This window comes from Ricinus communis, chromosome 10 (assembly GCF_019578655.1).
Source record: "Ricinus communis isolate WT05 ecotype wild-type chromosome 10, ASM1957865v1, whole genome shotgun sequence".
Lineage (NCBI taxonomy): Eukaryota > Viridiplantae > Streptophyta > Magnoliopsida > Malpighiales > Euphorbiaceae > Ricinus > Ricinus communis.
Genome location: NC_063265.1, coordinates 15,966,020 through 16,030,189, shown reverse-complemented (window position 1 = coordinate 16,030,189; position 64,170 = coordinate 15,966,020). Strand labels below are relative to the sequence as shown.

General features: G+C 31.2%; 5 protein-coding genes across 10 annotated transcripts; 4 read left to right on the top strand and 1 right to left on the bottom strand.

Moving 5' to 3' along the window:
• The first annotated feature begins 1,567 nt into the window (after window positions 1-1,567).
• On the top strand, window positions 1,568-4,349 carry LOC8258895 (protein BUD31 homolog 2). Of its 2 annotated transcripts, none has more exons than XM_015728275.3 (4): window positions 1,568-1,695; window positions 3,170-3,272; window positions 3,377-3,564; window positions 3,980-4,349. In XM_015728275.3, exons 2-4 carry the CDS (start codon window positions 3,179-3,181, stop codon window positions 4,133-4,135), a joined length of 438 nt encoding a protein of 145 aa, XP_015583761.1. In that variant the 5' UTR covers window positions 1,568-1,695; window positions 3,170-3,178; the 3' UTR covers window positions 4,136-4,349. The 2 variants fall into 2 exon arrangements, with proteins under 2 accessions (XP_015583761.1, XP_002533999.1); XM_002533953.4 differs by having other exon boundaries at window positions 1,654-1,812.
• Window positions 4,350-21,154: 16,805 nt separating this feature from the next.
• On the top strand, window positions 21,155-29,572 carry LOC8278162 (ABC transporter G family member 39). 3 transcript variants are annotated; one of them, XM_002534067.4, is made up of 20 exons: window positions 21,155-21,719; window positions 21,910-22,030; window positions 22,408-22,496; window positions 22,701-22,785; window positions 22,864-23,154; window positions 23,258-23,348; window positions 23,704-24,604; window positions 24,807-24,967; window positions 25,132-25,235; window positions 25,393-25,558; window positions 25,661-25,696; window positions 26,135-26,274; window positions 26,500-26,832; window positions 26,966-27,256; window positions 27,352-27,435; window positions 27,635-27,768; window positions 27,859-28,086; window positions 28,262-28,433; window positions 28,570-28,824; window positions 28,930-29,572. In XM_002534067.4, exons 1-20 carry the CDS (start codon window positions 21,358-21,360, stop codon window positions 29,197-29,199), a joined length of 4,314 nt encoding a protein of 1,437 aa, XP_002534113.2. In that variant the 5' UTR covers window positions 21,155-21,357; the 3' UTR covers window positions 29,200-29,572. The 3 variants fall into 3 exon arrangements, with proteins under 3 accessions (XP_002534113.2, XP_015583834.2, XP_015583835.2); XM_015728348.2 differs by having other exon boundaries at window positions 25,661-25,738; XM_015728349.3 differs by lacking the exons at window positions 21,155-21,719; window positions 21,910-22,030 and having other exon boundaries at window positions 22,440-22,496; window positions 23,006-23,154; window positions 25,661-25,738.
• Window positions 29,573-31,345: 1,773 nt separating this feature from the next.
• LOC8278161 (tyrosine-protein phosphatase RLPH2) lies at window positions 31,346-33,741 on the top strand. Its single transcript, XM_015728344.3, has 4 exons — window positions 31,346-32,102; window positions 32,681-32,748; window positions 32,978-33,157; window positions 33,255-33,741. The coding sequence occupies exons 1-4, from the start codon at window positions 31,556-31,558 to the stop codon at window positions 33,423-33,425; spliced, it is 966 nt and encodes a 321-aa protein (XP_015583830.2). The 5' UTR covers window positions 31,346-31,555; the 3' UTR covers window positions 33,426-33,741.
• A 2,283-nt stretch (window positions 33,742-36,024) lies between these two features.
• On the top strand, window positions 36,025-51,984 carry LOC8278160 (1,4-alpha-glucan-branching enzyme 1, chloroplastic/amyloplastic). Of its 2 annotated transcripts, none has more exons than XM_002534065.4 (22): window positions 36,025-36,356; window positions 36,824-37,002; window positions 38,604-38,812; window positions 40,638-40,736; window positions 41,172-41,214; window positions 41,585-41,644; window positions 41,936-42,016; window positions 43,174-43,290; window positions 44,234-44,317; window positions 45,888-46,009; window positions 46,140-46,259; window positions 46,974-47,103; window positions 47,209-47,319; window positions 47,625-47,753; window positions 47,845-47,948; window positions 48,083-48,227; window positions 49,479-49,626; window positions 49,734-49,834; window positions 50,485-50,562; window positions 50,732-50,887; window positions 51,194-51,268; window positions 51,372-51,984. In XM_002534065.4, the coding sequence occupies exons 1-22, from the start codon at window positions 36,215-36,217 to the stop codon at window positions 51,528-51,530; spliced, it is 2,592 nt and encodes an 863-aa protein (XP_002534111.2). In that variant the 5' UTR covers window positions 36,025-36,214; the 3' UTR covers window positions 51,531-51,984. The 2 variants fall into 2 exon arrangements, with proteins under 2 accessions (XP_002534111.2, XP_015583831.2); XM_015728345.2 differs by having other exon boundaries at window positions 36,218-36,356; window positions 36,829-37,002.
• A 125-nt stretch (window positions 51,985-52,109) lies between these two features.
• On the bottom strand, window positions 52,110-54,389 carry LOC8278163 (growth-regulating factor 3). Of its 2 annotated transcripts, none has more exons than XM_015728347.3 (4): window positions 54,011-54,389; window positions 53,646-53,840; window positions 53,077-53,446; window positions 52,110-52,741 (listed from the first exon to the last, which is right to left on the bottom strand). In XM_015728347.3, the coding sequence occupies exons 1-4, from the start codon at window positions 54,273-54,275 to the stop codon at window positions 52,297-52,299; spliced, it is 1,275 nt and encodes a 424-aa protein (XP_015583833.2). In that variant the 5' UTR covers window positions 54,276-54,389; the 3' UTR covers window positions 52,110-52,296. The 2 variants fall into 2 exon arrangements, with proteins under 2 accessions (XP_015583833.2, XP_002534110.2); XM_002534064.4 differs by having other exon boundaries at window positions 53,077-53,458; window positions 54,011-54,388.
• Window positions 54,390-64,170: the final 9,781 nt, after the last annotated feature.

Below are 64,170 nucleotides of genomic sequence, written 5' to 3'. Positions count from 1 at the left end.
AGTCACTCTAATGCACCATACTTGTACAGTACCATATAAATCTATAAATATTTATATTATTTTAAATTTAATAATTTATTAATATAAATAAATACTAGATTAGTTAATTATATATAGTACTTAATTATTGATTAATTAAATATATAATTTTTATTTATTAAAATTATTTATTTATTTTTAGAATTTAATTAGTGGTACTTGACAATTATAAAATTTAACTCATATAAATAATTAAAAATTATTTATAAATTTATTAACAAAAATGTATTAGTAGAAAAACATATAACATAAATAAATTATTTAAAATAATATCAGTTTATAATTTATAATTAAAAGTAGACTTATAATAGTAGGATGCCATAGTGATACTCTAGCAAAACACTATGATTTAATGATGATTGAGGTGCAAAGCTAAAAGTAAAATTACTTTTACTTCAAATTATAAAGCAATTTTCAAAAGTTAGATTAAAAAACCATTTGCCTTTTTCTTATCTTTTTTTGGGTAATCTTTTTTATAGAAATCTTTAAATTTGGATTTCTATATATAAGAAAATTGTCTAATTTTGTTCATAATTTTTTAGAAATTCAACGTTAAATAAGAATGATGAGTTTTACTGTTTTAGCCTGAAAGAGACGATAGATTATATTATGATGCAATATTGTCTCTGTCAAATTAGATTGTCACTTTTTAACTAAAATTAGGTGTCTAGACGGCAGTCGGGCTGGTATTTCCGAGTATCCACCCGACCGAACTCTAATAGGACAAATTTGGATAGTAATAAACGAATTTGAGATTTAATATTACTATCCTTGTTGGGTTCGGATTTGAACCTGCAAATACCCATTATTTGAACTCGATTATATAAACAGATATGGTTATTGGATATCCAAACCCGAATTCGATACCCGTTTAGTTAAAGGGGTATCGGGTAGGAAACCATCAAAAATATTATTCATCATTTTGTTCTCTATGGAACTTGAACTCTAGATCTTTTATAAAAAATAAAGTCATTATATCACTAAACCATTTAATGATTTTTATTAAAATAACACACACGTGTGTATATATATAATAAATTTTTATTAGTTTTGTTTGTAAACGAAAAATAGATTTTACTTATTGGCAAAAGAATATATATCATTTATTATTAGTACCAAATATATTAATTTTTTAACTTATACTTATATAATGCTAATATGACTTTAATCAGATACACGCATACAGTCGCCTGCTTTCTCTCGCCGGTCAGGTATTGTTGTTGTTTTAAGACAGTTCTATAGTTTTTTTTTTGGCTTTTTTTTAGTGTCAAATACTTTGATGATTACACTGATAATTATCATAACCAGTTGCTAATCTGACGATTGTTTGAAGTTAATTAGAAAGTTAGAATGGGTCATCTTCTAAAGCCAAATGTGACTTCTATAAAAAGCAAATGCCAAAAAATTTCATGATGTTTCTTTAGTTTTGTGTTATTGTTGGATTAGTGGGTTTTGCTCCAGAATTTTCTAACAAAAGTAAAAGTTTAGGGGTTTTAAGAAACAAATTGAAGTTTAAGGATGTGAATTAAAAACACACCTAAAATCAGGGACCATCAATGAAACTGACCTATTCTTTTTCGAATTAGCGACGTAAACTTCCTGTCATATTTATTCCAGTCGCTTCTTTTTTCTCGCGGGTCGCCTCGCTTATTACCGGTATCTAGCACTTTCCCTCTCCTAAATTCAATTTACAACTATACCCTCATTCATTCTCTTCTGAAAAAAGAAATTGACTCACCAGCAATCCCTAGTCACTGCCTTGCTTAATTTTTGGTAGCTCTCGAACATATATCCTGAATTTGTGTAATTGATATCAACATTTATTTGCTTTCATTTCAGATTTAAAAGCTACATCGAATTCGTTTCTAGGTTTAATTTGAGTACTTGTGATTTTATTTCGTTAAAGCCGGTTTAGTTGAGACCCATGTTTTTACTTTAGAAGTTGAATAAGGTCGTAGAATCAAGAAGTGGAGATTAAGAAAAGAAAAAATAGAGCAATTTTTACTTACTGTTACAATGTCTTGTTTACGTACTGCTAAAGAAGTTACTTGGATGTTAAAGAAATATCCAATTTTCTTTAGACTCACACGCTACTTTATTCTTAAGTAGATGAGGTATAGGGTTTCGTTGGAATTGCTTTATTTTTTGTGTTATTTCTGAAATTTTATTAACAGTTTGTTTTTCATGATCTAATGGAGTCTTCTTTTGGAATAATTGGGTGATTCCTGCTCTGCAAATTGGCTCAATTAGAGTAGCTTAGTCATAGTGGTTGGAAAGCCAAAAAAAAATTCGCAAAAACTCAATTCAACTCAGTCAGTTCTATTGAATTGAATATTATTTTGTCAGTTCTCGTGTTTCGAAAGGTTACAGTTGCTAGAGAATTTGAAAGAAATGAAATCATGCTACAAGAGATATGATGATGTAGGAATTCAATTAAGCCGAATTCTTGCATTTCATTTATTCCAAACAATGCCAATTTGATGGCTGTGGAGGGACTTCTTTTTATTATCGTATGTAATTGAGGTTGGCTGGCTGTTGCATGTCTTTGTAGACTGATTAGGCATACATATATTTGTTATTTATTTTACATTTGCCTATCTACATGATTTCTTTAGCCTTATCCCTTTCTTTTTCATTTTTTTGCCTGTTAACATTTTATAAGGCATTTTTCATCAGTAGTTTATAGTTGGCAGAGAGTTTGGTTAAAGAGGAGTCAAAGTTCATTTGGAAATTGTGTGAGAAGATTTGGTGAAAAAGGTGCCAAAACATTAGATTATTTATTCAAACTATTTGGTGAGCAAATTAGATTAGATTCACAAATGTGCCAACCAGTTGCTTAAAAGCTTTTTTTAACAATTGAAACTCCCAGGGTGTAGCTTCAGGGGGTACTTATGTTTAATGCAGCTTGGGTGAGGTCATGCAGGGTGAAACTGTGGTTCTTCTGAGTGGTGGTTGTTTTGTAAACTTGCCAACTTCAAATTTAGCTTTCTTCTACGGTTACTGGGCATGCTTCATAGTATATGTCATAGATAGTTTTCTTTTAGAGCTTTGCTGACAAAAGGTTTTCATTAGTTTGTACAATTGAATGACCTCTTCTGCATCTTTAACTAATTTGCCACTTTGATGGCAGATTAAGAGAATGCCGAAAGTGAAGACAAATCGTGTCAACTATCCTGAGGGCTGGGAATTGATTGAGCCTACCCTACGTGAATTACAAGCCAAGATGAGAGAAGGTAGCGCTTTTCACTTTGTAATACACTGATTGAATATATTTTTCTCATTTTATTTGCTGAGCTTTGTAAACCTGATGGTGGTAGATCCTTAATTGTTTGGACAGCTGAAAATGACCCGCATGATGGTAAGAGAAAATGTGAGGCTTTGTGGCCTATTTTTAAGATAGCGCATCAAAAAAGCCGATACATTTTTGACCTTTACCATCGTAGAAAGGAAATAAGCAAGGAGTTATACGAGTTTTGTCTGGATCAAGGCTATGCGGACCGCAATCTTATTGCAAAGTGGAAGAAGGTTAGTCTTACAACTTGGCCAATAATAAATTCTTAAGTTTTTTTCTATTAAATTTTACTTTAATTTCTTTTGCAAAGATATGGCATAGTCAGCATTTTTTTTTTTTTCCTTTTTCTTTTAAATAACTTAGTCAACATAGGTGAATGACAGATTTTGACAAAACAGAAGTAGATAGGAACTCTGTGATTAACTGCGGAAATTAAGTTATATAGATTAAGTATATGAGAAAGGAAATTATGTAAAAAAATCATCTTCATACTCAGGAATTAGATTATATGATTAAGAATATACAAAGAACTTCGCTTTCGTGGTTTGTCTTTGGTTTGCAGCCAGGTTATGAACGTGTCTACTACTTAAGATTATATAAATTGAGAATATACAAATAACTTCAGTTTGGTCTGTGTTTGAATTGCAGCCGGGTTATGAACGTCTCTGCTGTTTAAGATGCATGCAACCACGGGATCACAACTTTGCAACTACCTGCGTATGCCGAGTGCCCAAGAACCTGAGGGAGGAGAAGGTCATAGAGTGTGTCCATTGCGGTTGCAGGGGATGTGCTAGTGGAGATTGATCGAATATCTTTTCTTTCTTGCACAGCACACTATGGATCCCTATTTACTGTGTACCCAGTTCCTTGTCGCACTGTTTATGTAAACTTTAACAACAATTTGGATGCTGGAGATGTTGGCTTTTGATACAGATTTTTACCATTTTCAGGAGTCTGTCTCACTATCAGGCATTTGTGATAATTAGACATAAATTTTAACTGTCAGGATTTAGTTTGACTTGTGTAGTGTATCTGACTCGGCACTTCTATTCTCGTGGAAGATGTGTGATTGCAGGGGAGATTTTCTTCTCCCTTCGTTTAAATTGGTTAAAATGGTATTTGAGCATGGTATGGTGGGTGGAAGGCTTGTCGTGTACTTGGTTTTTGGACTTGATCAGTCTGCTTTTTTAACTGAAGCCCAGTCATGCAGATAAACTCAGTTTGGATATGTATTCTAAAAGCCTTAAAATTGATCCAAGAAGATGAAGGGTGCTGGCTGTAGGGCGAGTGCAGCACTGGGTCTGTGTGGAAGTGGTCGGCTGAATTTCAGAGATTATGAAAATGGAATTGACAGAGATGATTTATTATTATTATTTCATTCATTTGAGGCTAATGATTTATAAAACAGAGGTTAACACCGCTATTCTCTTGTTCTCTTGTTATAAAAATGATATAATTTCATCAGCGTAGACTCGATCTTAAGAATTTTTTATTATCGCAAGAAATAATTATCAGATTTTAATGTGGTGGCAAGATAATCAGTGTTGGATCGAGACCTCGACCTCGACCTCCCCTTCTTCAAAAAAAATCATACCTTAGATTAAAAATAGAAAATCAATTGGCGCGGAAGGCAACAAGCCAACAAACACTAATCTAAACAGTAAAGACTTTGAAAAGAATGTTTGAGAGAGAAAGGGGAATTCTGTGACTTTGATTCCAACTTCCAACTACTACGCAACTATTGCTTCATGTTCATACACTTGTTACTCGCTTGTTTCTATTTCATTTTTCTTGACATTGTCTAGCCAATTATTATTATTTTCTTCTCTTAGTCAGCAATGGTATGGCTGTCATTAGTTTCATAATGCCCTATACTTTTTTTTTTTCTTGTATCATTATCATTATTATTTATTTATTTTTTCTTAGTCAGCAATGTTATGGCTGTCATTAGTTTCATAATGCCCTATACTTAATTTTTTCTTGTATCATTATCATTATTGTATTGCTTATTCAATATTTTCATATCTAAAGAAAATTTAATTTAGTAGTGAGCTTTTCACATGAATGTTTTAAAAAACAATTTATGTCCAAGTCCATGATGTGGGCAGAATGTTAGATACTTTACGAAGTGATTGAGGCAACAAAAAGTCAAATTACAATACTATAAAATCTCCATCATTCAAGTTCAACAAAACATGATTAACCTTATTTAATACCAAAACGTATTTTTTTCAAGTTAATTGCCGTTTTAACAAATCAATAAAGTATTAATGACTACCCTTTTTCATCCTTTTTATCCATTTCCCAATCCATATATCAGGTAAAGAAATTAATCTAGAAGCATGTATTAAAATTTTAGATTTTCTTAAATCTTTATATAGTATAGCTTACTTTCTTTTCTTTTCTTTTTTTCTTTAAATATATATAAATTATGCTCTTTTTTAGGGTCTGTAGTTTTTTATTAACATTTTGATTCTGTAATTTCATTTAATTTTCTCTCTTCTAGTATATATCTCTAAAATTCTATGATTATATCAATAATAATATGAATTTGGGATAATAAATCATTTATTAGTTAAATCAACATAAAATTATAATAAACTCATGATAAATTAAATCTACATGTATTTTTTAATTTTATTATGAATAAGATTAAAAAAAATAAGATAGATTAATAATAATTTTAGGATATTCTATTAGTCAGGTTGACAAATAACTTATTTAGGGAATGATGCTATAAAATATCTATCAATTTCATAATACATTAAAAATAATAATATAAATCGGGAAGGTATTAATAAAATGACTAGAAAGAATTACAGAACTTAAGTGAAAAAAATACATAATCACATATACAATGCTTTTTCTTTCTTTCCAAATGCTTTGTGTGAAAAGCAATGAAATTCCTTTTAAACTGATAAATACAGATGCATAAAACATTTAATAATAATGTTTTACTTAGATTTTATTGTTAATAATCGGACAAAGTGGATACCGTGTCTATTTGTTTATTGAGATGCTATACCAATAGTTTTTTATAACTTGTCGATCAACGTGTTCCTCGTGGCGGAATTAAAAATGAACATATAGTTAATTATTTTACTAATTAGACGATGGTTTTGATTCTATAAAATAATATTTAAATTGTATGTGTAATATTAAATTAATCAGGATATTAATTAGAAATAATTATAAAATATTAAAAAATTTATTTATAAATTTAATTTTATAATTAAAATAATAATAATAATAACAGTTGCATAATATATAATTAAACATCAAAATCGATTTTAGTCTTCAATCATGTAAGAATTGAAAAACATACTTCCACAAACATTATAGCAATTTCCACTTGATTTTCATTTGGTGTTGGTTTTTTTATTTTTTTGCACTTAGTTAAATTAAAACAAGACTAGCAATAAAAAAATATATTGCACGATCATGTGAGAAAATAAATAATCTCATATAATAACTGAATATAAAATGCTCTCTCTATATATATAAATATGTGTTTTGTGTGTTAATCTCGTGGAAATAAATAATAGATTTACGAGCTAATAAATGATTAGAAATCCATAAATAAATCACCTAACTAGTTAAAGAAATATTGAGCCGTTATCGACCAACTACTAACCCTAGACTTTAAATTGCTAGATGTATGTCATTATCAAAGAAGTATATAAGTGGGTCCCATCAAACAGTAGATAAGGTTGAAATAAGATAGTATATAATAAATTAAACCATATATTATAATTTGGCCAAATTTTCTTATTTAGACTATGGTTCAATATACATAAAGATAGATAAATTTGAGCACTAATTATGCATTATGGTCCCATATTATTATGTTTTTATCATATGATGTAAGCAAAAAAAAAGATCTCTAAGAACTTTTGGGGTTTGGCAGAGCCTATCTAACTATTTTGCCACCTTCAATAAATTCTTCCATGGCAGCCATGCCACCTTCAACCGACTCACTTCCTATTTTCTTTATTCTCGCTCCTATAAAAGTTAAAACGAAATAATTAGGTGCAGCTCAAGTGATATTTGAAGCATTTTCAATTTATAAAATTTCGAATTTAAATTCTAACTTAAGCTAATTAAGAAAAAATATTTAAAAAAAAATGATAAATAAAAAGAAAGAAATTATAGGTAACTTTTACTAAAAATTATTAGTTACGTCTATTAAAAAATATATTGCATTATCCAGAAGACATGGTCCTAAAAGGATCCAATGAATGTGCACTGCAATCTCTTGTAGCAAACAACAAAGTTGATGAACAGCTGGTGACTTTTATGATTGGAGAAGTTTCCAAATGGTCTTCTTTTGTTAATCATTTGAAACGACAAAAGGAAGTTTCTTTGTTTTTATTCTCCCAAAGAAATCAAGCATCTTTTCAGTACCTCCCGTGACCAAAAAGGCAATTGGCCAATTTTCTCGGAAAAATAGGAAGGGAAAAAAGCATTCTATTTCTCGGAAAAATAGGAAGGAAGTTTCTTCTTCTTCTTATTATTATTATTATTATATTCCACTATATCAATTATCTACATAATATTGTGCTAAAACGCTCTTTTATATTTCTATTTCTTATAATAACTTATGAATTATGTCGATTAGATTATTTTAATATATTGGTTTCAAACATGTTAAATGATTAAAATCCAATTAACTATGTGAAAATATGTTTATTTAATTGTTGATCAGAAGTAATGTTATGAAAATTGAAAAATTATAAATTTAATTTTACCCCTTGATTTACTGATATTAATAATTATTCTTGTTTTGTATTTCATATCCTATTGAACTCCTGTGGGAAATTTTTTTTATAGGACTTTCAGCATTATATTTAATTATAATATAGCAGACAACCGTTGTTATTCTAAGTAAAGTACCAAATATTTATCCAATAACACATGAATGAAATGGTAAATATTTTTTCTAATTTAATTAAGATTTTAAATTTAAATTTTGAATATTTAGTTATTTTTTTCTTTTTTTATTTGTAATAGTTATGACTCATGGTTACATCATTTTAGCTTTCCGGAAAGATAAAGAGGAAATAATTTAGTGGCAGAATGACTTGCTCAATTCATGTTCTTCATAAGTATTAACATGTATTACTCAGAAATACACAAACATGTACATACAGGAACAATCTAATTAAAGCATAGCTCATTGTTGTCCTACATATCCCATAAAATTTTATGAGAATGCTGACCTTTCATCATCAGAGGAAAAAAAAAAGAAAAAAAAAGAACCTTTGTAATTGAGCTAATTTCCTTCTTTTTCTTTTCCTAATGTCTTTAAGAAAATGATCAGAACAACATACCCAATAAAATTATGTATACAGCAAATAAAAAGATCAAAATAATAATTTATAGATGCTAATATAAGTATTTGAAAAGATGAATAATGCAAATAAATTTTCATTCGTACGTTTATAAGTGCTTATTGAAAATCAAATATAAATATAATCATAATAGACTTTTAGTTCTAACTAGGTAAAAATATGGTAAATAACATGATTGAATATCGTTTTCTTTATATATTTTTTAAAACTATTACAATGTTACTCTTAAAATATTATATGCTTTTTCGGTTAATAGTCTCACAATTTTATTTTTTATAATAAAAAAATCTTTAAAAAAAAAAACATTGAACTTCATAAAACTCAAGGCGTCTTAATTCTTTGTCATATTGTGTCGTCACTAACATTCCCCATTCTTATAGAAAGCAAGTTAATCAAAGAAAGTTTCAGCTAATGGGCAACCATGTTGCCTTTACTGGAATTGTCACGCAATGTTGGTACACTTGTCAGTCACTTGATTTTATTCCATTTTTCAGGTCAATGTCTACCAAATGACAATCAGGAGAGGACCCTTTCTTCTTTTTTTTTTTTTTAATATATATATTTTATTTGTTTTTAAAGGGAATTATCATTATTACCATTTTATTTTTCCTGGTCAGCAATGTTATAGCTGTCATGTCATAGTCTTTTAAATATAAAATTAAATAAAGAGGAATTAGATTTAAGACTTTCCTCGCTCAATATGAGATTACATCTATGGCCAAGTTAATATATACATATAAATTTAAACACACATGCACATAACACTTCGGAAACCTTGATTTAATTGCATATTGACTAGTTAGAGCTGGCAATCAATTTTTGTTCCTAATTTACAACCAAAAATAAAATAAAATAAAGATAAATAATAAATTTTATTTAAGATGTACCAAATGCATATAGGTAAGGTTTTCTTCATATATCAATTTGCCTCCCAAGTCAAACATCTTAGGCTGTAATATTCCTGCCCCTTTATTTAAGTACCTTAACTATCAAGTCAACCCTAGTGTTTAGATAATAAAAAATAAGATTTAGGTGTTTATCAAATTAAATAAAATATTTAAATATTAATTAATATAAATATATATTTAGTTTATTATTTATATAGGAATTAAAGATTTGTGACGAGTATATATTTTACAGTCATTAAATTGTTTTTTTTGTTTCATTTAATTTAAATTCAAGTTTTGTTAGGCAAAGAGATAAATGACATCTGATGGAAATAAATAATGAATTGAGAGCTAATAAATGAATACGAATATATAAATAAATCATTTACTCTATATGTTATCGACCAACTACTAACCCTATACTTAAATTGCCAGATGTATGTCATAATCAAAGACGTAGATGGATGACTTCTCATCCATTAACACATACTCCATAAGTTGGTCCCATCAAGAGTTGAAACAAATGCAATAAAGGGTTAATTACTACCAATTACTATTTGTCCTTATTAAATATCTAATCCTATAATTTCATTTAATATATAATTCAGTCCCTGTATTTTTCTATTATATATTAAAATCCTTTTAAGTTTTAATAAAACTGACTATTATCCTTTTTTTTGTTAGTCGAATAACTAAACCGATAATTTAATATTATAATTTGATTCTTAAATTTATTATTAAATATCAAACTTGTCCAACATTAATATTATTATCAGATTAGAGCAAAGTCTTATTTTTAGCACAAGTTAATTTTAGCATTTGATTAAGATAATTAATTTTATTTGGTTATATCTTTTTTTATCATAATTTAACTCGTTAAACTTTAAATGTATTAAAATATTTATTTTTATTTAATATTATTAAATTACTATGTAGTTTAATTTTAAATTTTTAAATAAAATAAATAGTTACAAGTTATTATTTATATTAGATACTAAAATTAAACCATATTAAAAATAAAAAAATTTACTCGTATTAATCTCATTTTGAATAGTTGATAAAAAGTTTCATTTTCAACATATAAGATTAACATGATCTCTTTATTGATAGTGAATTTATCAACTTGGTGTCTAGATTATTTCAATAGATTAAGACATAATCGTTAATTTAATATTTACTTTTTATGCAATTTAACTATAATATATAAGAAAAATAACAATAAAATGATATTTTTAACTATAAATATTTATTTTATATTAACAACTAAAATTAAATTATAATTTAATAATATTACTGTAAATATAAGTGGTTTTTGTCACGACCCCACCTTAAGACTAGGGAATGGGTAGGCTTAAGGCCACCAGAAACCCGTAGTAAGCGACACTCACCGACTTAAACAACCTCATCTCAAATTAATATTATTAAAACCATAAATTATCTTAATAGCCACATTCTACATAAATACTTGATCGCCGGAAAAACTAGGCGAGACCAAGCTCGAAAAAATTTACAACCGATACATTTACTATTACTACTCACGGAGAATCTAAGATTTACCATTTTACATACCAAATCAAATACTTCACCCGATGATGAAGGGTAGTTCTTGAATAAGAGTCGGCGGGAGAACTATGATCACGAATCGAAAAAAACATAAATGGAGCCTAGAGTGAGTTAAAATCATATATCTAAAAACAGTTTCAAATATCTCAATGTCACATTCATTTAATTTTAAAATAATTAATAAATCACGCGAACCATACGTGTCATGTTAAAACATATGTGTCATGCCATGCTTAAACAAAATTTATTCCACATGCAACGGGACAGTAGTACTTGAGTAGAACTCTAATCCCAACTCTAAAATCTCGATTATTTCAACACTCATGTCTCAACTAACCTCAACTCTATCATCTCAAACCTCTCATTCCAACAGGACACTTAACTCTCGGCCTTAGCCTTTTGGCTCTCTTATCCAATAAGATCGGCGCCCGAGAGCAAAGCTCGACCAGGGACCTTACCTCCACCGTCACTTAAATATCCAAATAAGAAATCTAGTAGCCATTCGGCTCTCTTAATCCAATAAGATGGCGCCCGAGCAATGCTCGAGCTAAGAGGCGATGCTCGACCGGGCAGGTGTCCTAATCTTTCTTTCTCAAAATTTTTACCTCTTTACCCTTTTCTTATCTCTCTCATATTATATTGGACACTCATCCAACTCCTATGTTCTACTGCCGTCCCATCCTGAGTCATCATGCAATATTAAAATTGGTAATAAAGGAAAAACATATTTAAATAGTAATTAAAAGCATCATTCAAACGATAATAATAATAATTGAATGAAAAAATTGAAATTGCAAATAAATATTCACAGTAGCAAATCAAATTTTATGCATGACACATGCGTAAACGATATATGACTTTAACTCACAGAATTGGGCGACCTCCTAGCTCAGCTTAGGTGCCTCGGTAGGAGCGAGCCGAACAGACAGATCATCGAGACGCTCGATCGCTCGGTCGACTCGCCTCTAGCCGCCGGAGTCCGATCGACGATCCGAACACACCATCGGACTCACAACGACGCGCTGATGACGATCCCCGCTTTCGATTTTCCGATCTGACACCCGACCATCCGGAGAAATTTGCGGACGATCTCGACCGTCGATTCACAAACGAAGCCCGATCGCCACGAAACCGGTGCCATGTCGCGCGACTGGCGAGGAGAGTCGGGATACATCCTTCGATCATCCATCCTCCGGCCGGAGCTGGCCGGAAAAGCCCAAACACGTGGCTGCCACCGTCATTCTTTACCAAGTCACCGCTCGGCGACATTGCTGGCTGCCTTTATTCCGATCGCCACAAATGCGCAGCGCTCCGCCATGCCATCGTCGCGCCAAGCCGCAACTTCCTTCCTCTCTCTTCCAGGCCGCACTCTCTCTCTCTCCTCCTTTCTTCTTCCCCGACTTCTTTTTCTTTCAATATCGACATTAGGCCCCCGAACTTTTCCTTATTACAATTTGGTCCCTCAACTTCCTTAATTACTTACAATTTCATCCTGCAGAATTTAAATTTGACCCCCAAACTTCTTTTTAGCCTTTCAATTAAGCCCTTAACTATTTAATTTGGGCCAAAACCGAATTATTGAAAATACACAATTACAAAAATACCCCTGACCGACATATTTATTTACGAAAATACCAAACTCACAAATTTCCATTGAAACCCCATAAAAATAACATTATACTTTTAATCCTTATTCCAAAATAATCCTCCAATTAAATCCTACACACAATTAAATTAAATAATCAATTTCCAACTCAAAATTTAATACTACTAATCAATTATAATACCAATTTTCCCAAAATTCTTTTATAAAAACATCCTTTATAATTTCTATCATAATTTTCCAATATATAATTTTACTTATATAAATATGCATTTGGAAAAATTTGAATAACCAAAATATAATCATTTTAAATTAAACCCAATAATAATGAGGCTAAAATTAACTTAAATAAAAACTCATTATTAAATATATAAAAATTCGGGTGTTACATTCTCCCCCTTAAAAAAAATTCGACCTCGAATTTTAAAAGAAAAGGGCTACACTCTAAGACCGAAACTAATTAGGAATCTCTCATCTCCAACTCAAACTTCTTGGAAACTTTTCCTCACGTGAAACTAAACTAAACCGCAAGACTCATCAATAAGACCCTTAAATAAAACTGGCGAACCTGAAAATCCGCTATCCTCATTTACTACTTCTCGGAAACCAAATCTTCACTTGCTTCCACACACTAAGGGTCCAACACGAGCAAAGGATCGAAAATATACTTCCTCAGCTCAGACTTACAAACAACTGGATTTAACCTCAGAGAACATTACTAATACTTGGCGGCAAGTCCAACTTACATGCCACCTCACTAACCTGCCGACAAAACCAAGGGTTTCCAAACAAGAAGGGCCAATTTTGATCCCGCCAAAATCCACTCACCAAATTTCCTTCCTAATGACGTGCCCTCGCATGTAAAAAAATCCTTAACATCTACATCACATCATCCACGACATACCATCCATCTGATCGCATCAACCGATATAAATCATGCCATCCTGACACAAGATTCCTCCTTTGACTAAAATCCAAAAGCGTCCTTTATTATCTAACATGGGGCCTACAGCTCGACAGACTTACTCTCTCAGCACCTCAACTCGTCATCCAGAGAATTCTCAAGCTAACACTATTTACTTTGAAAAATTTACTTATTTATTTACTTTATAATCATCACTGATAAAAGCTTTATTATCTTGGAAAAATACTTTTATAAAATCGTAAAATCTCTAGTCATTTTTCTTTATATAAAATTCTACAATATCGCGCGCCAGGGTGATGATGCCCCCTATCACCAAGGGTTGCAATGCACAATGTATGATGCATGTCCTAAAATGAATTTATGCATGCCTAACAGTGAAATGCCATAATGCATTCTTACGAATCAAGCAATATTGTATTTTAAAACACTTGTTCTACTTAGAAAAATAAATAATGTTCGCTTAAGTTTCTCTGGATTCTGAGCGTCCGAAAATACTCCTGCCACCTTTCTTAAGCTTCTTACAATCACCAAAACTCAACCATAGAGCTCTGAAATCTACTCGACTTCCCGTGCACTACTTACGCTACTCAAAAGACGATGCGATGCGAGGACGATCCATGACATGACTGCAACCACGCTCTACACTAAAACCGACTGCGCGGTGCCCACCATCGAAACCACAATCAAAGCTTCTAAAGGCGGATCGCACTAATCACTTGAAGAAACGTACGAGTCTATCGCGGCCGGATCTCCCATCGCTACAACGCTCATTCTCGACGGCACCAAAACAAGCTTACAAGAAAGGAAAGACTGACTCTAACAACAAGGTCAAACACCTGAGTCAATGAAAACAACAAGACAGACATGATCCTAACTCCGCGAAAAATCTCAACTTAGGTCGAAGGAAATCTAAACCTAAGCTTTGATACCAACTTTGTCACGACCCCACCGTGGGCCGTGACTTCAGGAATGGGTAGGCTTAAGGCCACCGAAACCCGTAGTAAGCCCCGACACTCAACGACTTAAACAACCTCATCTCAAATTAATATTATTAAAACCATAAATTATCTTAATAGCCACATTCTACATAAATACTTGGTCACGGAAAAACTAGGGCGAGACCCGGAAGCTCGTAAAAATTTACAACCGATACATTTACTATTACTACTCATGAGAATCTAAGATTTACCATTTTACATACCAAATCAAATACTTCACCCGATGATGAAGGAGTCACATCAACAAGAGTCATGGAGAACCAATAAAAAACATAAATGGAGCGGTCTGAGTGAGTTAAAATCATATATCTAAAACAGTTTCAAATATCTCAATGTCACATTCATTTAATTTTAAAATAATTAATAAATCACGCGAACCATACGTGTCATGTTAAAACATATGTGTCATGCCATGCTTAAACAAAATTTATTCCACATGCAACGGACGAGTACTTGAGGTAGAACTCTAATCCCAACTCTAAAATCTCGATTATTTCAACACTCATGTCTCAACTAACCTCAACTCTATCATCTCAAACCTCTCATTCCAGAGCAAAGCTCGACCGGGGACACTTAACTCTCGGCCTTAGCCTTTTGGCTCTCTTATCCAATAAGACTGGCCTTGAGAGCAAAGCTCGACCAGGGACCTTACCTCCGGTCAGTCACTTAAATATCCAAATAAGAAATCTAGTAGCCATTCGGCTCTCTTAATCCAATAAGACTGAGAGCAATGCTCGACCAGGGACCTTACCCACCGTCACTTAAATTTCCAAATAAGCCGCCCCGAGAGCAATGCTCGACCAGGGACCTTTACTCCGGCAACCACACTCTACTAAGCCCAGAGAGCGATGCTCGACCAGGGCAGGTCCTAATCTTTCTTTCTCAAAATTTTTACCTCTTTACCCTTTTCTTATCTCTCTCATATTATATTGGACACTCATCCAACTCCTATGTTCTACTGCCGTCCCATCCTGAGTCATCATGCAATATTAAAATTGGTAATAAAGGAAAAACATATTTAAATAGTAATTAAAAGCATCATTCAAACGATAATAATAATAATTGAATGAAAAAATTGAAATTGCAAATAAATATTCACAGTAGCAAATCAAATTTTATGCATGACACATGCGTAAACGATATATGACTTTAACTCAAGGACCTCCTAGCTCGGCCTTAGGTGCCTCGGTAGGAGCGAGCCAGACAGATCATCGAGGCCGATCGCCGGCCGCCGGGGAGTCCGATCGACGATCCGAACACACCATCGGACTCACAACGACGCTACCGATGACGATCCCCGCTTCGATTTTCCGATCCGACACCCGACCATCCGGGAGAAATTTACGGACGATCTCGACCGTCGATTCACAAACGAAGCCCGATCGCCACGAAACCGATTGCCATCGCGAGCCGAGCAGAGGAGAGTCGGGATACATCCTTCGATCATCCATCCTCGAGTCGGCCGGGAAAAGCCCAAACACGGCCGCCACCATTTTCTCTCTCCACCGGATCTTCCGTCTCCCGGCCACCACAGGCGTCGCTACAGCTCTCGCCAAAGCCGATCGCCACCCAACTTACGCCAACAACGCCCCGCATTGCCGCCACGCTCCACGCCGCCGCCAACAAGACGTACGCGCCCTACCAACCTCCACGGCAACTTCTCTCTCTTCCCGACGCCGCACTCTCTCTCTCTCTCCTCCTTTCTTCTTCCCCGACTTCTTTTTCTTTCAATATCGACATTAGGCCCCCGAACTTTTCCTTATTACAATTTGGTCCCTCAACTTCCTTAATTACTTACAATTTCATCCCTGCGAATTTAAATTTGACCCCCAAACTTCTTTTTAGCCTTTCAATTAAGCCCTTAACTATTTAATTTGGTCCAAAACCGAATTATTGAAAATACACAATTACAAAAATACCCCTGACCGACATATTTATTTACGAAAATACCAAACTCACAAATTTCCATTGAAACCCCATAAAAATAACATTATACTTTTAATCCTTATTCCAAAATAATCCTCCAATTAAATCCTACACACAATTAAATTAAATAATCAATTTCCAACTCAAAATTTAATACTACTAATCAATTATAATACCAATTTTCCCAAAATTCTTTTATAAAAACATCCTTTATAATTTCTATCATAATTTTCCAATATATAATTTTACTTATATAAATATGCATTTGGAAAAATTTGAATAACCAAAATATAATCATTTTAAATTAAACCCAATAATAATGAGGCTAAAATTAACTTAAATAAAAACTCATTATTAAATATATAAAAATTCCGGGTGTTACAGTTTTAAAATTTTTAATTTTGTTTGAATTAAAATTATATTAAAAATAAAAATTAGAGCAAGAAAAAGAATATTAAATTTATTATTTTAATTAGACACTAAAACTAATTTGTGCTAAAAATAAGATTTCACTCTAATTTTATAATGAAATTAATTTTGAGTAAGTTTGATATTTGATAATAAATTTAAGAATCAAATTATAATCTTAAATTACCAATTTAATCATTCGACTAATACGGAAGGGAGTAGTAGTTAGTTTTATTAAAACCCAAAGAGATTTTAATGTAATAGAAAAATGCAGCTTTATTTTAATACATATTGTGCATTAAAACTTCTCTGAATTATTACAAAATTCATCATTATCCCTTTAGATAAAATGAATTTAGTTAAAAGATTAAACCGGTAAAATTACTATTTAATTTTTAAATTTATTATTAAATATCAAACCGTTTATAAATAAAATTTTACCAAAAATTAAGTCTTTTTTTGTCAAAATAAAATAAAATTTTAGTTTTAGTAGAATCTTATCCGAAAAGAATCTAAAAATGTGTTAGCAGTATTTATTTTTTGAAATAATGTTATTGAATTACTATATATCTAACTTTAGGTTATTAAATAAAATAAAATAAATAAATAATAGTTATTATTTTATTAGACACTTAAATTAAACTATACTATTGAATATTTGACTTATATGAATATCGTTCGAATTGTTAGTATAAAACTTCATCCTTAAACTACAAGATTATCATGATGTTCTTTACTGATATTAGATTTTTCAATTTTAATATTTTCTTATTAACTTAATTAGTGTCGAGATTATTTAACTAGATTATGACATAACTATTTTTTTTATGAAATTAGATTAAAATGTTTACTTTCATTATAGTTTAATTCTACTAGGTACTAAAAAAATAATAGAAATGATACTTTTTTAATTAAAAGTACTATGATTTGTTTAATTTAATTTATTTTTATTAAATACTGAAAATAAAATTTTATTTTAATTTGATATGATTTGTTTAATTTAGTACCTATGATTACTATGATTAAAATGTTTAATTTATTCTAAATATGATTTGTTTTCAAATGTTTAAATTTCTTTTAGATTAAATTATACTAAATAAAAAAATTTAGAGTAAGTAGATAATTTTAATTAATTATTTTTATTAAATACTGAAAATAAAATTTTATTTTAATTTGATAAAAGAAACTAATCTTGAATGAATTTGATATTTAATAATAAGTTCATGAATCAAATTAAAATTCTAAATACTGCTTAAATCCTTTGACTGCATATTTCTACATAGAAAGAATAGTAATTAATTTCATAAAAGATCAAGAGATTTTATATAATAAAGAACAATAAAGATAGATTTATATATATCTTATATGATGATACTCTATATAGAAACAATTTCTAATAGTGATAAAAAAATTTTGATTCCAATTTAGGCCAATTACAAATAGAAATAAAGTCTCTATTATAATAGTTATAAAATTTTAAAATCTTAAAAAATATTATTTTATCTCATTAATTTTATTTATACAATATGATAAGATATTAACTTGTCTTATTTTTAGTTTCTATATCTTACCAACAAAATTAAGTATTAAATCAAAATAAAAAAATTTAATATTTAAATTGTTATTGAATTATAATCTCTTCACAGTTATAAATTTTATTTAGTGTCAAATCTATGACTATAGAAAGATTTTATTTTATTAATTAAATATTGAGGATAAATAGCATGTAATAAATTAAAGGAGAGTTTGGCCACAATATGACTTTTTGAGGTCCGGAGAGCATCCTTAACTAATTTGCCACCTTCAATAAATTCATTTACAGCAACCACGAAGCATCACCATCAACAACGGGGATTCCTTGACTTCTATATCCTCACAGTAATAAGAGTAGCAAAAAGGAAGAAACAATTAGTTTGTGGCTCAAAACTTTACTGAAATCGGTTTTAGTATTGTCTAATCGTCTTTATATTTTTAAATTCAAATTCTAATTGAAGTTACTTAACTAAAATAAATAAATAAAGATTATTGTATTATCTTTATTTATCTTTTACTAATGACATAGTTAATATACGAGGATAAGGAAAAATTATTTAAATATTTTACTAACTTTTAAAATATGAATAATTTAGTGTTTGATTTAGTGGTGAGTTGAAATTGTTTCGAAATAAATATTAGAATTTTAAGATCTCTTTATATACTAAATTATTAAAAATAAGTTGATATATCTTATTACTAATTGAGATAACTAATTATTATCAATGCACTATTTGAAAAAATCTTCGTTAAAAATCTTAATTCTATTAATATATAATTAAATTAACCAATTGAAAACATCAATAAAAATAATCTGAAGAAATTTGTTTTATTCGAATATGTACAACTACTGTACTTAGCCTGTGTCGTGCGGAGGACGACGGTTGACATTCAATAACTCATTATTTGCTTTTGCTTTTAAAGATGACGATGAAAGATTGAGAGTTCAGTACGTGACAGCTGTGCTTTTCTTTTTTCTTTTTTCTTTTTTTCCTTAAGGGGGGACAGCTGTGCATTTGGGTCAAGCAAGCAACGATCATAAATTTTGAGAAACAATAGATGTCATAGTTTTTAGGACCAACTTAAAAAAAACATGAATATGGTTTAGGTATTTTTAACTAATATTTATTCTTGCGATTTCACAAAAAAAAAAAAGAAAACTAATATGTATTATTGCATATAATAAAATTGTGTATGTGTTTAGTCCATTAGTAAAAAGATAACATTTTATTATTAATAGTATTAATTTTTATTGACCTGGATATTTAACATGCCGCTTGTAGAATTATTATTTAATTATAGTGAAATACTATTTTTTATAAAAAAAAATGAATAGATACACTTTAGTATAAAATCTTCAAATAGTGTATAAAAAACAGTTAGATAAGGGAAGCCACATTATGATATTTCACAGTATTATATATTGATACTATTATTTTTTTAACGGACATAAACATATAATATTTAAAATTAAAAATATACAATTATTTTTTTAAATATCTCTCTTCAGTTTCATTTAATTTTTAGAAAAGATTTTATACCTAAGGGGTTTCTACTTTTTCCTTCATGTAAATATTTCTTTTATGCAAAATAAAAATTATGAATTTTGTCAAAAATAAATTTAACTTTTTTTTTTATTTTATAAATATTTAATAGTTCTTTATAACATTCTTCATATAATGACTTATTATCGTATTATGATTTTTTATAAACTTAAGGATGGAATTCTAATGTCAAATTCACTTGATTAATTTAACATTCTTTTCATTTCAAACAATAATTTTACTGTTCTGTCTTAAATTTAGTTTATTTTAATCTTCAATTAAATTTTTTATCATATCAAAATTCCTTTCATTTATTAATATAACTATTGTCACTTATAATTAAATATTAACTTTTTTATTGGATACATTTTTGAATTTCAGTATAATCTTTATATGTTTTATATGATTGTAATAGATGAATAGACGGTCAATAAAATTAATATGAATAGTCAATATTTAATAAAAGTATTTAGTAAAAATTAATAGTATCAATTATATATAAGATAATTTTTTTAATCTATGGGAAAATTTAGAGGAAACTTTTTTAAGAGGGAGGGAGTACAGCATTTGCTAATTGTAATATAAGAAAGAAAACATATAAAAAAATCAAAATTTTGAGTTATTATTTGTATTGATCATCATCAAAAAATATAAAAAAGTCCATAAAAGTACAAAAATTAAGTTCTATGACATCTCATTGATCTTTCTACCTTTACGAATCTTTATATTTTATTTTTATAATATAGTAAAAAATTAAATAATGATTGGCATACATATGTGAGATCCACCAAAATAATGATTTATTATATATATATATAACATGGCAGCACGAAGCTTAATATTTTCCTTAAATATTAATATCAAGAAGAATAAAAAAGAATAATTACTTTATTATATTAATAAATGATCAATCTAAATTATTGCGCTGTAGTAAATATTGACATTCAAGAGACAAATAATTACTATTTTTTGCTCAACGAAAGTTTATTATTCTATGGTAGAGGATAAAATAAAAATATCAGCCATAATTTAAAAAAGAGAAAATCCAAATTATCGCCATTAAAATAACTATAAATAATATCAACCTCTAAACTTCCAACTTTTTAAAGACTCGACCAGCTCTCTTCCTATTCTCGTCTGTAAATTTTAAGCATTTCCGTCGCCGGCGATCCATAATTCTGTTGGATTCTGAAAATGAGATTATCAAGTAGTCAAGCACTGCTATAGTATTAGTTGCAGTTCTTTATTATAGGCAGAATAAACAGACAGACAATACCTGCTACCGGAAATGTCGGCAGTGATAACTGGAGATGATTTAGAGACATTATCGATTGGAAGCAGGCGTAGCAGTTTCCGGTCAGGGAGTCAGAGGAGCTGGACGTCAGGTAATGGTGTGTTTAACCGGAGTCAAAGGCGGGAAGAGGATGAGGAGGAGCTCCGGTGGGCCGCCATCGAGCGGTTACCGACGTATAGAAGGATGAGAAAAGGGATGTTAAGGCAAGTACTGGATAATGGCAGTGTTATTGAAAGTGAAGTTGATCTTAGAAAGCTTGGATTGCAAGATAAGAAAAAGTTAATGGAAAGTATTCTAAAAGATGCTGAAGATGATAATGAGAAGTTTCTTACGAGACTTAGAGAAAGAGCTGATAGGTATAAATTCCTTCTTTTTCTTGATAGTTTATATACTTGTGTAGTGTTATTTCCTGCTGTAGGCTGGAATGCAAATCGAAATCCTAATTTCCTGGACAGCACTTCAGTATCAGAAAAACAGTAATACTGAATTTGAATGATTTTTGAGGTTTTCTTTTTCAAAATTAATTCTGTTGAATGGTTTTTTTAGGGTGGGGATTGACATACCAAAGATTGAAGTTCGGTTTGAGCATTTATCAGTTGGGGGAGATGTGCATGTAGGGAGTAGAGCTCTTCCTACTCTGCTAAATGCTACTCTGAATTCAGTAGAGGTGTTGCCTTCTGTTTCTCTCTGCATTTCTTTTTTAATTTATTTTCTTCTTCTAAACTGTGGTTTTATAACTTTTTGATTTTGTCTTATGATTGATTCATGCTTTTTAAGTGGAGGAATTTGTGGAACTGAAAAAGACCACAAAAGAAAAAAAAAAAAAACACAATCTAAGAAGTGCATGAAGCTTTAAGTCTTATCTTGAAATCCGAACTCCTTTTAATTGTGTTTTTTTTTTTCTTTTTCTTTTAAATATTTTCTTTTGGTAGTAATCAAATGATGACATAAATTAATTTCCGTTGATTCACGATAGAATTGATATTATTAGTGACATAGATAATTAATTTTGTTTGTCCATTTTGATTTCCTTTTGTATAATAGACTGTTCTTGGGTTGATTGGGCTTGCTCCATCAAAGAAGAGAAGAATCCAGATTCTTCAAGATCTCAGTGGAATCGTCAGACCTTCCAGGTATATTTAGAAAATTGATTCTCACTTCACAGTTTTAATAAGATTGATGTGAATGTGATATTTGCAGAATATAGTCAAAACGCAAGATGAAAAAAAAATGTTGATCTTTTGTTTTTATTGGAAGAAATTGGTACTTTATTTTTCATTTTCTCAAAATCTTTGAGTAGCTTTTGCATGAATTATTGCTCATATGGTTATTTGCAGGATGACCCTACTACTTGGTCCTCCTGGTGCAGGGAAAACAACATTGCTGCTGGCACTTGCTGGAAAACTTGATCAGGATCTAAGGGTATATAATATGATTTCCCTATTTGCATGACTTCTGCTTATATCATAAGTTGATTTCTCACTGGATGGTTGTGTACAGAAATTGGGGAAAATTACCTATTGTGGTCATGAACTGCATGAGTTTATTCCTCAGAGAACTTGTGCTTATATTAGTCAACATGATGTTCACCATGGAGAAATGACAGTAAGAGAGACATTTGATTTCTCTGGACGTTGTTTAGGTGTGGGCACAAGATATGAAATGCTGGCAGAACTCTCAAGACGAGAGAAGGCATCAGGAATTAAGCCAGATTCTGAGATTGATGCATTCATGAAAGCCACAGCACTGTCAGGCCAGAAAACCAGTTTAGTTACAGATTACGTTCTCAAGGTTTATTTTCTGCTTCTGCATTTCACATTTTGGTGCATCTGTCTCTTGTATCATGATCCTTTATGTTGAACTTGAAGACTAATTCCTCATGAATCTTTAACAGTTACTTGGGTTGGATATTTGTGCGGATATTGTGGTTGGGGATCAGATGCGAAGGGGAATTTCAGGAGGACAAAAGAAGCGTGTGACCACTGGTATGTTTAATTAGATAAGATTAAGGATAGGAAGTAGCATTTTTTCTGGGAAGTGAAATAATTTACTCAGTGGTTCCAATTAAATGTAGAAGAATCCGCACTTTTATGACTACAAATGGCAGCATAAATAATGTTTATTGCTACTCCTTTCTCTCTTCTGCTATTCTTTCTAGACAAGTGAAACCGTAAGTGTCAGTTATACTGTTTATCTTTGGTAAAACTGGTGCAACACTTCTCAAAATTATTTGTTCTTAACCTTATATATCGTGGTCTTGGAATCTTCCTGATAGCTGTTTTCTTTCAGTATTGGCAGCTTGAGTACTGCTCTAATAGTTGCTATGTAAACTGAATACAGGAGAAATGCTGGTTGGACCAGCAAAGGTCCTTTTAATGGATGAAATATCAACGGGGTTGGACAGTTCCACCACTTTTCAAATTTGTAGGTTCATGAGGCAAATGGTTCATATTATGGATATAACCATGATCATTTCTCTCCTGCAGCCAGCACCTGAAACATTTGAACTCTTTGATGACGTTATTCTACTTTCAGATGGTCAGATTGTCTATCAAGGTCCACGTGAAAATATTTTAGAATTCTTTGAATATATGGGTTTCAGATGCCCTGAAAGAAAAGGAGTTGCTGATTTTCTGCAAGAAGTTACTTCCAAGAAGGACCAAGAACAATATTGGTACAAGAAGGATCAACCTTATTCATTTATCTCGGTTCCAGATTTTGTGCAAGGTTTTAGCTCTTTCCACATTGGCCAACAACTTGCATCAGATCTTAGTGTTCCTTACAATAAATCAAGAGCTCATCCTGCTGCGTTAGTGATGGATAAGTACGGAATTTCAAATTGGGAACTGTTCAAGGCATGCTTTTCAAGGGAGTGGCTGTTGATGAAGCGAAATTCCTTTGTGTATATATTCAAGACTGTCCAGATAACAATCATGTCAATAATTGCTTTCACCGTCTTCCTGAGGACAGAAATGAAAGTGGGGACTGTGGCAGATGGACAGAAATTCTATGGAGCTCTATTTTTCAGTCTAATCAACGTGATGTTTAATGGGATGGCAGAACTCGCATTGACAATGTTCAGGCTTCCTGTTTACTTCAAACAGAGAGACTTCTTGTTTTATCCAGCGTGGGCTTTTGCCTTACCTATATGGGTACTTAGGATCCCATTATCATTCCTGGAGTCAGGGATATGGATTCTTCTAACATATTACACAATTGGTTTTGCTCCTGCTGCTAGCAGGTAATTGGTTTCAAAATTTCTAGGTTCTTTTTGTTAAATAGTTCTCCACTGCAAAGGTTGGAAACCTTTTGTTTGATAATCTTAGACAAATTAATCAAATATGGGACTTCAATTCCTGAATTTAAATACAAAAGAAATTTTAATTGGACTAAGATTATTGGTATTAATTGTCATAATGAATCTTTTTTCTTTACTTCATCAGGTTTTTCAGACAGTTCCTGACATTTTTTGGTATACATCAGATGGCTTTGTCCCTCTTTCGTTTCATTGCTGCTGTTGGAAGAACAGAAATTGTCGCGAACACACTTGGTACCTTCACCTTGCTTCTCGTTTTTGTGCTTGGAGGATTTATCATTGCCCGAGGTAAGCAGTTGACTGCTTCGTGATAATTATATCTTATACTGACATCTGTGCATTTGCCTACAAAGTTGATATTCGTCCTGCTGCATTCTAATTTAGCAAAATTTGTTGATCCTTAAGAGTTTTTCTCCAATGATTTGGTAGCATGCTTTTCATTGTTACAACAGAGGATATTGCACCCTGGATGATATGGGGCTACTATGTTTCTCCTATGATGTATGGACAGAATGCTATTGTCATGAATGAATTCCTAGATGAGAGATGGAGTGCAGTAAGATTTCTCATACTTTGAGTTCTTCAATGTAGATTTTCATCCTGTTATGTAAAATTTTCATTCTATTGGGTGGATACATTAATGTGCAGTCTAAATTCTAGTTTTTAGTGACTAATAAGCTGTCATCATATTTTACCAACTGTTATCAATGTAGCCCAATCCAGACCCCAGGATTGATGCACCTACAGTTGGCAAAGTACTCTTGAAGGCTAGAGGCTTCTTTACTGATGACTATTGGTTTTGGATTTGTGTTGGCACATTATTTGGGTTTTCTCTTCTATTCAACATTTTATTTATAGCTGCATTGACTTTCTTAAATCGTAAGTCATCTCATTTCATGCCTGCTCAAGTATCTTTGTTACTTTGTATGAAATAAAATGAGGATGATAACTCTTTTATGTGAGAATTCAATTTGATTTCAGCTTTGGGCAATTCGAAAGGTCACATCGTGGATGAAGGTAAGAAGGGAAATTCATATTCTGGCAAACATCAAAAAGAAGGTTAAAGTCTTTACCTAAACCTCTTCCATTTTGCCTCGACCCCCATTCCTTCCTACTACTTCTATAGAATACTAACTAAAATTCACATTTGTTGCATGATTCAAGAAGGCCAGCATATGAGTGCTAGAACACGAGAATTTACTGTACAAGATAGAAATAGAGGAGATATTATAAACATATTCCAACCAGTTGTCTGCAATCTTTGACTATGCAAAATGGAGGAACAGACATATCTTATCACATTTATGAATTTATTGTTATATAAAAAAATGAACATGTCAGTAAATATGTGAAGCAAATCTTCCAAATTTTCAGAGCATATTTAATAAACAAACTCAATGGTTATAATTAAAACGATACTCATAGATATAGCTAAGATTTTGATGACAATTACAGGTACTGATATGGCAGTTAGAAATTCTTCAGATGGTGTCGGTGCTGAAAGATTGATGACAAGCAAAAGAGGAATGGTTTTGCCCTTCCAACCCCTTTCACTTGCATTCAACCTTGTCAATTACTATGTGGATATGCCTGCTGTAAGTTACTCCTTATAAAACGTATCATTCTCTTATGAAATCTGCGGGACATCTGATATAACTGGGAGTCCCCACTATGCATGCGAAGTGTGTGAAACTTCGGATGAGTTGAATAGTTCAGAACTGCTTTTAAGTGGAAGTTAATTGAAATGTTCATTTGCATTCTTAAAAATTTGATAGATTCTAATAAGCAACAGTGACATAAAGACTGGTTTTCCATTATAGGAAATGAAGAAGGAAGGAGTGCAAGAAAAGCGTCTTCAACTGCTACGAGATGTTAGCGGTTCTTTCAGACCAGGCATATTAACAGCTCTGGTGGGTGTTAGTGGTGCTGGGAAGACTACATTAATGGATGTCCTGGCTGGAAGAAAAACCACGGGGTACATTGATGGAAGTATTAACATCTCTGGTTACCCAAAGAACCAAGCAACATTTGCTCGTGTGAGCGGTTATTGTGAACAGAATGACATTCATTCACCACACGTTACTGTTTATGAATCTCTCCTGTATTCGGCCTGGCTCCGCCTTTCTAAAGATGTAGATACAAAAATGAGAAAGGCATGTAGCATTTCCTCAAAATAAGTTCCCACGTAAAATTCTATGTTCTTTCTTTTTACAAGAATATTTCATCTTTGCTTTCCACTTATCCCTATTGATATTATTTTCTAATGATTCAAATGAAATTATATAGATGTTTATTGAAGAAATTATGGATTTGGTCGAGCTAGATCCTATAAGAGATGCCCTAGTTGGACTTCCAGGTGTAGATGGTCTATCAACAGAACAAAGGAAGAGGTTGACAATAGCTGTAGAGTTGGTTGCTAATCCCTCCATCATCTTCATGGATGAGCCAACTTCTGGCCTTGATGCCAGAGCGGCTGCGATTGTTATGCGTACTGTTAGAAACACTGTGGATACAGGGAGAACAGTCGTATGCACAATTCACCAGCCAAGCATTGACATTTTTGAGGCTTTTGACGAGGTATATATCAACTTCATCAGACTATTTTTTTCTTATTTTCTTGTTTCTTTTGTGCCATTCTCAATATATTGAACTCAATAATTTGCTGGTTGCAGCTACTATTAATGAAAAGAGGTGGTCAAGTCATTTATGCCGGACCCCTTGGTCGCTTTTCTCATAAGCTTATAGAGTATTTTGAAGTGAGTACACAATTTTTTTTCTTCATTTTTTATTTTTTTTAGCATCACTGAGTGGAGTTAATTGTAATTGCTCGTGTCTGGACAAGTAATCATCAATTCATTTGCAGATTCTTGATGAATTCTTGGTTTTGATACAAACAATCACATATGTTTTATACATCAAGGATTAAGCTATTACTGATTTTAGAACTTAATGCAGGCTATTCCTGGAGTTCCTAAAATCAAGGATGGATACAACCCTGCAACATGGATGCTTGATATAAGTACTTCTTCAATGGAGACACAATTGAATGTGGATTTTGCAGAGATTTATGTCAACTCCTCTCTCTACCAGTAAGTTTGAATATAATTTCATACTATGGGAGTAATGGCAAAAAATGCTTGGTCTCATTTACTTCCTTTCTACTCTTGAAACAATTTCAGGAGGAATCAGGAACTTATTAAAGAGCTTAGCATTCCACCATCAGGCTCCAAGGATCTTTATTTGCCGACCAAGTACTCACAATCATTCCTCGTTCAGTGCAAGGCATGTTTCTGGAAACATCATTGGTCTTACTGGAGAAATCCTCAATACAATGCCATCCGATTCTTCTTGACAATAATCATTGGAACTCTGTTTGGTCTTATCTTTTGGAACAAAGGGCAAAAGATGTAAGTCTTGAATTCTTTATCACATGACAGAAATGTCATCGTACTTAAAACCGTGTTTTAGAGTCCCCACATATTCTGAATGTGATTAGCCTGTCTTTCAAAAGAAAGTAAAAACATTGTCTCTTTAGGAACTGTTTTAAAGTACTGGCTTAAGTGGAATTTTTCTGTTAAACAGAGGTAAACAGCAAGATCTTATGAATCTCTTGGGAGCCATTTACTCTGCAGTATTTTTCCTTGGTGCATGCAATACTTCTTCTGTTCAGCCTGTTGTTGCTATCGAAAGAACAGTTTTCTACCGTGAAAGAGCAGCTGGAATGTATTCTGCACTGCCTTATGCATTCGCTCAGGTGAAAATTTAACATTTTCCATTTTCGAATAACTCCTAATGAAGTACGACTGTAAATAACAATTGAGATTTCTTATTGTGTTTTTTACAAAATTATATAAAGACGCACTCAGAAGGAACCATTCCTATTTTTGCAGGTGGCAATAGAGGTCATTTATATTGCAATTCAAACTGTTGTCTACACTCTTATCCTTTTTTCCATGATTGGCTTTGAGTGGAAGGTTGGGAAATTCTTGTGGTTCTTCTACTTTTTATTCATGAGCTTTGTGTACTTCACATTATATGGGATGATGGTTGTTGCATTGACTCCAAACCACCAAATTGCTGCCATTGTCATGTCCTTCTTCATATCCTTATGGAACATGTTCACCGGGTTTATCATTCCCAGGATGGTATAAAATCTTAACCTCAATAGCCTATGCAATTTATGTTTCCATATTTTATTCCTCATTGTGCTAATTTTCAAGGAAAATACTCAATGTGTGCTTTTCTGACAGCTAATACCTATATGGTGGAGGTGGTATTACTGGGCATCTCCTGTAGCTTGGACAACCTATGGACTTGTGACCTCTCAAGTGGGTGACAAGAATGCTCTTGTTGAAATACCTGGAGCTGGTAACATGCCAGTAAAGGTATTCCTCAAAGAAACCTTAGGCTATGATTATGACTTTCTTCCAGCTGTTGCTGCTGCCCATCTTGGTTGGATTATCATTTTCTTCCTTGTGTTTGCATATGGAATCAAATATTTTAACTTCCAAAAAAGATAACCAGTTTCAGCATTATAAATCTATAGGGTTTAGCTCTTTAAAAACAGCCGAAAATATCAAGTATTTACGTCCATAACTGGAGAGACAAAAAAGTTACCCTTAATTCTTTTTTGTACTTAACGGGCCCTCTTTTTTGCATATTCTTTTCCTTCTAATACCTTGAGGAAAGAGTTTAACCTTTTCTTCTCCTTTCATTTTGTATTTGTGTTCTTTTTATCTTTACCTTTGCATACAGGCTGCAATTATAATGTAAGCCAACAAAATGTGTTGGCTATCAGAAAACTGTATATTCTTCCTGTCATGGAGTTGTAAACTTGTAATTGTTAATTCTATGTGAAATTTAGCATCAAGGATCAGAAGTTAAAACACAAAACTACAATATTTAGTCATTATTTTCCTTTCTTTTCACTTGTTAATTGGAAAATATTACCTATCCCAGATTGTGTTTGTTAACCCAATATCTCATCTTACATAACTTTATTTTATTCATTGTAATTTATTCTGTTCAAAATGAAGGCGGCAGTACCAATCTAGCAAAAACAAACAACAATATTCACTGCCAAAACTAAGCTTTCTCGAAGAACAAAGAAAAATCGGTGTTATAATTATGGGTTTTCTAATTAGAGAACCTAATAAGTGTTATTTTGCAGGAGAGTAAAGAGTAGCTATTAGTTTCACCATCATGTTAAAGCCAAGTACTCATTTTTTATTACTAATATAACACCATTCACATTCCATAATAATAAAAGAGAAGATTTGACTGTTTTCCAACTTTTAAGTAGGTGATTTTTTTGACAGATTAGTATACATGATTTATTATATTAGCAAAATTAATTGTATATTGTTATTATTATTTTTTGTTGACATGGTGTTAACATAGCATACATTCGGCTGAGGTGTGAATCACTTTTGCTGACGTGACATCGATATAATATGATTTTTTCTTCTATTATACAAATGTCCCATAAGTAAACTAATTGTATTATGACAATATTTTTAATTCTTTTAACGAACTAAATGACATTTATCGATTTATAAAAAAAGGAATTATGTAATAAAAATTAAAAAATGATCAAATCAGAAGTATGTTTGTTGTACTTTCTCCAAAATAAAATATTGATCCGCACTTTAAGTATTTTTCCATTATGATAAATGGGATTTTGCCAAGCAATATGGTGGGTATTTAACTTACTCTTCTTGATACATAAGAAATTTCTTTTCCAAATAGTAAATTATGTACTTGCAAATTTTCTAAGTTACTACCTGCTATAGACAAACTGCTTCTTGCAGCAACCAAATGAAAATATTGCTCCTTTTGAAGATATTTCTACCAAATGTAAAGTATCTCTTCTTCTCAATATTAAAAAATCATCTCATCTACCAATGAATTTTAAATTATTCCTAAGGATTGCAATATATGTTCTGAATTGTTTTCCTCATATAGACTGCTACTTTAATTTGTTCTAATTTAGATTAACACTGTTAATTTGAGTAATAATGTTCTCTTGTAGATTTTGTATTGATTTTCAAGAAAAATGAAAATATTTTGTTTTAATTATAGTTATATGTCTTACAAAAAATAACAAAAATACCTATAGTTTTTTTTATAAAAAACGTTGTAAATTTATTTTTGTTTTTAATATGTGAAAATATCAAAAATATATTTTTTAATTTTTTTTAAAAATACTGTTTTAATTGTTGGTAAAACAATAAACCACACTGTATTTTAAAAAAAATATATTAAAAAAAATATTTTTGAAAAGAAAAATTTACACATTAAGAATAATATTTTTATTAATTTTAAAATATTTCTAAAATACTATCTACCTTTTAATAATTAGGTCACAAAGCTTGTTATATTGCAAAACCAAGTAAAGATATTTTCTCTTTATTCTTGGGCCTGCAAGGTTGTCTTTCGGAATTGAAACTAAACCTGTCAAATTCATGAACGTACAAGTGAACTACCCAATTCATTTTCAATCTAAAAAAACTGGGAAGGTAGAGAAATGAAATTAAGAAACTGAAGGCCCAAAGACCGTCCACGTTAATCTGGTAGGTGAAATGTTAACCCTTTTCTACTGCAGGTAACCGCTGATGAATTTACCTCGGCTCCAAACGGACAAACTCTTTTTACTTCCATTCTCAGCAAATTAACTGTGCTTACGAAGACGTTTCTTACCAGAACTATAAAAGTAATCCTAGAATATCCACACACAGGAAGACCAATATACAGTTCCAATCTTCAAACTAACAGCCAACAACCTCTCTCTGTTAGATCAGCTAATCATCTTTTTTCAACCGAAAACAAAATCTCTGTAACATATTTGCATGTAATATGTAAATATATGCATACAATATGACAAGCACAATCTCTACAATCACCACCACCAACAGCAAACCCAAACCCAGAGTAGTCATTTGCATTGGCGACATTCATGGCTACTTTTCGAAGCTTCAGAAATTATGGTCTAATCTTGAGGCCATAGTAAACCCACAAGATTTTAACTCTGCCCTTGTAATCTTTTTGGGTGATTACTGTGATCGCGGTCCAGATACAAAGAAAGTTCTTGATTTTTTAATAAAGTTACCATCTTTTTATCCAAATCAAAAGCATGTCTTTTTATCTGGTAATCATGACCTTGCTTTTGCAGCTTTTCTTGGACTTTTACCTGAGCCTGGAAACGGTATGTTATTTCAAGAAGGATGGAAGGAGTATGAACTGAACGAGGAAAGAGAAGGGTGGTATAAGGGAGTTGGATACGAGAATATGTATTTGCAAGGGAGGAGATGGGCTGGGAATATTAAGGTTAAGTTTAATGTTGCTAAAGGGACTGAATATAAGGGTTCTATTTATGATGCTGGTCCTACTTTTGAGTCCTATGGAGTCCCACATGGATCTGCTGGTATGTATGTGAATTATTTTTCTTTCTTGATTTCTTATGGTAAATTGAGTTTTTCTCCTCTTCTGTTTTTGGTAATAAATTGAGTTTTTCTTTAACCTTATATCCATGGTGGTTTCTTGGGTTTTATACTTTTTCGATTTTCCTCTGTGATGACCACTTTGATTTGGTTGTATATTTTGCTTTTCGTATTAAGTGGCAAGTGGACTATGGAGATTAGTTGATATGAGTTTTAGCACAAAATTGTGAACTGTGTCTGGGTGTGAAGTGGGTTCTTGTTTTTGAACTTGTGGTCTCTTGTGCATCTTCTTTTGAACATTTGCTAATCGAGTTGTTGGTTTAGCTTTTGATTTATCATTTTGCTACTAGCACATTTGTGTTTGAGGCAATTTCATTCTTAATATTTTGATATTTTCAATACAGTGCCCGATGAATATAATAGACAATAACTGGTTTTCTTGTGAGGTTGGATTATTTTTTGCTCACTTGCCATTTCAAAATTGAGATGAGATTGTAGTGTTTTTAACTAGTGCTCTGCTTCTGTAATATTAAATTTTGAATTGAATAATTGTTGCATACAGATTTAATAAAGGTGGTTCCTGATGAACACAAGAAGTTTCTGGTTGATATGGTCTGGATTCATGAAGAGGCAAGACTAGTTTCCTCTGATTTTCTCTCCTCTTACAAAACTCTGATAAATGATTAGCAGAGATTCTGACAGGAGCTACAAAACTAAAATTATTACTAATTTGTTTGACTGCATATTCTTTGTGTTTCCTTGATTGCTGATTTCTAGATTTTCAGCAACTTCAATTTCACTCTAAGAAGACACGTGGAAAATTAGTTGGTCTTGGTAATGTGCAATTTCTTTTTTCCAGGAAGATGTATGCATTGAGAATGAAGAAGGAATGAAACACTGTAAATTGATTGCTGTGCATGCTGGTTTAGAAAAAGGGAAAAATGTTGAAGAACAGCTTGCATTTTTGAAAGTCAAGGACACCAGGGTGCCCAAGATAGAGGCTCTTAGTGGGAGGAAGAATGTGTGGGACATTCCAAAGGTGATGGATGGTTGATTGCATCCGGATAAACTCTCATATGCTTTTAGATGATGTTCTGTTGATGAGCAATTTAACTAAAATGTTTGATGCCTCACAGGAATTAGTTGAGAAGCCAACCATTGTGGTTAGTGGTCATCATGGAAAACTTCATATTGAAGGTCTTAGATTGATTATTGATGAAGGTGGCGGACAAGAGAATAATCCAGTGGCAGCAATTTTGCTTCCCTCAATGAAGCTTGTTCGTGATACTGACAACTTCAACAAGTAACTTAAGATTTTTTGATAAAATATACAACAACGGTGTCTTGATGCTTTCCAAATGTAGGCAGGCATTTCATTCTATTCATGGAAATTAATCCTTGATGTCCCTGATGCATGGATTTCCTTGGTAAGCATCTTGGTGTACATTAGGGACTAATGCTATCATATACTATTTTAGTACAAGTTCATTCAAGAATATATGCAATAACTAGGAATGAACTTTATTTGTTCTCTGCAACACCTGCTTATGTGTGGTATTTGCAGAATATGCTGATTATGGTGGTTAACTTTTTATAATAAAAGTCAGACGTCTAATTTTGCAATGCAGATGTTTTCAGTTAATTGCTTTCTTTTGTGAGTTGATGGTTTATTGAATTGGACTGAACATTCAAGGGAAATATGGTTAGAAGAAACTCTTGAGAAAATCAGCCAGATTCAACTGCTTGGGAGATATATTTTCAACACTGTCATTTTCTCTTTTTCATGTCCTTTTATAGAGCGTGGGGACAATTGCTAAACTGCATAGCATCAGTAGTGAAGTTGCATTGCTGAAGCAGCTAAACCAAGCAAATGAGAGGATTATTGTCTTATTTCCTTGTTGAGAGCTTGATCTGGAGCCCCTTTTGCGGGAGCCAGAGGTTTTGCAACTGGGCCAAGTGCCTAGTGGGAGTGGCTATTTTTGCTTTTGGTAAGTGCAACTTTCAAGTAAAAATGGCACACTGAAACACCAGTGACAAGTGTGAGAACCAGCTAGGCTCATGCTGTTCTCTTACTCCATCTGTTATTTTCTTTAAACTTGTTTGAACAACTCGTAACCATATGATGGAGGAAAGGTGGAAACATACCCAAAAATGCATCCTTATGTTTTGTATTAAATAAAGACAGGAATTGTTTGGTAGTCATTTTATTGAAGAGGAGAATTTGCAATTTTTTATGACACTTGCACTTCTGATTATGACATGGGATATTTTCCATTCTTGAGAATGTGGTGAAACCCTTTTTCGTGTAGAAGTTAGGGTCATTCTTTCTCAGTTCTAAGTTCTCATTCTCTACCCTGGTTACGATTCCATGCACATTTTTCTTTGTTGCTTATGCCTTGTTTGTGTCGCCAACTGCTTCTTCCAATTCAGTCACTGGTAATTGTTCTTAATCAAATATGTTTACTCTTATCTTTTAAGTTACATTCCTTTACCAAATTGAAATTATACTTGTTTTCTTTCAAGTATTATATTTGTTATTGAGATTATTTTTTTAAATCAATGAGTTGGGTTATGCAATAATGTAGATTAGCCTAGAAACAATCACAAATTTTTAGTTAGAAGTTTTATTTATTTATTTATCTCGAGCTTAAATTTATTTTTAAAATAGTTTCATCTTACTAATAATCTCAGGCACTAAATAAATGAAAGGATTATAAGATATTTGATCTAAGTTTGAAGATTTGAAATTTTAATTAATAGATTATAAAAAATATTGAATTTTGAATCAGATACTGAATATGGTGCTGTCTGTAGGATGCAATAATTATTGGAATCAAACAAATCAGCAAAGATTCGTTTCCAGTAGGTGAGAAAATTATGCAATAGATTTGATTATCTGAATCATAATGGGAGTATGGGCTTGAATCTTAACTACTGTACATTTTCAGAACGATCACCTTCCAATTAAAAATCTTGTAATTAATTTCTAAAGTGATGATCATTTACATAACAATTTAAATTGATATCTCAAGGTCATGACATGTGAAAACAAAAGGAAAAAATATATAAAAATATAATACCCAATAATATTGCATTTTTGTATTTAATAATGTAAATTTATTTATGACGTTTTTATTTGATTGTCAGATACTTTTTTGTCTTTATTTCAAAATCGATTTAATTTGTTGCAGAAAGATATATACCAAAAAGAAAAAGAATAATACCCAAAAGAAAAGAAAACCAAAAAGGGCCTTGGCAGTCCTGAAAGTTAAAAAGCAAGAAACCTGAGTGCCACTCAGTGAGCAGTAGGCCCAAATATAACGAAGCATCATCGCCTTTCATTTCTAATCTTTTTGTTGAGTCACTATTTGCCCAGATTACCATCATCAACCCTTTATAAGTAAAACGACAATAGCCCACGTGGCTCACCTCACTCAATTTCTTTCTCATCTACCTGCTGCTCGCTACCCTTCGGGTGGACCCAAAGATCCGCAAAACCGAACCAACGATTATCAGTCAAACAAACAGTAATAACAATAAATTAACCAAAACCAATTTAGTCGGTTTCTTCTTTTTTATGGTAGCGGTTCGGATTCGCAACAGCAAGCACAGCTAATTGCTCAAGGATTTCCGGAGGGGGCCCGCTCTCTGAGGATATAATTTTTCAACACCACCATAAGGTAAATGTAACCCGAATCGGACCGGACCTTAGCTGCCCTACTCTATTGGGAAATCGAAATCGAAAACGATAAAATAAAATAAAATATAAATATAAAATATCTGCAGATGATTAACGGTGCAGAGTGAATGTAGAAGGACCCACAAGCCCCATCCCCCATGCAACTCCCCACTGCACACGTATTACTTCACTTGCATTCCCCATTTTGGCGTTTTGGAAACTTAAGCTTAACAAGACGATCAGTAGCAAAAGAAAGAAACATATATTTTATTAACAACAAAATCTCTCTCTATTATTTTCTAATATTCCTTTGGCTCACGCTTCTCTCGTTACTTGCTACTGCTACTGCTGCTTTTCTTATCACTGAGTGAGATCCCTCTCTTTCTCTCTCTAAAACAACCGTCTAATCAGAGAGAAATGGTGTATTACGCAATATCAGGAATACGTCTTTCCTCTGTTATTTTCAAATCTCAATCAACCGGCTCCCATGGCACCACCACCACTGATCGTATCACCACCTCCGGTCTCTCTTTCTTTTTGAAGAAACAGCCGTTTTCTCGTAATATCTCTTTTTTTTTTTGGCTTAAATACGGCTACAAGATTCATTTATGATTTTATATGTTTAATTTTTTAATACAAGGACTGAATTTGTTTGGTTTATTTAATTATGTACTATAATTATAATAATGAGTGATTGTGTATCTTGAATTGATTATTAATATATTTATGCCAGCCAGCTGTCTAATCTCTGACTATTTTGGATGATTAATTGCCTCTGATATTATAAATATTGATTTTTATATTTGGTATGAAGGACATTGCTAGTTGGATTGCTGATAATTTTAAGTAAGATTGCTTTCAGATCCTAGTTGATGAAAATATTGTGTTGTGACTCTAATGTAATCGCTAATTAAGTTTTTTTTTTTTTTTTTTAAGGAAAAAAAAGAAGAAGAAATTCCTAGAATTTGGTTGCTGCTCATTTTGATTTATTTTTATCTGTGTAACTAATCTCTTACTTGTTTGTAGGGAAGATCTTTGCTGAAAAGTCCCTCTCTTATAATTCTGATTCCTCGAATATAACAGTCGCTGCTGCGTCCGAGAAAATTCTTGTTCCAGGTGGTGAGACTTATGATGACTCTTCTTCTTCTCCTTCTCCAAAAGATCAATTAGTGACTAACGACGCCGTTTCAGAAGAAGAACCTCAGGTTTGTGAATCTCTCTTCATCTGTAAATTCATATATTCCGCAGAATTAATTGCCTAGGAATGTTGCATTTTATATTTTTTGGTTCAAATTCATTTACGTTTATAGCTTGAGATGTGTGAATAGCAGTAGGAAGGGGAAGATAAATATGCATTTATGGGGAGGAAGGATGGCATGGAATGTGGAAGAGCTAAGAGTTAGTATGTTGGACATGATATTGCAATGCTCATTGAAGGCCTATGGTTATTATAGTGATCAGAGTAAGCTTCTGAACAGGACAGGGCTTGCTTTCAATTTTGGTGGATATACGGTCCAAACTGGAGAAATCAGAAATCTTTAAATCTTATTCTATGAGGAAATATCTACTCTGTTATGGAGTAGGACTGTAGGTCAGTGCCTTCCGGGGAAAAACACTCCATCTTACAGACCAGGAAAGCCTCTTAATATGTTGTAGCATTTTTTTTATTCCGTTGTTCCTTAATCACGTAAATGGGGGCACGATTATCCTTAGGGCCTCACTGCATTTCAAGAAGTAATCTATCTACCTATCAAGGAGCTAGTTATGTAATTAACTTGACTGTTGCAGAAGGAGGATACGTGCTAATGGACAAGATGGTTTAAGGATAATATTTGGACTCCTAGCTGTCTCACTTTAAGGGTAAAGAAGAAAAAAGAGATTCTAAAGTATTATTTACTGCTACAGGTATTGTCTGAACCATGATTCACGCAGTGGTACTCATGCAAAATCTTCATGTTCAGAAAGCAAAAAGAGCTGCGCTTTTAAGGATTTGCTAGGCTGGATGGTTTCTTATAGTTGTATACCTATTTACAGAATTGTTTTTGGGGAAGTTTCTTGTTGCCTATGAAAGGCAATACTTTTACATACATGAAATGTATAATAAAAAAAACTGAGGACTTTATTGACAGAACATGAAAATATATGTGGCAGCAATAGTGACTTGAGTAGAGGATGACAATGCTATTAAAACCTCAAAGAAGGATCTTCCAGCATAGATGATAATTGTGTAAGAATTCACTTTTATAGTTGAAGTACATTGAACTTGAACATATGATACCATGCAGAGCTTTTGCCTTTACTCTATGTTTGAAAAGGGTGGGAAATACGAGTAAAGTGGGGACTATTTCCTTTCCCGTTGTTTGAAGGAGGACAAATTCTTTTTTGAATAAAAGGTAGGAGCACACAGTTATTCTCCAAAATCTGAAGATAGTAGAGTGGAAACGGCTGCATTTCTTAAAATTATTTACTTTCTGTCACATGTAATTTTATCTTACAAAATATAGTAGATGCTGGTTTACATTTGATTTTTCACAGCCTATTTTAATGAATAAAAGTATCATTAAGATCATAGATCTACCTAATTCTTATTTTGATAATGGAACATATGCGTAACAGAAGTGTGTTAGACTTGAATGATATCATGCGAGAGTGCAATCATATTTTGTAAATGTAGCTTTTTGGTTTGATATCTTGCATAGTCATATTTACCTTGATCCTTTTGCAAGTACGACTGTAAGTTTTTGTGACATCAAAATGAGAACTTAATTCATTGCTTGGCTTAATGAGTTATTTATGCTTGTTTTAGGTGCCTAATGATGTAGATACACCCACAATGGAGGACAGTGAAGATGTCAAGGATGAAGTGGAACAAGAAAAACCTGCTTCTTTGCATAAGACAGTCAACATTGGAAAAAGTGAATCTAAACCAAGGTCCATTCCTCCACCTGGTCGTGGACAGAGAATATATGAAATAGATCCAAGCTTGACCAGTTTCCATCAGCATCTCGATTACAGGTGAGGTTCTCCTCCTTCTCGTACTGAGTCATTGAGCTATCCTTTTTCATAATCTTTTGACCTCATTTATATTTTTTATTATCCGATGATTCATTTAAAGATTAATAAAAAAAGATGTCACATTATTGCATTTGATCAATTATGATTATTTTTTTCAGATTTGAAAAATAATCTAGTTTATGTATTCTTAATTTTATAAACTTATGCAAATTGTAACTGTATGTGCCATGGCATGCTAGTACCTTACATCTTTGATCCTTTATTTTGCTTTAATTACATTTCAAGTTGTTCTTTATTAGTTTTTCTCTAAAAACAGATAATAGTAAGGAGATCCTTTAAACTTCATGTTGTGTTGTTTAAACAATTTATTCAAAAAAAAAAGAAAAAAATAGTACTTATTATCAAAATAATCTAAATTACCCTCTTGGAAACCCAAGGAAACTAAAAGTTCTTACAAGAAAGAGATGCCTAAAATATGATGCTGTATTTCACATTTGCACTTCTTATCATAGTTATTAAAGGCGCAAGGCGCTCAAAGGGGTCCTAGAGCCTAGGTGCAAGGCACAGGACGTATGCGCACGCCTTACATACACAAAGTTCAAAAATTAAAAATATATTAAAAAATAAAAAAGTACTAATACCCAAAATACACAGTGATGAAAAAAAAATATACATAAAACTAACAATAAAAATTTCTAGATAGAAGACACATAAGCTTCCTAATCCTAGTAATACTAAAGTAGAAGTTCTTAAAACACCGACATCAATATTGTCTTCATCATCATCATCAAATACAAGTTGATCACTTCCAATTTCCTCGTCTTCATATTCTCCATCATCTTCTTCAAAATCAATTTCTTCCTCATCTCTAAGCCTAAAAAATTTGACAGAGTAATAACTTATTTTTTGCTATAATATATGAAATAACAGCTTATGTAAAGAAAGAAAGGAGAAGAAGAAAATAAGATAAAAAAAAAAGGATTCAAGAAGAAGAGAAAAAAATATTACATACATTGGGTTTGGAAGAGATCAGTTCTTTATCTTGAGCAGTTGGAGATGGGCTTCGTTGTATTCACTCTTGAGGAGTTGGAAATTGGAAGAGATCGGCTTGTCTTGAGCAGTTGGTAGAAGTAGAATACTTTGTCTTGAACGGCTGCCCTATGTATTTCTTTTACCTTCTTTTCTTTTTTTCCTTTTCTTTTAATCTTTTCTTTTTAATTGAAAGAACTTGGTATAGAGGGCCTATTATAAGCTCTTTTTACAACTAAGAGAAAAAGTCCACTACTTTATTTAAAGAGAAAATTAAAACATAAGATGTATATTAAAAATGTTACAAAGGCGCACCTTGAGAGCGCCTCACCTGCAAGTCAAGGCGCACGAAGGTGTGTGCCTTTGTTACATCACCTGCCTTTGGCTGGCTAAGGTGCAAGGGCATGCACCTGGTGTGCCTTGCGCCTCAGGCACGCCTTCAATAACTATACTTCTTATTATACTTTGCAATTAAATGGAGTTTGCTTACTGAACTTCCGCAATATTTGACAAGTCGAGTCTGGTTTGCTGTTGGGCTTGCTTTTATTGGACCTGGGGTTTTAGCAAGTTCGAGGTCGATCGTACAGCATTCATGATAATGTTAGGTTGAAATGTTACAACTTTAATGATGTGGAAACATTAAAGTTCTTTCTGGAATATAAATGTTGTAGTACATCAGTTTATGATCATCTTTTGTTTAGTATTCCTGATTTTTCGCTGATTTGCTTGTTCTAATCATGAAAGGTCAAAAGTTTTAATCTTTTTTTGGCTATTCTAATAATTTGTGCAATTACAGGTATTCGCAGTACAAAAGATTGCGTGAAGAAATTGACAAATTTGAAGGTGGTTTGGATGCTTTTTCTCGTGGCTATGAAAAGTTTGGTTTCACGCGCAGGTATTTATCTTATTCTGATTCTTGCAGGTTGATTGTCTTGGTTTAAAGATTTTGTTGCATAAGATTCTAGCATCTATATGTGTGTGCATCACTAGTCTGTTATCTAATACACCATATGTTTTCTGGTAACACATTATGTGTCAGCTATATATTGGTTTAATGACTTTACTCTTGTATGCCTATGATTTGAATACTTCCACCGACTTCATTGTGGTGGCACTTATGCCTTATTTGCTCTTGGCTCTCTTTCTTTTTGTATTTGTTCAGTTTATGGTTATTACTTCAGTCGCATGTCTTTAGAATAACAATAAATGAGACAGAAAGATTTTGCAGTTATAGTGAGATGATTTTCATCATTCAAGTTAAATTTTTTCAAATAATACTTTAACTCAAGCAGAATTCAATCTCCTGATGTTATTCTTTTCTGGATTTCAGTGAAACAGGTATCACTTATAGGGAATGGGCACCAGGAGCTACGGTTTGTTCTGCCCCCACTTCTGTGTTGCATGAATTTAATATCACTGATATATGTTCTCTCAAGTATGTGAACTCATTCAGGATTTGCACTCTTAGACATTCAGTTTATATTTGACTTAAATATCATTTGATTGAATGTAGCACCCTATGTTACTGGGCAAATTCAAATGTTGAAGCATGAACTCAGAGAACAAGCATTAGTAATGTAATAGTATAAATCTCTATTCATTTTATACAAGCTGATATTGATTGCAGGGATAAATGTGCTTGCCAACTGGTAATTAAAAAAAAGATATAGTTGACTGATTAAAAGGATGCTTCTTGTTTTTTTTTCTTTGCCTAATACACCTGTTTATTTATATTGTTTTCAGTGGGCTGCACTGATAGGAGATTTTAACAACTGGAATCCCAATGCAGACGTTATGACTCGGGTATGTTATATTTGCATTGCTTTGTTCAGTGCCCGTTCCAGCCATATACTCTTTCCCCTTAGTTGGATTTATATCATGCATGGTTGTTTGGAATATCTGTTATCTCATCAGTTACTTAATGAAGGGAACTCTGTATTTTAATTACTTCATCCCTTACCTTCCTCATATCTGACCAAGTTTGATCAAATGATATATCTCTGCAAAGGCTTATTATTTTCTTGCTTTATTTGAATTTTTATTTTCTTAAGACTCTTAGTGCTAAATTCCACATAAACTCACCAAACCATGCAGAATGAATTTGGTGTCTGGGAGATCTTTTTGCCAAATAATGCAGATGGTTCACCACCAATTCCCCATGGTTCTCGAGTGAAGGTAACATTTCTTAGCAATGAACTTTGGGATCTTACAACACAAAATATGAGTTCTGTGCTTTAAATTTGACATTTCTTCTGTCTGTCATTGTTACTTTCTTCAAGCAAATATTCTTCTCAAGTCTAGAAATGTTTTTCACGTGAAAAGTTGTGAATTTATGCTTTTAGAAATTTTGTCACTTCTGGTTGTTTCATTCAACTTAGTGGAGAAGAAGAACAAGATATGCCTGCTAGTGAATATCTTGTGAAATCATGCAACTTTAGCGCTACAAGAAGACAGATATTAGGAATGAAACTTTGCTATTTTAGTTGCATTACCTGCAAATATCCATCTGTATGAAAAGTTATCTGTTCTTATCGAATAACGAAGAAACAAAGACCTGGAATCTGCAAGATAATAACAATCTGATCTCTGTTCTGATATTAGAAAAGGAATGAAAGCTAATGTAAAGCTTACATGTTTGCTTCTTTGCTTTTTGACAAAATCATCTTTTGCCTATCCATGCCACTGAATCACTTGCCATAAGACAAGCATCATTTTTAATCAACATATAGAGCCTTTGTTCAAACTGGTGATCCCTTTCAGGTTTTGTGGTGTCTTTCTTTTCTCAGTATAAGTGGTGAAACTAGTAATAAATAAGAAGGATTACAAAAGGAGGATGAGGTTTTCTCCTCAAATTTGAGAGAAAATTAATAGGCTGTCTATTCTCGCTGGTTATTTACTAGAGACTTCCTATATCCCTCAACAAATAAAATATATTAGTTCCAGAAAAGATCTAGCATTCGTCTTTGGTTGCTACAAATATGATATGATGCCATTTTATTTTTGCTTCTCTTCTTTTAGTGGAACCCTTAAATATCATTTTTAATGTGCGGGAGGGCATGAATGTTTGGTTGGTGAGATTTGGCTTCTGAACATATATTTCAGACTTGCTATGAAGACTTCATATCTGACCTTATGTTCATATTAGCTTCTTTCATTCAAATGAAATGTTCTTGTTTAACTGTCAGGATTCATTGTGGTTTAGTAAAGGATGTTAGCCTTCTTTGGGTGAATGCAATGTCATAATTGTGCTAGTGTTTGAACATGTCAAATATTGTAAATGTTAGAAACTCCTTATGTAAGTTTCAAAACCTAGTTTGACCATGTCAATGTAGATACGCATGGATACTCCATCTGGCATCAAAGATTCTATTCCGGCATGGATTAAATTCTCAGTGCAGGCACCGGGTGAAATCCCATATAATGGCATATACTATGATCCACCGGAGGAGGTACATTTCTTCCATTTTTTTCTCAGTTCTTTTTTCCTGATATTAGTATGGAAATTTGCTGCATCAGAACTGTGTGCAGATAATATTTTGAAATTACATATAGAAAACAGAAAGTGTCAAAATTGGGCAGTAATATTACCAATATTTCAACCTGGCTTGTAGAATGTGTTATGACACCAGAGTTTTACCATGGGAAGGAAGAAATAAGACTAACGAAGCCTTCAATTAACAGTAGCACTGGTTTTCCATACTGTAGTCAGTTTTCAATGTGCTTGTATTTGTTTTCATATAATGTTTATGTTTAGAGGGTAGTTACGGAGGATGGTTTTCCTTTGTGTAGGAGTAGTTATCAATTGGATTCTGTGGTAACTGTAATATGTATGTATTGCAGTTATCAATGAAAAATACAAGAATTCGGAACTGGTTTGAGTTTCCATCCAAACTCGAGATGGTAGTGCGTTCTCTCAAATGTATTTCAAAATAGGTAGAAAAGGTAGGAAAACCTTGAAACATGATTGAACAATCCTTTCCTTGATAATCCTATTAATTGCCCTATAACTAGATCTCAAAGTCGGGACCATAATAGAATTCTTGGAAAGGACGTTATCTACTGCTGGTCCTGCCAGTGATAGATTAGCCTAGGCTTCAGCATTTTTACTTGAGATGGCCATCCACAATATTAGAGAAAACAGTGCTCAAAGGGGACATGGATGGGGGATGGAGTTTTATAGCATTGCACAAGAGAACATGTATTGTACTCCACTAGCAGCATCCTCTTTTGAACATGTGCAATCCATGTACTGTTGCTTATTGTTGTATGGGCGTGGTTGCATCTGTAAAACTCCTCAGATTGCAATCCCCGTTGAATATAATCTGTATTCTTGATCATTTTGTCACTCTTGACTTGCTTTATGCATTGATGTCCTTGTTTATTTCTTTACAGGAAAAGTACGTGTTCAAACATTCTCAGCCAAAGAGGCCAAAATCACTCAGGATTTATGAATCACATGTTGGAATGAGTAGTACGGTATTTATCTTTCACTTTGTCCATCACCAAAGATTGTATTTAAATAGTGTAAATTACATTGTTTTTTCATTCTTTGGTTATAAATTCAAGGATCATATTCTCTCTCCCACCCCTAGATTGTATGATCAATGTGGCCAGTTACCCCTTGTGGGAGAGAGCTAAACATCATGGGTTTTCATCCTTCATGATTTGACACTATCTCAAAATGATAGAGCTCAATTGTCGGGATGTTGTGAATTATTTTTTTCTCTTTAAGTGGGAACTATTTGAACAGAGTTTTATTTGTTTATTTATTTTGCTTTGTGCCATTAAGGTGATCTGGAGAGCCTCATGGCTTTAGTGGGTTGCCTTTTGCATGCACTCACAAGCCTATCCATATTACTGATCCTGCTAATAACATGAGAATCTTCTAATTTAGCTTCACCACTAACAACCTTGTTCCGGGTCCTGGTTTTCTATAGTCTGCTTGACTGAAAGAGCACCTTGATGGAAAAGGAACAAAGCATCATTTCTTTCAAATTAACTATGCAAAAGGATGATGACTACTTTAAATTTTAGAAATAGACAAAAAGTAATATCTAGGAAATTGTGCACTTTTATGTAATTTCATACTCCTGTGCCTCAAAAATCTTATAATCTCACTTGTGCTGCACGTGAAGATTAGAGGAACTTATTCATTCTGCAAGAGAAACTCTGATATGTGTTTCTTTTTTGTTTAAAGTAACTATCATTCAAAATGAGGGCTGCAAACAACTGAAGTTGCTTGAAACTATTGGGACTTGGCTCAATAAAGTCTCACCTTGAACTCATGGCCCAGTAATTTTAAAGAGCATTTGATAAATGAGCCAAATTTGAAGTAGCTGAACTAGACTTGTCTAGGATCCTGGGCCAATCTGTCTGTAATAATAAAATCATGAGCCGAATCATTTATATTCTTGTAACCATTTGATTGTGAATTTAAGTTTTGTTTCTAAATTATAATCTTGAAAAAACTTATCAGAAGTTAAAACTGTTTATGAAACGGATCTTCTGAAAGTCATATAGTTTCTTAATTTTCAAATGCTTATAGAATTGCTCACTAGAGGTACACATTTATTATATAATTCATCACTAGGAGTTACACATTATACTATATAATGGTTTTAAAGAGTAGTTTAGTAAATTTAAGTTCTTTACCAGATTTCTTAGCTTTTGAATAAATTTTGAATGGCGTCATTGATAACTTCTTTTTATTGATAAAACTCTTAGCTCAATTTTGGCATTTTCAATTAATAAGTGAGCTACCGCTTGGTTTGGCTCATTCGTAGCCCTAATCTGCGCAAGGCTTTGGTAGACTAGTTTCATGACCGTTCTTTGCTTGATGTATTTTCTTTTCTTTTCTTTTTCTTTTATTCAAATTTTTGGTGGCATCTATCAAGTTCTATATCAAAATGCCTATTTTATATATGTGCCTAATGAAGATAGGACAAGGATCTGGTTTAATTGTGCTGTATCCTTTATTTATAATCTTCCTATCTTGTTTTCTTCTTTACCATTTCTTGCTCAGAATGCTGCCAACTGTGAAATGCAGGAACCAATTATTAACACGTATGCCAATTTTAGAGATGATGTGCTTCCTCGCATCAAAAGGCTTGGTTATAATACGGTCCAGATCATGGCTATTCAAGAGCATTCATATTATGCTAGTTTTGGGTATTATTTTTGTTTAGCACAAATCAAAATTCGGTCTTTTTTTCTTCCGTTTTCACACTTGACATTTGCTAATAGGTGAGTCTTTGCTTCCTTATCTCCTCAAACTAGTGAATTCCTTGACTCAATGCAGGTACCATGTAACTAATTTTTTCGCACCTAGCAGCCGGTTTGGAACTCCTGATGACCTGAAGTCTCTGATAGATAAAGCTCATGAGTTAGATCTGCTTGTTCTCATGGATATTGTTCATAGGTAACAATGAGAATCCTGATACTATTGGCGAATTGATTGCTCATGAGTTAGGTCTCTTTTTTTCTTTTTTTCCCCTTTATTGTGCCTTTATTGTGCTGTTTGGGACAAGGGGGACCCTACTTGGCAAGGTCCAAAATTGGATAGTTCTGAGGGTTTTTCTTTTCATTATTCTTCTAATTGTTCTGTGCAACAACTAAATTCACTTCTACTTTGAGAGTTGTCAAAAGGTTCAATTTTGCACTGATGTCTATCCTTTCTATTTCTAACCTTGTCAAGAATTTAGTAAATGGACGAGATGAGTGCTCTAGAAGTTAGGATGTTTCATCAGATTGATTTGATATTTGCAATCAAAAGTTGTCATATACATTGCATTAATTGCAAGATGATTTCATCCTCATCTAATGTAATGGCTGGAAGCTTATCTCTCTGAGACGAAGCAAGTAGCTGAGCTATGGGGCTACATTAGCAAGTGGATTTTTAAATAAAGTATGAACTAATATTATAAGTTAGCAAATATCTCCTTGTGCATGTTGTTTGCTTCCTGTCTTTGCCTCTTTTGTGATCTTTCTATGCAATGAAAAAAAGATTACCGTATCTTCTGTTACTTCAGGTGAGATCCCACTTTTGCCAGAAGTCCAATTATATTTTCTCATTATTTTGGTCACTTAGTAATATTTTCTCTTGTTTTTTTCAACTTGTGCCAAACAAATCCAGCCATTCATCAAATAATACGTTGGATGGCCTGAACATGTTTGATGGTACTGATGGTCACTACTTTCACTCTGGATCACGGGGTTATCATTGGATGTGGGACTCTCGCCTTTTCAACTATGGAAGCTGGGAAGTATGTATACTTTGGAGCTTGAAAAAATAGTTTACTGCACTTCCTGTTGTTCTTTTTCCAGTTTATCCTGTCATTTGTGGGATTTATTCTTACTTATTGACTCAGGTACTAAGGTTTCTTCTTTCAAATGCTCGATGGTGGCTGGATGAGTATAAGTTTGATGGGTTCAGATTTGATGGAGTGACTTCAATGATGTACACTCACCATGGATTAGAGGTATAATTTAGGTGGTTTGGGAATTTCTTGTTCTCCTTAGTAAAGCACAATGGCTTTATTACACAAATAGTACAATTACAAGTCTTTGATATTCATAACTTGTTGGATAGACATGATAGGAACTTGATTTCTAGTTTAGCTTTTTAAAACTTTATGGTTACTACTATCGAAGAATTTCTTATTTGTTTATATTAGGCTATAAATAATGCAACTAAATCTATTTGGAATTTTTTTTTCCTTAATTTGTTCTTTAATGGCATCGCCTTCCTGCTTATCCCTCACACAAAATTTTGTGTTTGCTTTAGGTAGCTTTTACTGGCAACTATAATGAGTACTTTGGGTTTGCAACCGATGTAGATGCTGTGGTTTACTTGATGCTTGTCAATGATATGATTCACGGTCTATTCCCTGAGGCTGTCACCATTGGTGAAGATGTATGTTAATCTTATCTCTGGAAATATCAGGTGAATAAAATTCTCAGGCTTTCTCCTCTGACTGCCACTGATAATAATAATTTCTGTACAGGTTAGTGGAATGCCAACATTTTGCATCCCTGTTGAAGATGGCGGTGTTGGGTTTAATTACCGTCTCCACATGGCCATTGCCGATAAATGGATTGAGTTGCTCCAGTATGTTGCCATCAAACAACCCAAAAAATTCATTTAATTATTTTGATCCCTTGATCTCTTGATGTTAGTTTTTTAAGCTGTGAGAGTAAGACCAACTCCAACCTCGTTTGTGCTTTAACTTGATCTGGGTGTAGGTTGAAGGATGAAGACTGGAAAATGGGTGACATTGTGCATACACTTACCAATAGAAGGTGGATGGAAAATTGTGTTGCCTATGCTGAAAGTCATGACCAAGCTCTTGTCGGTGACAAAACCATTGCCTTTTGGTTGATGGACAAGGTAATGTTACTTCTCGCTTGTTGATATTTTGCACATCATTGAGCTGGAAAACAGGCACACAATTCAAAAGTATTCATTGCAATTTGTTTGCTAATGGCCTGCTAATCTAGTTGTTTACACCCTGATATTAGTTCTAGTATTATTATAACAAGCCAATCTTCTTGAGATTTTCTTAATTTGATAATGATCTAATTTTTTCTTCTGTCAGAGTTATGAATATTTTAGATGGACTAAACTTGGACGTACCAGTGTCTATTTGTTATATCTTGACCATGCTCGAATTTTATAACGACAATAAGCATTAAAATACATGGGATATTTGGAATAGAAAATTCGGAGTTCGGTACAAGTTTTTAGGAGCTCTATATCACTGGAGTACAAGGTGGGATAATTTTGTACAGACTATTAGAGACTAAGTTGTGTGGATCTAAGGCAAAGCTAAACACTTGATCACATCTTTGTGAGACAGCTTACAGATGATTTCACTCTTGTGCAATAACGTTGACAATGCAGCTAGTAAAGCGTAATCTTGAAAATGAGTTTACTGAATAGGCTTAAGAAGAGTTTCTATCATTAAAACTTTGTTATAATGTGTTTCTTTATGATCAGAGTGAAAATTATTTAGTCACAAATTGGTGCATATCCATAAGGAAGCTTTAAGATGGCTAGTACTGTTAAATATATTACATATGTTTTTCTTCTTCTTTTTTTCCTTGAAGAAGATTGAAAACTAGAGAATAATGTTGAAGGAAGTCATAACAATGTACCAGTGTATGTCATTGTACTCTTGTTTGCTTTTCAACTTATCCAAGATTTACCATGCATGGTTCACTTGAGAGGTGCTTTTTATTTGCCAAGATAAATTGAAAATGAGAGAGGACAGACATGTGACATACCATTGTTATTTAGATTTAATATTGGTTTCTTTCCTTTAATTCGTTCACTTTTTCCTGCCTTTCCAATCTCTAAGATGATTATAGAATGGCACTGACAAATGAATATAAAATGAGTTTCTGTATTTACATTGTAAGCAAGGTGAATTTTGTTTGAATAATGAACCAAAATTTGTTGTTGGGTCCCTTGTGGTTCTGAGTTTAATGATAAGTGGAATTTCTAACAGCTTTTTCACCAGCATTATGCGTTGAAGTCTAACAAACAGCATTATTTTTATCTTAAGAAAATGTGAATACGAGCACAGGTTGGTAAAACTTATGTTTATATTCTTGTCTTATACTGAATTTTTTTTTTCAGGATATGTACGACTTCATGTCTCTTGATAGACCATCTACTCCTCTCATTGATCGTGGAATAGCATTGCATAAAATGATCAGGCTTGCTACCATGGGATTAGGTGGAGAAGGATATTTGAATTTTATGGGAAATGAATTTGGGCATCCTGGTAAGATTGGTCAACTGGTTATACTAGTCGATTCCTTGGAAGAGTTAATATTCAATCAAGGAATATTTTAAAGTGGGTGTTTTATTTCTCTATTTTCTCTTTTTCAGAGTGGATTGATTTTCCAAGAGGTGATCAACATCTTCCTAGCGGAAAAATAATTCCGGGGAACAATTTCAGTTATGATAAATGCCGGCGTAGATTTGATCTAGTAATTTTCTGCCTGATTTATTGCCAATTCTTTAATTTTCATTTGTGCACAATGCTCATGATTTAATTCTAGGCAACTTATTTTCGTATTTACAAGACATAGTAGAGCAATTTTATATGTGCAATGACACCCTGAATTATTTAATAATATGCCTGAAATGTGTAATTGCTTATTCTTTAGAAACAACAGTCAACAGCACAAATTAGATCCATTGATTGATGACTCAGTGGCATAGCTGTACAATGTCATGAATTGCATGGTATAGAAGTTAAAAAGAAAAAGAAGAATCTTCATATTGCTGCAGTTTGCTCAAGTAGAGTGGGCTCACTAATAAGACCTAGCAACTACAAAGTTGTGATAGAATAAAATGTTCAGCTCCAAGTCCATATCCACTAGTTTTTCTAACAATCTATAACAAGAAATCAAAACAAAAGAAAATTACGAAAGTTTCATATTAGGAACCTGGTAATAATTAATAAGCATGTCTTGTGGCTGCTAATCTTTTTGCAAAAGCAGTAGGTAACCTTTCTTGGTTTTATCAAGTCATTTTAAATTGCCAATATTCACCTTTATTCCTTGTAAAAGTGGATATTCCAGGTTATATTTTAAATAAATTTGGGTGAATCTGATCTATGTTGGTTGTGAGCCAGGGGGATGCAGACTATCTAAGATATCATGGAATGCAAGAATTTGATCAGGCAATGCAGCATCTTGAAGAAGCCTATGGTGTAAGTTCCAATCTTTCTGTTGATATAGCATCTTTTGGGTTGTCAAATGTCCTCCATTCATGCATTAGTCTTTTCGAGTCATATACTGCTTTTAGATTTTGTGCATGTACTTGTTTTGGAAATAGAAATAGAATGAATGTAATCTGTTAAGAGGTGACTGTTGATGCAGTTCATGACTTCTGAGCACCAATATATATCACGGAAGGATGAAGGGGATCATATCATTGTCTTCGAGAGGGGCAACCTTGTTTTTGTCTTCAATTTTCATTGGAATAACAGCTATTCGGATTACCGAGTTGGCTGCTTAAAGCCTGGAAAGTACAAGGTATAATCTCTTTTAGTTTGGACTTGACAATTTAAATATTGAAAGTTGTAGAGGTTACAAACCAACTACTTACAACTAAGACGTTTTGTTGCGGGCCTTAAATCTACAAGGCTTTGTATGATTGGTCTTGTGTGATACAAATGAAGAATGGCATGAACAATTCGTTGGTCACGTCTACTCTTTCATCAATATCTGCTCTTTTTATTTTTATTTTTATTTTCAAGAAATACATAATTAATGCCACATGCTGTCCACTGATGACTCAACTTTTCTAATCATATGCTCCCTGTGTCCTTACCCTTCCAGATTGTCTTAGATTCAGATAATTCCTTGTTTGGAGGCTTCAGCAGGATTAATCATAGTGCCGAGTACTTCAGCTTTGTAAGAAAATTTGCATAAGATTGCCACATGATATTAATTTTCCAACTGGTTCTCCCCCTGAAAACATACTGTGAATTTGAAACTTGCATGTCGAATCTTGCAGGAAGGGTGGTATGATAACCGGCCTCGATCCTTCTTGGTGTATGCACCAAGTAGAACAGCAGTGGTCTATGCTTTAGTGGAGGATGAAAAAGAACATTTACAGGACGACGACGACAACAAAAACAACAACAACGAGCATGAGGAACCTGTCAATGGCTGAGATAAATTGTAACAACAGGTCCTTCTAAAGCAGGAACAGCAGTAATGATATTGCCTTGAAGAGAATATATTTGCGGCTGTCATTGCGGTCCTTGCAGATTTTACAAATTGCCAGTTGGCATTTTGCCACCTTAGACAGCGTAATCAAGAGCAACAGGGAAAGGACGAGATGCCTGCCTAATTGCAAAACCATGTGGATCATACAGCACGTTCCCTGTGGCATCCTGTAAATGTTTTTTTTAAACTATTTGGCAACCTAAGCTATGGTCACTGTGAATGCTAACTAGAAATTTTTGTGTATAGACACCATGTAAGATATTGGTGCATCAAATAAGTTGCAAACTTCTCTAATGTTTTTATGAGAACGGGATAAGCCACTAATTCTCTCAATATGAAATGGTGGATTGAGTTGGTGCTGCCTGGTAAGCACAATTCAAATCTCATAAATTGTATTCTGGGTGGCGATTCAATCTCAATTACTCTTAATGCACTACTTTTTAACTCTTCCAAAAGAGGTTTTATGATTACAGGGAATCTCGGTCTGATGCATTACTAAAAATTGCTGATTGGAAAGTCTAGGAGCCGACAGAGAGACCGAAGATTTTGAACAAACAAATGGTGAAACATTTCCAATTAAAACAAACAAAGTTGGTAGTGCCATCCATACGAATCCTACGAAGTAGGATTATGAATGGGATGTCTATAACATGCAATAAAAGAAAACATAGAAACACATTATTAATGTATATACAAAACAGAAACTAAAATCAAGTGCTAACGTAGATAGTTTCGGAGGTCGATCCCTGAGGCAACTGGTGTAGAACACTAGTTGGAGATGAATTAGAGGTGGAGGATCTCAATGCCTCAGCAAGTGGTCCTCCCATGGGAGACATCTGGTTTGTGCCCCACCCTCCCGTCCAATTCACTTGTGGATGATGCTCCCTTTCACTGCCTCTGGATCCTGCCGGCTCCTCTCCATTGCCGGTGGACAATTTTAACGACACATCAGAAGATGAGTTTCCTGGCATTGAAATTGACAGACAGGTCGCGGAGTTCATTGGACTAGCATTACTTGCTGTATTATCAGGTTCTTGAAGCGAACGCGGCCAGTCATCAAAAAAGTGCCTCAGAATATGGCCATCACTTCTGTTAGCAACCTCATTTTGAGGGCCAAGGAGAAGGCCTTTGATTTCAGCTTTGGGATCCGAGGATCTATGAGAGATCAAAACAATAAAGTCTTTAAAAAAAGCAGGACAAAAAAAATTGCATACCAAACTAAAGATAATGAGAACAGCAATGTCTTAAAAAGTTGTGGTTAGGGTTTACTTTGTACAGAATCTAAAAACTCCTCTCATAGGTAAGGGACACTTGGGTCCTACCAAAACAACATAATAACTCGATAAATTTTAATTCCAAAACAGTAATATTAAAACAGTATAGGTTCCATATATGTCGTCAAGTTAAAAAGAAATGTTCCACCATATCATCCAAAATCTAATAGTACAAATACATTAGCTGCAAGAATTCAAAAATAATTAATAAGTTACCTATTGTTGAGGTGAAGTAACTCGTTTGAAGGGGAATGTCCAGAAAAAGAAAGACTAGTCCCACTAGCCACCCCTGATAAAAGTGGTGCGACAATAGCTGGGCTGCTGCTACTGAAAGCAGCACTGATTGCACCACCCGCACTGCCTCCGCCACCGCCGCCGCCAATACCAGTAGAATTGGTATTAGTACTGGTGGAGGAATTGGTTGTGGGGATTTCCACAGGCTTTCTTGAACGGTTGCGGCCACGATGAACATGGCGCTCGCAATACTTCTGGCCAGCCACTACGTCCCTTGAGCACCTCCATTTCTTCCCATCAGTCCTCCGGCACCGGCCGGGCTCCGGATCCATGGCTGCTCTTCCCCAATACCCTGTTTGCAGCACTGATAAAAAGTATAATAAACAGCAGATTTGTTTGTGATATGTTAAAAGATCAAGAATGCATATACCAAGAAAAAACAGTGTCTTAAATCTTCGAAAAGAAGAAAAACAAGAAGCAACAGTAAGTCTTGGGAGAATCAAAATCAACAAATAATAAAATAACCATTAAAAAAGTACATAGAAACTTACAAGCAGGCTGATAATAAGAATAATGTTGAAGTGGGTGATGAAGGAAATAGGGAGGAGAGTGAAGAAGACTTTTCTTGATTGGTTGAAGTAGTTCAGGAGGAATAGCAGCACCAGCTAACATGTATCTGTAGATCAAAGCTTGTAGCTCTAGCTCCTGCCACTGAGCTAAGCTAAAGTAACCACTACCTCCCATTCCTAACAGAACAAGAAAAGAAAAGGAAAAGTAAATTTGAAGCAAAATAACTAATAGCAAACCAGCCAAAAAAGCTTCACATATATATCTATAAATATATAGCAAGAAAGAAGAGAACTTTCTTTCTTTAGCCTATGAGGTGCAAGAAAAGGGAAAGAAAGAAAGTAATTACTCGGAAATCTGGCGGTGGCAGGAGGAGCTGTGCTTGAATCTAGGAACGCTGACAAGTTACTGTTTTTATTATTACTGTGGGGTTCAGGTACAAACAAAGGAAGAGGAGCAGCAGTAGACCCAGATATTGGGTAGTGCTGTTGTTCTTGTTGTTGTGGTTCATGAGGAGGATCCAGAAGGAGTTTTGGCATCTTCTCAGAGGGCTGTTCTTCTTCTTCTTCTGACTCATGCTGCTGGTTTCTCCATTGCTTCAGATGGAAGTCCATGGAGAGAGAGTTTTTCTCTTTTTCCTTTTTTAAGCTTTGGGTTGGCTTTTTTGGTTATTGAGAAGTGTTGTGTTGGGCAAGTGAAAGAAGAGAAAGTTTAGAAAAGCTTTTTGCAGTGAGTTGAGTAGGTTCTTTTATATCTTTTGGCAGATAGTTAAGCACCACAATCTGACAAAAAAAGGCTGCAAAGTTTGTTTATGGCCAGTGGAGAAGCCTTGGGGTCACTTGAGAAAAAGACACTCAGACAAGACAGTTGAGAGATTAAAAAAATTACTATGAAAGAAAAGAACCTCTCTCCCCAATATATTTTATAATAAAAATAAAATAGTTTCTTTTAAAATATTACTCTATGTATATCTATATTTATATATTAATTTAATAAATATTTATTTATATTAATCTATTATTTCTAGATATTAATAAAATCTTTCCATTTACTATTAACTGAGAATGGTATAACTTTAAAACTAACATATCAAAAAATTGGAGTTGATTGAATGTGTTTTAAAATAAGTCCAACTAAAGAAAAATAATAATAATAATAATATTATGAGATATTTATATTTATTAATTTTAAATAATAAAATATCAATATATATTATATATATATATATTAACTTTATTTATTATAATAAATATATAAATATATGTAAAAAATCTTAAAATATGATATTATTACTTTACTTTAAATGAAAACTATAAATTAATAAGTGTTAATGGTTAATATAAGAGAAAGTGAAGTTTCTATTTTTTATAAATGTAAAAATTAAATCTATAATTAGGAGGATGGATCTCGAAATATTTAACAATTAAAATATTAAAAAATTTATTTAGGTTTAATATATATTTTTGTTTATATATTAAATTAATAAGAATTTATATATATTTATTAATATTAAAATATAAAATATATATTATATATATATCAATTTTTCTAGTAGTTGTGATTTATATTAAATTTATATAAAAATACATATTTTATTATTTTAATAATAAGGAAGTAATAATAATATAATATATATGTTAAATTTTATAATCTGTGTAATATATTATCAAAATATTTTTTTCATATTATAACATGTTAAATATAAAGAATAGGGGAAATGTATTTTAATGAAATTGCTTTTGCTTGGGAATACCCACCGGAGAGAGAGAGAGACGTAAACAGGCTTTTATTAGTCTAATAAACAATAAAACTCTATTCTATATTTTTATTTTTGATTTTGGTTTTTGGCCATGCAAAAGGATAATAGATTAAAGAGAGAGAGATTGAGCCGACAATGCAGTTCCTTATCAGCCGAATTACAGTTTCCAAACTCAGCCCAAAGCTCAGACCTTTTGTCTGTATACTTTGTCTTTCCACAGTTGAATTTCTTGAAAGGCTAAGAAAAATGTTACCTTCTTGGCTCTCTTTTCAACAACACTCTCAATTGCTGCTATTGCTGTTGCTGTCATTGTGCCTCCTTCTTCTTCTTCTTCTTCTTCTTCTTCTCCACATGAATGAAATAAAATAAACTATTTTGTTATTAAAATCAAGCTCGTAGAAGAAGATTTGGGATACAACAACCGTGAGGTCAACACTATGTAAGAATATGTCGCGTCCATGTCTATTTCGTGTACAAAATTTATGAGCCTATTTTGATATGACAGTGGATTAAAATTTACCAAATATTTGCTAGTAGTTTTGTTATTTAAATCATCATTTTGGGGGTTGCTTTTGTAGCATTGAACAACACCGGCTTAATGGCTGACCCTAGTATAATTCTACTGATTCAGTGTATGTTTATATTTATATATTAAATTAATAAATAATTGATATATATATATTAATTTTAAATAATAAATAATATATTAATTATCTAATATTAAAATATAAAATATTTATATATATGTATATAATTTTTTTATTAATTATGATATATACCGTTACTTGCCTTCAAATCTATAACTAATTCAGCAGTTCACTTTAATATAAAAAAAATATTTAAAAAATCACTTTTAAAAGTTTTTTTATAAAAGCTTTATTATAACTATCTTTTTTTCTCTCCTTGACCTCATATATATAAAGATAAATTTTTCCATGAATTAAGGGTAAATCGCCCTAAACTTTTTTTAAATTTTATCATTAACTTGAAATGAAATTACTTAGGGACTCAACTATACAAAAATTTTGATTAATCTAAATCATTATAAACTATCAGTGACTCTCCCAATAACACCACAATTATAATATTTCCCAAAATTTGGAGCAATTATGTAACGTCCTTAAAAACTGTGATAAATTCAACCATATTTTAAGGAACAAATATATATTATATATATCATAAAATTCATAGACTTGATACCTTAAATGGGAAAATTACTCGGGCCATCAGGCAGTAGCCTGCTATACGGGCCTTCTTTTAATCTCATAACCCGACCCATTTATATAAATTTCAATATCAATATCAATATCGATATTAATCTGTAATTGGTTGGCTTCATACTTAACTTGGGAGCCGAAGAGGACAGAGCCGAGCCGCTAAATTAACATGAAGTGGATCACACAGTTCTGTGCAGCAAGCCAAATTGAAAGGAAGCACAATTGACTCATACACCCCCGATTGAAAAATATATTTACACGAGTATCCTTTTTTTTTTTTATTACTATTATTATTATTATTAATGTGCCTAGGTTCCTTTGCTTTGCTTACCTGTCCCAACAATCCCTAATGCTAGTAATAATAGTTTATAGTAACCGAAATATTCTCAATTAATTAACACTTATTTTTTGTTTTTTAATTGTTTATTTAAAAAAATAATACTCTATTTATTTTATACTAACTGTTTTTTAATAAATTATTGAAATTAAAAAATATTTAATATATTCTAATTTTATAAAAATAACTAAAATATTTTTTATATATATTATAAAATTTATTACACTTATATAATTTCTTTGATATTTTAGAATTAGAAAATAAATTTAGTAAAAATATTATATACAACATTATAGTAATATTGAAATGAATAAATAATACGATGTTTAAGATTTTTTTTATTCAAGGGGTTCTTAAATCTTTTTCTCTCTTTATGTTCGGTTATGGGTACTTTAAATAATGGTTGTCAACTGGTCATGTCTCAAACTAGCATTACATGCATGGGCATGCATCTTTTTCTCTTTCTTTCAGCCAAATACACGCGCGCGCAGACATATATATATATATATATATATATATATATATATATATATATATATATATATATATATATATATTCCTTATTTAATTATTTATTTATTTTAATTAATAATTATAATCTAATAAATATTTTAATTATATTTAAATATTTAAATAATTTTAATTCTCAATCTAACACAATATATATCTAAATTTTATTTTTTAATAATATTTTTATATTTTTATATGATACATGTAAAAATATTGAATGAAAATTCATGTTAAAAAGTGATAAAATATTAAAAATAAATATATTTAGATATTTATTAAATTAAATTATTCTTTTTTTGAGAAAGTATGCTAATATGATTTTAAACCTCATTAAATGACTAAGATTTAAAATATAAATATATATTTAGACTTTTTTAAAAGTTTTTTCTTTTCTTTATCCTACACTTTGTTTTACATTTTGAAAAATTAAAATATGTGTATGTTATGGAAAAAAAAAAAAGCACAATGACAAAAAATTATTTGAAAAGAATTGGCGTTTTAATATAAAATATTTAAAGTAAAAGAATCATTCTTAATTTATATTTTTAATAATTTATTAATTTTATTCCAATTTTAGGTAATATAAGAGAATAAATGTTTATTTTTGTATTTCCATCTCATTTTAATCACTTTCAATTACGTCAAACTAAAAGGAAATTAATTCTTTATCGTGTCATTATTTTTGTCATTTTTTAGAATATTTTAAATTTTTTAATTAGAATTAAGATAATTTTTTATTATTAAAATTTAAATATCTAAATAAGCTTTTTACATTTAAATTTCAAAAAATATTGATAAAATTCGCAAATTTAGTTTAATCATAAACAACAATATTTATGTAAAATTACTAAAAAGTATTTTTAGTAATTAGCTACTAATAAATTTTAAAAATATATATAAAAAAAATCAATCAAAGTGGAATGGAGAAAGTAAATGAAAGAAATTACCACATTCAAAGGAAATAACTTTTTTACTGGAAAAATTTAATTATGTTGATTTTAAAGTATATTTATTTCATGAAATATTTATCAGAAAAATATTTTTTAAATTTCTTTTATTCAAATACTTAAAAAGATACGTCAAAGAAAAATATTTTTCAGTCAACATAAATTCTTATTTATGTTTTTAGAGAAAAATGAATTGTCTTTTTAGAAATAGGAAAATATTCTCCTTCACTCCTCTTAAAACACTTACTACTCTTTTTTTCTATCTTTATCTTCATTTTTAATTTTTCTAATAATTTTCAGCATTATAATTAAATATTAATAATTAAATTATTTTTAAAAATATATATTTTTCACAAAATATTTTTCAAAAATAAATTATTTTTCACGAAACAAACAAAGACTGAGTCTATTCTTATTTTTAGGCATATTAGTTGGATGAGTGCAATGCTAAAAGTGAGGCTCTTGTAATAAATGAAGCTTTTATTATACTTAAAATTTAGTTCCATTCATAATATTGCTCTTGGAAAGTAGAATTAGGTCAATTTTATTTTATAAAGTCAGTATAAAGAAATAGCTATCTCTACTATATAATTTATAATTTAATGATTATTCTTATTATGTAATCTAGTAAGCTCCTAATAGATAAAAAAAAAAAAAAAGAAGTTATATTCTATAAAATAAGCATCAAAACACAAAATTCTTTTTTATTTTTTAAAATTTTATTCCATTTAAGATTTATGTCACAAAAACATAATATATCCAGTCCAAATATGGATAAAATTTACTAAGTTTAAGTGAAAATAATTTATTTGGATTTTAAATCATGGAACAATTTGTGATATTATTACATTACAATCAAAATGAATTAATTATTAGGAGTCATTTAAATACATAATTTGAGTTATAAAAAATGGAGTGAATATTATTATGAGTATGAGTGGAAAAAGATAAATAGTACCAAGAACTAGAGAAAATGTATAGCTGACTTTCTTTTTAAAGTTTTACATTAGAATTTTATATTGGAGAGGGTAGAGAAGGAATTAAAAGAAGGGGAAAGAAAGAGCAATCAAGAAAAATTTATCTGAAAAATGTCAGAAAAAGGAATTAGCAGTGACCAACAACTGCTGCATTTCTATTGCTTTTGTTTAATTAATATTTTCATGTGACTATTAGTTTTATCACTGTTTTCCGGGTGATGTGACTACACATTTCTATACTTTTTAACCATCAATTCATATTTATTACCTCAAAAAATATTATATAAATTTATTAAAATAATAAATTTTTCATTTATTATTTTTATATACACAATTAAAATTTTAAGAAATAAAAAACCGAAATACGTGATATATTTTTTTAGCATTTAAATATTTAAGCAATTCTTTTAATTACTAAATATCAACTTCATAAAAACTCTTATTTAAATTTTTTAATTTAAATAAAACATATATATATATATATATATATATATAATATTAATTTTAAAATCTAAACTTTTTTATATGTATATTTAATTCTTGATATATAAAATTTTCATGATATGTTTATTTACTTTTAGCACATAAAATTTAAGTCTATTTTCTATTAATTTATTAATTATTTTAAATTATATTTTTAATATTATATTTAATAATATAATAAATTTGTAATTCTAAAAATAATAATATCATATATTGATATATTGGTTTATATTATAGTAATAAAATATTAGAAAAAATTAATTTACTATTATTTTTTAAATTAATATTAATAATATAAATTTTATTAAATTATATTTATCAATTTAATTTTATAATCTAAATAAAAATAACAGCATATAACGCATATGTAAACAACTAATACATATTAATGATACCTAAAATTATTTTGGCATATATATTTTTAATTTTTGACACATAAATTTTTTATTTTGATATTTATACTTACTTTTTACATATAAAATTTGAGTTTGTGTGTAATTTATAACTTTTATATTAATTTATAAATTATATTTTCAATTAAATACTGACTATTAATTAATAAATAATTTTTAATTATAAAATAATATTAATTATATCTTAAAAAGTGATATAATTTTAGTATTATATTAACTAATAAAATAATTTTATAATTAGATAATAATTCTAATTTTAAAAATAATATATTAAATTATATTTTTAATATATATTTAATAATAATTAATTTTAATTATATAATAAATTTCTAATCTTAAAAATAGTCATAGACAAAAGCAATTTTACAACATCAAATAGACAAAAGTGGATATGCTAACAGGCGATTGAACAAAAGTGAGTTGACAGTTAGGAACACCAAAATACACAAAGAATTAGTAATAGAGATTTTTTTTAATTATCTATCTAAAATTTTATGCATTGGATATATTATCTATGATAAAAATAATTTTAAATTTTTATTTAAAAAATAGAAAATATATATTTTAACTTTCTAAAATTTTAAAAAGTAAAATGAATTAATAATAAATTTTGATTTCGTATATTCTCTTTTCTAAATATAAAAAATTATTTTACTTCTCTTATTTTTGTCATCCACAGTCAAAAGTGAAAACTATCTCCAGATGGGGCCATTGTGGATTTTATTCTTCTTTTTCAAATCTCCATTCGATAATAGATAGAGAAACGGTAAATTATTTTTGTCATCTTATCTGGAAATACTTTTTCTTTTATTTTTTTGTTCGTTTTCTTTTTTCCGAGCCCTTTTATTTACACTAATAAACATTCCCGTAATTGGTTTTCCGTTGGTTAATGCGATGAATAATTTATGATCCTTTAGAATTGATAACCAACCATGCCACTGTCTTGCTACTATAGGAATCACTTCTTTTTTCTTTTTATTTTTTTTTTACTAAAATGCTTCAGTTTACTAGATTATCTCTTCTCTAGCCATAAATTTGACAACAGTTTCAAAAGCTCAACCTATCCTAATGCAATAATATTGTTTATTTTTGCTCCCATCCCAATTTAAATTTTTCAATAAAAATAATCAAAATCAACTTCTAGAAATATAGCAAAACATGCAAAAAAAACTTCTTGCTAAAATAATATCAATAGTAAAAATAAAAACCTTCCGTGCATAAAAGTTGCAATAAGAGTATACTAAACATATCAAAAGTCTCTATTAACTTAAAAAATATATATATATAAATCAGCCCCACTATTTTATTTTCTAGTGGTATTCATTTTTTAATGAGTAATATTTATAAAATTTAAAATAAATCTTAAAAATATAAAATAGTCGAAATGTGATATAATAAAGTAGTTTAAATATTTTTATAATAATATATTAACTTATATAAATTACAGTTTTAATTTATTTTAGTTTAATTTTTAATTTGATTATCATTTATAAATATAAATATAAATTCAATCTAAAATTTTAATTAAATTAATATTTTCTCAAAAAAACTGTATAATCCAACACCAACACTCCATTCTATTGATTCCAAGATTCGAGTTAGACAAATATGATATATCTAAGAAGTGAAAAGCGTGAGATTAAAAATAAATAAATAAATAAAAAACTTTGTGCTAAGGTTAAGATATATAAAGTTTTGCAATAATAGCAAATACCATTTACTATATTTATTTAGACATAATGTTTAATTTTTTCTTTTCTACGCTAGTACCTCGTTAGTCATGACCTATTATATATAAATTAAGGTTTTAATAATAAATAATTTTGTTATTAAATTAGTAAATTAGAGGATGCATTTAGAATATTTTTATTGTCATAAAATGTAATTAAATTTTATAATACACAATAATTTTATAAATAAAATAAAAATTATATTAATGAGTCAACTTTATTTTATCTAATTTGAAAAATATTCATTTTATTAAATTATTATAGAATATGTATATTTATTATTTTTTATGGTAATTCTTACTACTAATAATAATAGCAATATTTAAATGTTGTAGTTGTATTATTATTATTATTATTATTATTAGTTTGAATTCAAGGTCGAGCTTGCTTGTCGAACTTATAAACAAGCATATTCACGAACTTTACAAACGAGCAAGATTACGAACGTGTTCGCGAGCAAATGAACCAAACTCTGTCAAGCTCGAACTCGGCTCGAGTAAATTAAGGAACAACCTCGAACGAGCTTTTTATCGATCTGAGCTCCGAATAGCTTGCGAGATATTTGGTTCATTTACAATCTTACTTTGCCTAAAAATTGGTCCCTTTAGTTGGATTTACTTTTCATAAGTGTCGAATTACTCGTTTTACTTAATTTAATTTATTTTTACAATTAAGCAATTTTAGATTGATAATTAAAATATATTATTGTAATTGCTCAAAAAGTAAAATAATTGAATTCTTCATAAAATTAAATTTAATATATGTAAGTTTTTCTATTCGAAAGTAAAGTTGTAAGGAGTGACTTTTTATTCTTTCCGGCACCTTCTATTGGTAGATATGTCTAATAAGATTTACTAAGAAAAAGAAGAAGAACAAAGGAGAGAGGAGAGCTGAAAGGAGAGTTTTGAAGAATGTAACTGTATTGATTGAATTATTGACTTACAACAGAATTTTACACACACTAAATACATGAAGCTCATAACTAATTTCATTAGTGCAGCCTGTACAAACAGAACACGTGTCCTTTACAAGACTAGAGAATAATAAACTTCTAATTACTGCTAATAATGTCGTGGTTGTATTGCTTGTTTGTCACTTTAATTTTGGATGTATTTTTTTTTTAAAAATTCATATAATTTTCTTGAAAAGTTTTTAATAAGTCTCCTTTTCTAATGTGGTTGATCTTTTTTAATACAAACTCCTTCTTTTTCTTAAAAAAATAACAAGTTTCTCAACCATCTTTTTTTCTTTTAAATACAATTTCAAATATAAAAATGGAATATAAATAGTGCCACTTTTCATATATTCTTTATATTTCATACTAAATATCTCTTTTTTAAATTAATTTTTTTAATTATTTATCAATTTTATATATGTAATACAACATCATTTTTTTTTCTTATTTTATTCTTGTGTTGGTATAAATATAATAAAATTTACAATATTTATAAAGAGTAATTTAGTCTAATTTAACTAATTTTTTCATAATAAAATTTATTAAATAATTTTTTCTAATATATTTGAAATACTAAAAGAAAATGATAGTCAGCTGATACGCGATAGAGGTACAAGCATTTATTTCTAATAATGAATGACTAAGTCTGATGTATTTCTACATGAGAATGAAAAGTAAAAGTCATGAGCTTGTTGATTAAGATTCATAAGAAGAGTGGTAGCTTGGTGAGTGTAACTTCCATCAAGTGGCTTAGGTTTTGGATTTAAATTCTAGAGGATGGTTTCTTGAGCATAATTTTTCTAAAAAAATATTCAGGAATACATTTTGATTGGGTCTTCCCTCTAACCTTGAGGTCCGTGTTGCAATGACGAGCTTGGGCTCGGTCCAAATTAGCTATGACTTTACGAATATTCCACAGTATAGAAGAGAGTCCATATAGTCATGTCCAGCCAGAGTTGCTATCACCGGTGCCTCTAAATTTGAAAATTATGATAAAAAAATTAAAATTATAATAAAAAGAATTTAAAACTAAAATAAACTGATAAATAATTATTTGTTATTTATAATCGTACTAATCAGGCCATATAAAAAAAATTTGCTATGTTTTCAGACTTATAATTTAATGCTATAAAAAGTTTATGGACCTTTATTTCGGTACTAACAAATATTTTAATGATGTA

Bases quoted from the DNA above. Each gene is read 5' to 3' on its own strand.
- LOC8258895 (XM_015728275.3), top strand. From the start codon at position 3,179: ATGCCGAAAGTGAAGACAAATCGTGTCAACTATCCTGAGGGCTGGGAA. The intron at 3,273-3,376 runs GTAGCGCTTTTC...TTGTTTGGACAG, and splicing joins ACAAGCCAAGATGAGAGAAG to CTGAAAATGACCCGCATGAT. The intron at 3,565-3,979 runs GTTAGTCTTACA...TTTGAATTGCAG, and splicing joins TTATTGCAAAGTGGAAGAAG to CCGGGTTATGAACGTCTCTG.
- LOC8278162 (XM_015728348.2), top strand. From the start codon at position 21,358: ATGTCGGCAGTGATAACTGGAGATGATTTAGAGACATTATCGATTGGA. The intron at 22,031-22,407 runs GTGTTGCCTTCT...TTTGTATAATAG, and splicing joins CTACTCTGAATTCAGTAGAG to ACTGTTCTTGGGTTGATTGG. The intron at 23,349-23,703 runs GTATGTTTAATT...AACTGAATACAG, and splicing joins AAAGAAGCGTGTGACCACTG to GAGAAATGCTGGTTGGACCA.
- LOC8278161 (XM_015728344.3), top strand. From the start codon at position 31,556: ATGACAAGCACAATCTCTACAATCACCACCACCAACAGCAAACCCAAA. The intron at 32,749-32,977 runs GCAAGACTAGTT...TCTTTTTTCCAG, and splicing joins TGGTCTGGATTCATGAAGAG to GAAGATGTATGCATTGAGAA. The intron at 33,158-33,254 runs GTGATGGATGGT...GATGCCTCACAG, and splicing joins ATGTGTGGGACATTCCAAAG to GAATTAGTTGAGAAGCCAAC.
- LOC8278160 (XM_002534065.4), top strand. From the start codon at position 36,215: ATGGTGTATTACGCAATATCAGGAATACGTCTTTCCTCTGTTATTTTC. The intron at 36,357-36,823 runs GTAATATCTCTT...ACTTGTTTGTAG, and splicing joins GAAGAAACAGCCGTTTTCTC to GGAAGATCTTTGCTGAAAAG. The intron at 50,888-51,193 runs GTATAATCTCTT...TTACCCTTCCAG, and splicing joins TAAAGCCTGGAAAGTACAAG to ATTGTCTTAGATTCAGATAA.
- LOC8278163 (XM_002534064.4), bottom strand. From the start codon at position 54,275: ATGGACTTCCATCTGAAGCAATGGAGAAACCAGCAGCATGAGTCAGAA. The intron at 53,841-54,010 runs GTAATTACTTTC...TTGTTCTGTTAG, and splicing joins TGCCACCGCCAGATTTCCGA to GAATGGGAGGTAGTGGTTAC. The intron at 53,459-53,645 runs GTAAGTTTCTAT...ACTTTTTATCAG, and splicing joins TTCTTATTATCAGCCTGCTT to TGCTGCAAACAGGGTATTGG.